Raw genomic sequence first — 64,560 nt, forward strand, 5'->3', positions numbered from 1 at the left:
CACAAGATGTCTTGTTCTTCTGCAGAGAGCACCTGCAATTCATGGGGTAAAAAAAACAAAGAAGAGAGAATTTAGAAATACAATCCCAATGCTCATTTGCTCTGGAGGAATTAAAAGGTCCTGATCAGCAGAGCCAGCCCATCCTGAGGATGCCAGGCTGTGCTGGAGGCATCTCTGGAGGGCTTTGTCCCAGCCAACACTGTAAGGGTAAATGCAATGTTCACAACTCATAGCCCAGCCCCAGCAAGCAGGGCTGGGGCAGCAAACGTTTTGTGCAACCCATACGCGAAATTTCGCTCTGTGCTCTGAAGCAAGATGCCCCCAGCAGGCAGAGGAGGCTGTGCCCTCATCATGCTTCCTTGTGCCCTCTGATTTCACAGGCACTGCCACCCAGGACTGCCACCCCAGCACCCAAATTTCACCTCTCACCGACAATGCACTCTCAAGTACATTTTCAATGCAGATTTTGTAAAAAATGCACTTTTATGCATATCACATATATTTATAAAGATGTTTATATTCACACCTTCACCTTTTTAGCCAAAGATTTCACCCATGTGAGCTGCACATCACAGTTTGTGCACTGCCCACAATGCCTTGAATAAGACAAAGATGAGGACAAGGACAATCTCTGCTGCCATGCAGTTATGCCTCCAGGACATGAACCCATTGATCCCACCTGCCAGGTTTATTTTCTTAAGGCTTAAGAGAGCTGGCTCAGAGGAAGGGTGGGGGCACAGGGCTTGTGGCTCCTCACACCACCCACGCTGCCAGGAAATACCCTGCCTGTATGTGGGGCTCAGCTGCTCTCAGATATTTTTTCTCTACACGCCCCCAGAGACAGAAAATATTTATATACTATACACCTGAAAAAATACATAGTAATAAGGTAGGAAAATATGTAAATATAGAAATAGCACAATGTATTAAAATATTTTTGTAGTTTATCTAAATATATAATGTACTGATAAATGTATAATAAATATACTGTACACACATATACATATTCATGCAACAAAAAGTTGGAAATCTGAAATGACAGAGCCAGGGAAAAGGTCAATATCCAGGTGCAATTAAAGAAAGGAACTATGCTGGAAGTGTGCACAGCACAGACAGAGCCAAGGATTGCCCAAGTCCTGGCCAGTTCCATGACCTGCCATCCAGATGAGTTAAATGCATCCCAACAGCCCAGGGAACCAAATAGCTTCCTTGTGCCTCCTCAGCAGCTCCAGGCCAAGGCACCTCCACAACATGCCTGTTTTGTGGTGACTCTTCAGCTGGCTAAATCCTCTTCCCAGGACTGTTTTTCTTTTCACTTTACCTTCAAAGCCCATCAGAAAATGAGTGGCTGCCAGGAGAGGAAGTGCAGCTGCAGGGTGGGGTTGATGGTTCCTGGGAGGGTGGCATGATGGCTGTACTGCTTACACCCCATGCATTTACCTGGGAGACCACCAAGAAAGGACAATTTTTAACTTCTCAGCTGGACTTGCTCCAAGAACCGGCCAAGGATAATTTAAAGCCAACTACTGATTGAGCCCAGAATTGCATACCTTCCCTCCCCTTATCAATTCTTGCCCAGGTGGATCAACCACCACTGGTCCCAACACCTCCTGCCAACAGGCCAATACTGGGTTGCACCTCAGAACTGCAGGCACCGAGAGCTAAATGTTTCATTGTCACCAAGGGAAAACTCCACCCCAGAGCTCCCAATAAAGGCTCTTGCTATTTGACACTATATTTCATCTGTGCATGTGTTGAAAAGTTTTAATCGTGTACCTATGTATAGTCCTGCACCAGCATTTCCAGCGCCAGTCAGAAGGAAAACACAGCACCTTCAATAACAGAAATCACTCTGGAGCCAAGTAAACAAAATGACAGTCTTATAAACCAGAAGCATTTGTCCCATTAAGGATTCAATTTGTAGACAGAATAACAAGGGATGAGTTATTTGGCAGTGTAGACTTTAAGGACATGGGCAATGTAACAGCGACAGAAATGCTGCGACTGCAAGACCTTCGCTCGGGAGTGACTCAGCACAGCAGCTGCTTCCTGGAAAATTAATACTTCAGGCTCCCCAAAATGCCCGCAAAGCCTTTGAGAGTTTGCAAAAACCAACCCTGGAAGCTCCATCAGCCATCTGATCTGTCACTGCTATGGGGATTAGCACAGGTCCCCCAACCCAGCGCAGGGTGGGGACCTGCTGGGAGCTCCAGCAGCGACCATGGGGACTCAGGACAGTGCTACCAAGAGAAAGCAATCATGTTTTGGCCTCAAAGCTTCCTCCTCACGACCCCCCAAACTCCAAAATCCCCCTCATGGGCACCCCAAGCAAACCCCAGCCCCAAACCAGGTGTGCCCGAGCAGAGGCAGCTGTTAAGGAGGTTAACACAGAATCGTGTCAAGTAACAAACACCTAGTATTTATTAATAAATTAGTACACCGGAAGGCAATTTTTCAATTCATTCCCCTCTTCCCCCACTCCCACCCCTGCCCATGGGGCAGCTCATGCCACCCTCATACCATTATTTCTTCAAATTGAGCGTAGTACAGACTGTTCGTTACGGGAGCATAATAATTGCAAATATAATCATACAGACTTCTTACGATGCAGCTTTTTGTCCCCCATACCCCCCACCCCCGACCTCTTTTAATAAAAAGTGAAGTGTGATTTGAAGAGACTATTGAGACCACATAAGGTCTTTGGAGAACTTATCGGCCACATCTGTATAAAAAACAAGAGACACGAGTGTAAAAGCATAGCTTGGTTTAAGTCTTACAGCACGAGGAGAGCAGGACCAGTGGCGGCCTTTGCCTCCCCACGTCCGGCACCGGCTCCCTTTGGGGCCCCACCATTCCCACATGTGGCAAGGCAGTTTAACTCCTTACATTTGACTGGAGGCAAAGGATCTTTCCACTGCCTTGAAGGTTGGTGGGGCTTGACCCTTTTCCTTGTGGTTAAAGCGCTTCTGCTGTAGCGTATTAGGAGCGCGATGCGTTGTCCGGGTGAAAACCATACAATAAATAACCGTGCTAGTAAAATCTCAGCAATGGATATGAGCCAAACAAGAGTACATCAAAAAAAAGAGCTTGGGTGGGAAGCTTAGCTGCGTTAAGAGACAGTAACCAGCAACAACTGGGGTGGGATTTTTGCGTGATTTTGCCATTTACTGCCCTGAGGTGAAGGGAAGTGGTGGGAGATGGTCACTCTGAGCGACAGCTTTGACAGAGGAAGGGGATTACAGAGCAATCCCCAATTTGATGTGTTAGATTACACCAGATTGGTGGTCTTTCAGTTCATTAACTGCAGTTTTGGATTTTTTTGTTTGTTTTCTTTTTTTTTAAAGTGCATTGTCTGATCTGATTGGAATGAGAACAAGGAGAAGAGAGGCTCGGGGAGGGGGCAGAGGATGCAAAGACTCGGACTGAGCGATAGAGTTACGGTGGAGGGGTGCAACGCTGGCAAACTGCACCCCCTCCAAAAACCAAGGACACCTCAATGAAAATACTGGCCGTATATTCTACAAAAAATCCCGCCTGCGTATTGTTGGTCATCTTAACGAGTGCCAAGCTAGCTCTAGCAGATATTCGGAGAGCGTGCGGTGACCCAGTGCCTACAGTAAATCGGGAAGGTGGCTATAGACAGAGTCCAGGAGGGTCTGGCTGGCTTCCTGGCTCTTGACTCCAGCGATCTCAAATAGCCTGTCCAGCTTGTCTTCGGCCTGCGGGATCTCCTCAATCACGTGGAGCTCCTCGGGGTTGAGGATGTGCAGCATGTCGTCAAAGATGGGCTGCAGGTCGCACGGGTCCAAGCGCACCTGGCGCAGGACGGTGTCCTTCTTTTCTGTAGGAGGAAAGGGATTGGTCAAGGAACTCTCCAAGAAACCTCTGCTAACGAGGGCTTGTTCTCAGCCCATCCCCTGATGGCACCTCTGGAGAGGGACGTGCCACAAGGAGAACTGAGGGAAAAGGTGGAGGGTGACAAGTGATGGGGATGAGGGAAGATGGAGAAGGCAGTGCTGCTGAGACACCTCAGCCAGGATCCTGCAAGAGCAAACACAGCATTTGTACATGCTGAATGGCCAATTCGGAAAAGTGAGGACAGGAGAGGAGCCAAAAAAGCTGAATCCTGCTCTTTCAAGTTGTTTTTGTTGGATCAGCTTTATTTTCATACCCAAGTATAAATTTGGTAGATTGACTGAGCTCAGTGTTTCACCTTCATCAGAAATTAAATGCAGCAAGTTAAATGCAGTAAATTGAAGCCCCTAAAACAAAGGGGGGTGACTAATGGTACTTTATGTCTGCAGCAAAGAGGACCAAGAATAAAAAAAATTTTTAAAAACCTGAAACAAGAATCAGTCTGGAAATTACATTCTCTGATTTAATCTCATGCAGAAATGCACTGGCCAACGCAAGAGCCAAAAGTCAGGAGAAACACCCCCAAACACCCAGGGATGCTACAACTTCCCTAGCAGGACTTCAAAGAGTTAAAAGCCTTTAAAGATGTTTTTCTGTCTCAAATTGTTATCATCTTTGCTAACAGGATATTCTGGTTGGGAACAAGGATGTGATAAGCGTATCCTGGACAGCCAGTTTTCCCAATTATTTACTTTAATGATATCGTGTGTTGGGCAGTTCTACCACGTGTGCTGACCACATGGGACACACCATGGTGTCCCTTCTGTCCTCCCACTCTGCCCTGGGCTGGTTTGGTACCTTTGGTAATAAAAGAGCCTGTCCGGCTGAGCGCGGAGGAACCGCTGGAGGTGGAGTCGCAGCGCAGGAGAGGCTCGGCCTCGTCGACAAAGAAGCATTTCTTCTCGGAAGGAGAGGGCTCCACGGTGAGCACAGCTGCCTCGGGGGGCTTGGGGCTGGGTGTAGGCGCAGGGCTCACCGGGCTGGGGCTCACCGGCAGCGCCAGCTTGTCACCTTCCAGCTTTGGGGGCAGAAACAGAGGGAAAATTAACTGGGGGGACGCTACACAACGGGTAACACCCAAACCCACCGGCTTTCAAAACACTCCAGCCCACCCTCAGCAAGGAGTGACCTGCTCTGCTGGCCCACAACAGGCACAGGAGATGACCTGGGGTGGACATCAGCACTGGTATTTGGCACATCAGGCAGGAGCAGTAACACAACTCACACCCTTGGGACACCTGGTAGGAGCAACCACTGCACCAGGATGGAACGTGCAACCTCAGCAGAGCATTTTAGGTGGGCTCTCCTTCTCAGACTCAGTTTATTAAAACCTGAAGCACAGCTCTTGGAGGCAAGAGGTGATGATGCCCAAAACCTGCTCCATACCTGCTGTTTGCTAAAAGCTGGCTCCACAGCTCCAGCCAGTGCCAAGGCAGCAGGACGAGGGCTGTGAGACCCTTCAGGGATCTCCAGTACAGCACATGGCTCTGACCAGCTCCACTGACCAGCTCCATATCAAATTAATGATTTGTTTGCCCCACCTCACCCTTGCTCCCGAGAGCATCCCATTAAAGCTTGATGGAAAAGTCCATCCCATCAGACTCCAAGTTCAGAGCAAGGAAGGACAGGCAGGAGCTGGCACTGACCAGTGTCACCCAAGTGCCATTGCCTTTTCCTCTCCTGGATGTGAGCTAAGAGCAAATGTTCAGCTGCACAGTTCTGAAGACATCAGGAGAAGCAAGCACTGCTGAGAAGCACTGCACTGGAAAGCAGCACCATTTGACAAGTGACAGGTGACAAGAGACAGGACAGGATGAAATGGCCTCAACCTGTGCCAGGGGAGATTTAGATTGAATATTAGGAAAAATTTATTCACCAAAAGAGTGGTCAGGAATTGCAATAGGCTCTCCAGGGAAGTGGTGAAATCACCATCCCTGGAAGCATTAAAAAAACATGTGGATGTGGCAGCTGGGGACATGGTTTAGTGGTGGACTTGGCAGTGCTGGGTTAAGGATTGAACTTGATGATCTTAAATATTATTTCCAACCTTAACAATTCTATGATTCTATGAATTTGGGTGCTGGTGTGAACCTGCTTCCTATGCTGACTGTACTCTGCATGTTTCTTCTTGAAACTTCTTCCCACCTCCAAGACAGTAGCGAACATTATCTACCCTCCTCTGCCTCTCAACATCCCCTCAGGGTGCAAATCTCAAGCAGAGCATTCCTAGCTCCCACTCCCTGCAGGCATGAGATGCCTGGGCCAGCATGCTCACATCCCTGGCCGGCAGATTGGGCACTTCTGCAGGTCACCAAGTCCTTCTAAACACGTTATTTTAAGGGCCATCCAATATTTAACCTTTTTCCCCAACCTTGTGGCCCTGCTTGACCTGCCAGGGAAAAGAATTGCAAGCCCTGTCCCCATGCAATTCCCTCTCCCAACAGCATTTCACAACCCTGTTTTCTCCTACAGAGGGAAGATCAGGCTATTCCTGCTAACAGGCTTTTGCCTACAACCCAGAGATGAAATGCAAAATTGGGATTAAAGGCTGTGGGAAAGGGAGCTGCTGAGCCACCTCCGCGCCGGCATGGATGTGCCTGAACATTCCTCATCCGTGTCAAGGAATTTGCCACCCACAAATCACATGTCTGCTGGGACGCCCATTAGCTCACATTAAATTAACATTGAAGCCTGTTCCTGGTAGAATAAAAGGGGTTTTTTTCTCCCCTCATTGAAAATAAACAGGGGAGGATTTGTTCTAGCACAGTGCATTACGCAATAGGCATGTTAAAAATAAAAGTCAGCTTTAATTTTTAATTAAAAGAATCTGCCTTCTATTCTGAAATTCCCTTTCCAGTACAGCTCATCATGGAGAATCAGCTATGGCCATTAAGGGGGAATATCAAGGGAAGGACCAGGACAGCAGCTGGCCACTTTCCAAATTGTAATATGCTCTGATATCTCCTTTAAAAATACTATAGGCTTTAGGGGTTAGTTTTGCCTTATGCAACTCATCTACCTAATATTCAACCACAAACCCACCTACCAATTCCCAAAAAGGATCCTGATGACCGAGCAACAATTGGCCAAGGGAGGGCAGGGAGCAGACAGCTGCCCCAGCTCTGTCTTCCCAGAACCAACTCATTTGGAGTTTAATTAAACAGCTGCTAAAACACGCTAGGAAAGACAAAATCACCTGAGGTTATTTGACTGTAGCTGTCCCGGGAGCCCAAAGCTTTCCAAATAGCTGAACAGTTGCAAGCTTGAGGCAAAGCAAACAGGATGCTTGGATGTGTGTTAATGTTTAAACCACAGGAAAAAAGCAACTGGGAATGAGGGCTTGGAAAGACCAGGGAATGCAAAAGGTTGCTGTGAGGTGAAGCCTGTGGAATAGGTGTAAAAACACACTATTCATAGCCTGTGACTCACTGCATTGAAACCACCTTGGCCATTCCTATTTTTATGAGTGGTGACTGGGTGAAACCAAGCTCTGGCTGGGGGAAAAAAAACCCAAAACCCCCTCTTGCAACCCTTTAGCCTTTACAGAACTATGGGATTTCTCACCTTTACATCCTCATTGCTGGGCTCCTGCGCTTGCCACTGGGGCTGCATCTGCGCCTGCAGAGAGAGACACGTGGGACACTGTTAGATGCACAGTCCAGCACGGAAACCAAAGGCACTGCAGTGGCTTTGTCGCAACAGCAGCTTCCTACAACCCATCAGAGGTGCTCTGCCAGGTTTTTTTTTTTAGGCTTTTTCTTTTTTTGAGCACTGCACCAAGAGATTTTCAATGCCAAAAAATATTAATTTAAAAAATCCTAAAAGTTCCTGTGTACTTGCAGCCCTTTGGACTGCCGTTCAAGCACCAGCATCCTCTTGGATCCCAATGCATCTGGGAGGGTGCTCTAAGCAGCCCAGGGTGTCTGAAGGCACTTCCTAAAAGGAAGAAAAGGGGACAGAAGGGGACAGGGACAGGAGGAGAGAAGAGGACAAAAGGGGATGGGGCAGGAGAAGACACAGGCTTGGCTTTGTTTTCTTTCACAGCTGCTGTCACCAGCTCTGTTTGAACAGGCTGATCCCATTTGCTGCCTCCGTTTTACAGTACTGCAATAAAAGCTTAGCTCAGACAAACAGAAACTGCAGCTGCTGTGCTAATATTAGGAAGGAGCAGCAGCAGGCACTAAAAAACACCCTTCCCTCAGGCGATGCTTCCCAGCAATTCCTCCTGCCGCAAGCAGGCGGGAACAAAGGCGGGTGGCAGGCTGGCTGCTACTGCTGAGGGTGGCTGTGCACCCTCTGGGATGTGGGGGGGATAAATTTAGCGCTGAGGCAGTCACTTCCCAGATTCCCTGCCAGAAGATGACACCCGACTGACACCAGCCCTTATTCCCAGGTCTGTTATGCCTCCGTAGGGAATGCGGCAGGAAAAACCCCCGGCACGAGGAGCAGGGTGGGCTGGGCAGCAGCCCAGGGGATGCTGCAGGCAGAGTGGTGCTGGTGTGGAATGCTCTTGCTGTGGACCCCACAGGGGTAGGGAGGATCCCTGTGGATCAGCAGTTTCATGGTATACAGGGTGTTTGGGGATCCTCCCTGGGGGCACACAGACCCTGGCAGGTTAAACACCTTGGCAGGGCCATGAGGTCTCACCGAGGTGTCAGAGAAGGGCAGTGATGGAGTGTGGTGCTGCAGAGCAGAAGGCATGTCCCTGCCAGGATGGGAAGACCAGGAGGGTGCTGGGGTGGGAAAGCCCAATTTCCTCTCTGTGCCCTTCACCTCACCCGTGTGGTTTCAGGAGAATGCTCGACCCCTCTCTGTGGTGGAGCCTCTTCCCTTAACACAAGGCAGCCCTGGGGAGGAGGGCTCAAGCCAAGCCTCACATGACTCAGGATGGGCAATGCTGGGTCTGGGCAGGGTTTAGATGCCACAACCAAAACTGCAGCCACCCACGGAGGAAACAGCTCTTCCCCGTCAGCCCTACCCTGGCTGTCTGTGGGCCGAGTGCTTCTCAAGCAGATAATTTCGCCATGAGGCCTCTGGTGGCTTCCCCTTTCTGTGGATTTGCCCACTCACTTTTTCAACTCAAACCATAATGATGAGGTGATGAAACCCTGATGAAGAGGTTCCAAACCCAATTACAGGATGAGTTAGTTGATACTGAGTTTGGCTAGCAGAAGAAACCATCTTCTAGTTTCCTCTTATGCTCCTAAACCCATTACACTGCAAACACAGAGACCCCAAGAGATGTGGCCAGCACAGCAGGGAAACCTCAATATTACTGCATATATAGTTTATATTTTTGTGTTTATGCTGTTTCTCTTTGCATTATTTTATGAATTATTATATTTTGTTTATTGCACATTCTCCAGCATAGTTCAAACACAATGTCAGTTTGCTGAAAATCAAGTCATGGCTTAGAGCAAACCTGGAGCGATGCCCACTCCAGTAAAACCCAGCCAGCCCTACACCTTCCCCAGGGCTCTGGCCACTTCACCTTACAGCTTTGTGCCTCAAATAAAACCTGATGCAACTCCAGAAGGCAATTTTGTTCTTCTCCTGGCTGCCTGGGCACTTCCCAGCCCTCAGACCACAGGCCCCTCTGGCTGGGAAATCTATACAACAGCTTTACTCTCTCTCACTCCAGTGCTGGAATGTGAACACAGCACAAACTTAATTTCTAATTTCTGGACCCAGCCCAGTGCTGCACTGCCACAAGAGGAAGTGAAGGGGATGGGTGGGAGCTGGCAGGGGCTGAGTTTGAGGAACACTGCTCCAGGCTCTTGACTTCCCCCTCAGGGTTTTGACCTGTGAAAGAGCAAGAGATGGAGCCACAAGGCCCTGCCACAGCCACGTGCCTGGACATGGGGTTGCTTTCACATCCTCTTCTCCTCTGAAATACCCCAAAACCCCACAGCTTAACCTCACACCAGCCCCAGCCTTGACACATCTGCTGACTCATGGGATTATATGCAGCATGAAACTAGCCACAAAACTGAACCTTGCTGGGCTTGGGGCTGTAGCCTTCCCCTCTCCACTTTCAACATCTCCCTTATTCATGGTTTGGGTTTGTTTCTCAGCTTTGCTGAGGCTGTGCTGCTGAATGCCCTGAGTGAGGCTGTTTGCTTGCCTTCCATCCAGCCCCTGAAATATTTCAGCCAAGGCCAGCAGAGCCATAAATAAAACGATAAGAGCTTAAAGCACTGCTCACAGCAGGACACTCAGAGGAACCAATGCAGCCCAGCTATGCCAGCTCCACCCCAGGCCAGCCCAGGTGAGCGCAGAGCCCCGTGGTAGCTGCAAAATGCTGTTATGCACCACACACAAAAAAATCTCATTACCCAGTGGATACTGGTAAAAACCAGTTTTTCTGATTTTAACCCCAAAAATGGAGATTTGTAGTTTGCTGAGATGGCAGGGAGAAATCTCTCCCTTCTTCCCCCCCAGTCTTTCCCCTGTTTTTGTTGTCAGCACCACTAACTTGGGATGTGCCAGTGCCTGATAAGCAGTGCCCAGGCCTGCCTCTGCCTGGAAAACCTGCCTGCGAGGGGACATATTTTGCAAACCTTGAGTCCAACAAACATTCGTGGCCAGGGCCAGGCTTTAAAAGGAGCCCTATGAGTTAAATGCACCCCTAAAAACCTTTCCACAGCTTCTGCATTCACTGTATTTTCTGGCTCAGCTGCAAAAAAAACCCTGAGCAAAATGATTCAGAGGGCTAATCTCGGTTTAACCTAAATTCATCCAGTGCCATGCAAAACCAGCATAATCTCCCACAGCTAAAAAAGCAGGCAAGTCTGCAGTGGAGCTGCTCCTCACCTGGAGGAAAATGCTCCTGCCTTTTGCTGTAACACTCCAGAGACTCCCATAATTTCCTATTCCTATCAGGGGTTGTAAATATTGGGATTTCAGAGCACAAAAGGCTGCTGAGGGAACAGGGCACTACAAGAGAGAGCAGCCTTGCCTCCATAGGTTTTACAAGCTGAAGGCAGACACCAGATAAAGGATTAAAGAGAAGGATGCAATAGTGGGTGGGATGAAATATGTTTAGGGTACTGATTTGCCATCTGACAGCTACAGCATTCAATAACAATTTTTACGCATGACTTGGAGTTATCAGTGCTTTCTTACAACAAGGGGGTTGTGCAGAGAGATTGGGAAACTCCTTTTTGCACCCAGGGATGCTGGGCAGAGTCAAAGGCATCCCAGACAGCACAGCCGTGCATGTATCTATCCCTCCTGGGCACATGCAGGATACACCAGCGCAGCTGGAGACTCACTGCTGGCTCAGGTCACCCTAGGGGCATCATGCTGTTACCTGGACTCACAAAATGGTTTGGGATGGAAGGAATCTTAAAGATCATCGTGTTCCAACACCCTGTCAGGGGCAGGGACACCTTCCTCTAGACCAGGCTGCTCCAAGCCCCATCCAGCCTGGCCTTGAACACTTCCAGGGATGGGACATCTACAACCTCTCTGGGCAGCTTAGCTACAGGAGGATGCATGCATTTGCATTGCTTATGAGAGTCCTCACTCCCCTTGCAGAACCAAAAACTCTTTTCATTCTTTTTTTGCTGTTTTAGGGGGTTTTTTGCAAGACTTCTTCTGCAGGGCTGGAGACCACAGCACCCACTCTTACCACCAACAGGGTGACCCGTTCCTCCAGATCAAACCACTCTGGTACAGAGAGAAACTGCCTCAATTTATCTGTGTTTGGATAGACAAATCACCCAGAGTCAAACCTCAATTAGCTCTAATTAAAGGCTTTTCAACCAGTAGATTAAAAAAACCCCAAAGATCAACCTCCATGCCTGCTCCTGGCACCGAGCTCTTGGCTTCCTGGACTGCTGTGAGGATGATGAGCCACCAGCACAATTCTCCAGGCATTTGGTCTCCAATGCACAAACTGCTTCCCCCATTCCCTGCAGGGCTGTTGTATCACCACCCACACTGACAGCACAGGAGCCAGCTCAGGGAGAGGAGGCAGACAGGTTCCAGCAGGCAGCACCTCAAGAAACACAATGTGCAGCCCTGCTGGATTTGTACCCTGGGGTGCTGCCAGGCCGTGACACCCCACACACAGCTCCAGGATCTCCAGGGCAAGGCAATGGCCACCTCCTAAGGTTGATCATGAGGGATGCTCATCTGAAAAAGCCCAATCAGATGAATAGGGAAAGAGGATGTGACAGCTTGGGTGAATTTGTTAAAAAATAACTCCTATGCTGAAATTAGCCAAATTTCTCATGTGGACTCGAGCCACCTGCTTGAAAGATCAACAACGCAATTTTACTCATTTCTAGAAAAACAAGTGAAACTGATGGGGAACCACCCCAGGGTCCAGGTGTGTTGGACACTGGAAAAGACAACACACTCTTTAAAAAAAAAAAGAGAAACAGAAAAGCTGCTTGGGAGGTCCAGGAGACTTGCATATAGTTATCCTTGAGATTTGGGTTTGCTCATTCTCTGGAACATCTGCTTGATGTATTTTCAGAGTTATGGGCACAACTTGTGGTTACTCCATCATTGGGAGTCCTCCACCCTGACAGGTCACTCCATAAACTCTGCTCCTGGAGCCACCACCTTGCATTCTGTACTGCTTGATAAGCACAACCTGATGGTCTTGGCCAAAAGAGCCGGGGGCATTCAGCACTGCAGAGCCCAAGTCTGTTAATTATGTGTCGTGCTGAGGAACAAGTCCCGTGTTTTATCCAATGTCCTTGCCCAGAGCTTTGTCCCAGTATTCAAAGTCAAAGCAGTAAATACAAGGACACAGGTTACTACCTGCTCCAGGAGAGCAAGAGGACAACATGTCCTTCTGGGACAGTGCACATGCTGGAAACTTTAACTCATATGAGCAAAATGGCAATTTTCTCTGCCTCACTTCTCTTCCTAAACATAGCTTTATCTTGGGTTTTTTAATTTTACTTTTTCCACCAACTAGAAGGCCTATTAGTTACCAAGAGCTGAAAGAAAAAAACTAGCAACTGAGCAGGAGAGATCAGGCAGCTGGCAAAGCCCACCTACCCAAGATCTGGGCAGGATGTTCAGCAAACACCTGACTCAGGATCTCTCTGAAACACAAGCCCAGGGCTCCTGCCAACACATCCCAACTTCTGATTTCATACAATGGTCACAAGGGAACAAGGTGTTTCATACACTAAACAAAATAATTTATATGACACAGTGAAGGGATAACAAACCAACAAAATAATTTAAGATAGGCAACACAGTGAAGGGATCACAGTCCCTCATATAAAGGGAAGTTTTGTCAGTCAAACCAGAATTTGGGAATTCCTTGCCCTGACAAATGCTCTGTTTCATAAGCTCTATTGTGAGCTAAGTTCCACCCTGCCAAAGCCCCACCAAGAGCCTAGAGAGGTCTGCAAGCACCCACCTGCTCCCTTTTGGGTCTGGGTCAGTGCTAAGGCAATGGGAAATGTTTCACCAGCCAGTTTAGGGGGAAGAGCCATGCCTCAACCACTGCCATCTCAACATGTTGTCCCACTGGCTTCTATGTTCAGAAAAAGCCCCACTCATCACCTTTACAAACACTTCTGGCACACCATCGAGTTATCAGAGCCAAAAAACTGAAACAAGTAAGGCAGAAGTGGCCAAAACAAATCTGCAAAGGTCACAGAAGCACCTCCTGATGACTTATTATGCCCAGCTGAGAACCCACTGCAGGATCTTCTGCAGCAATTTATTTATTCTCCCAAAATATGGGACAGTTTAAGGCCAGTGCTGGCAAGGAAGAGCAACAACTCTGGAGGACTGCATGCATGGCCTCCCTCATGCCACCAGTCACCATCCCGGAGGAATCAACACTTTGTGCTCAAAGGTACTTGGCCCTTCTCACAAATCCACAGTATTTGAGCAAGTTTATCGGGGAATGTGTAGTGTTTGTGAGGTTTTTAGGACAAGGTGAGAGATGAGAATTTGATTTCATGTTCTCAGAAGGCTGATTTATTATTTTATGATATTATATATTATATTAAAGAATGTTATACTAAAACTATATTAAAGGAAGAGGAAGGATATATCAGAAAGCTTAACAAGAATGATAATGAAAGCTCGTGACTGTCAGAGAGTCCGACACAGCTGGCTGTGATTGGTCATTAAGTTAAAACAATTCACATAGAACCAATCAAAGATGCACCTGTTGGTAAACCATCTCTAGACCACATTCCCAAGCAATCAGATAATTATTGTTTCATTCTTTTCTGAGGCTTCTCAGCTTCCCAGGAGAAGAAGTCCCGGTGAAGGGATTTTTCAGATAATATCATGCTAACAGGGATGCTTTTTCCTCCATGTTCCTGGCACAAGGGCTAAGGTACCAGACCTTCCTGGTGACCTCCAAAGATATACACAAAGCACACGGAAATCCAGAACCCATCAAAACTTTGACTGGGATCTGAGCAAACATTGCCAAAGCCTCGCTCAAAAGCAATGCGCTGCATCAACACAAGTCCTCCATGAAGAGAGGGAGCTACCTGGCCACAAGCCAAGCTCAAGGGCACAGCTGTGTCCCACGCCACACAAGGCGAGACTTGCACCACAGCCCAGCCCAGCCCAGCATTACCGGCATTACCGGCGTGGTGTCCTCCATGAGGCCGCGGATCTTCTCCACGACGTCGTTGCGGCGGTGCTGGCGCAGGGCGCTGATGAGCTGGGCCAGGCTGGCCTCGGGCCCGCGGATGGTCCAGTGCTGCAGCGCGGCGTAGGCGCGCTCGTGGTCGGCCGCGTAGCCGTTGGAGAACGCCGCCACCTCCCGCTCGCTGGCGTTGCACAGGAACTGATAGATGTCCTTCCACTGGCTCCCCACCTGGGCCGCCACCAGCTTGAGGATGTCGATGCCTGCGGGGCAGAGAAGCCACAGGTGAGCAGGGGGTCTGCAGATATCAGGTCTAGCAGAGCTTCTCTCATCCCCAAATGGCCATGCTTTGCTTAGGTACGTCTTTCAGATTTTGTTGCAATTATTATTATTATTATTATGGTTTTAACACCTTTTATGGGTTCAGGCTGCAGAGAAGAAGCACCAATAACATTTTCAACAGCTACTATGCATGTAAAGGGTGATAAACCCATCAGTTAATCCAACACGCTCTACTCTTCTGATTTACTAGTAAATCAGAATTTACTTGTAAAATCTCCTGCACTCTTCAGCACAGGAAGACCCTGGGTAGTCAGCTACCACACAGCTGCAGGAACAGGGCAGAAGAGCACAAACTCACCCACACACCTGCACTGCAGCCACTGCCTTGAAAAAGAGCTGGATTAAGAGGTGAGTCACCAAAGCACCTCTATAAAGATGAGTATTTCCATAACAAGTGCATACAGCAGCTAGGATTGCATTCAGAGCCATTTCCAGTGCAGACAGGCAGGATGACTCAGTCATGAGGTGGGAGACTCTGTGCCAGGTAAGCATTGGGTGAATGAAGATCTGGTAGGAAACCAGAGAGCAAAAAGGCAGAATTTCCCCTAGAAAAGCACTTGAGATATCCTGGCTCAAGACCGTGAGGGTTTTCTCTGTGTAGGTCAGGGTGCAATGCAAACAGCACACTTATCCTTGAATCTACTACAGGTCAAGAGTCAAAGATTCAAATAAAGCCATATCTCCTCCAAAACAACTAATTAACCCTGTTTTATCAAGCTGAGCAACACCTTGTTTCAAACAGCAACTTGAAGGGTCATCATCTGTGAGCTACAAAAAGAAACTCACTTTTTCCAGAGAGATAATCACACCTCGGGTTTCCTCCCGAGCCACTGTGCCCCCATGGCTACAGGGAGCACTTCTCCTTCCCTCTGCAGGCACAACAGCAAAAATAGCTGCTTACAGAAGAATATCATAGCTGGAGCTTTTCCAGCTGGCTAAAATTTAACACTTTCTAAGACAGTTTAACCTGCACCAAAACCTCCCACTGCACCTTCAGTTCACAGTTCTGATATAGCCAAATATATACATACAAAAAAAAATCTATAGAAACTATACAGACTGATATAGGCATCCTTTTTTATACACATGCATGTGTATATACACATACGTATATACAGTAGACATTTTTGTACCTATGTATTTCACAGATATTTTATAAAGATGTGTGCACATATATGTATATGGCCTGGACACCAGATGCCCACCAAAGCTGTTCTACACGTGCCTTCCTCACCTGAGAAAATATAACAAGATATAACAAAAGGCTCGTGGGTCAAGATACAGGCAGGGAGAAATTCCTCACCAGTGACTGTCACTGGCAAACCAGACTCAGCTTGGGGAAATCAGTTTAACTTTACTGGTAGCTCCTCACAGGCTACCCTGTAGCCCCCCCACTACCAAAACCTGACCACAAAAACCCAATACAATATACACACACCCTCTAAAAGTATCTATTCAGCTTGATGTATTTTTTAATGTATTTGTATCTGTGTATATATTATACATCTGTATATCTCTATATATAACATAGGTATTTTACATTTATATGTACATATGCCTATATAAAAAGAAGTATGTAAAAACCTATAAAGCTTCACAAAGATATTTTTGACCAAACCTCTTCTCACTTAAGGAAAGCTTATCAAGTCAGTTATATATGGACCTTAGTTTTCACTTCCAAACTAGATAACACAGCCAAGAGCCCACAGCTCTTGGAGCATCCACAGACAGTGCTAAAGATGCTCTAAATCAGGAACACCAAAGTGCAAACCACATTTGGTACTTCCCCGCCCTCCTCCCACCACAACCACACAGCTCCCTCCCAGCTGTTACCACACACACACGTGCTTGTGCCATCTCACATGGAGTTGTGAGAGCTGGGGCTTCTCCTACCAGAAAAGCTTGGCCCACCAGCCCAGCATGGGGCATGCAGCCCACCCAAAAAACCCAAGCCAACCACAGGGCTTGGTTCTAACTATGGAGAAAAGGCTGTGAACCAGCCACTGGGATTTATTGTGGAGTGACTGATGTGACTCAGCTCATTAGATACTGGTGCACATTGCATCACAGCAAAGCAGCAGGAATTAAGCCTGGTTTCGTTACTGCTTCCCATCACTCAAATGCAGACCCAGTGGCCCTCAGTCCAAGGGACTGAGCTGTGTGCTTCCAGGCAAATCCCAAATTCCTCTTCCTCCATGACTTTGCATCCAGGCTGGCTGTGCAGGCAGCCCAGACCACACTGGCAGCCAAGCCCTTGTGCCTTCTGATATCACACACCCGGGTTGGTAAGAAGCCCAAATGACAACTCAGGTTTGCAGTCAGGTCCTTTAAAGCAGAAAACCCAACTGCTTTTTGCACAAAAGCAGCAAAATGCCTGATTCATGCAGCACTGCTTGATTTTATCTCAATCCAGAGGATAAAAAAAGTAAAAATCCATGAACACAAGGGTAGAAAAAGCTCTCTAAGGCTTGTGCATCAAGATAATAAGGGATAATCACGTGTGGTACTATTATATATCCATATATAGATATATATAGATAACTTATGCACTGAGATATAGATATATATATATAGAGGTATATATAGAGAGAGCATTTAAGTCATTATCTCACTGTATAAATCTTGCAGAGCTTCTTTGCTCACATATTCAGCAATTATTTTGCTTTGATATATATATATAAATACACACACACATACAGAGAGAATGAGAGAGATAATGCTGCCCATTTTTTAATGCACTCACACATATCAAGTGAGCAGCCTCAGGTCTCCCTGCCAGTGCTGCCCTGCAGTGAGACAATGAGCTATGGCTGGGCATGGGAGCTTTGCCCACACCCACTCCCATGCACATCAAACACATAGAAGCATTAAAACATAATGTGCTGGTTTATGATCCCCATGTGGAACATCTAGTCAGCCCAGAAAAGGAAAAACCCATATACTACCTGCTCCCTTGGACATATTTCATGCCGACAAATCCCAGTGCTTACAACTGCTGTACTGGTGAGAGAAGTTTTCAGCTGCTCACAACTTGATTTGCACTGGTTTTATGCGGCAGCACGACATTTATGTCCAAATGTTCTCACTCAGGATTTATGACAAAGTGCTCATGCTTCTACTGACATTTTCAAGTTTAGTATATTTAATCTCACCGTTCAATAAATTGGGCCCATAAACATGTTTATGTCCCTTGGCTATAACATCCCTGGGCACAAGAACACACCAGGCAGCTGAGGACTTAATGGTGCGTAATAATCTTTGGAGAACAAATGTTCCATTAAAAATGAATTTGGAAATGTCTACCTTAACACTATAAGAACCTTAAACTCATTTTCTTGCAACTATTAAATGAATTTAAGGCCCATATGTTCGCTACATCCACTACAATATTGTGCAAACAAAACCCAGAGAGATATGAAGAGATATGGACAAGAGTGCAGATTTGGCTCCAGTCAGTAAGAAAAACATTGCTCCCTCTGCTCTCAAAAAATAAGATTAAAGCCATTACATGACAAGCTGCGGATGCACACTGCCAAGTATTACTGCTCACACTAAAATAAAATACTCATAATAAGTTTATCATCCTACTACTTCCATATTTCCAGAAGTCCTACAAACTGGAACAAAAATCCCAGCTCCACCACAGGTGCTGGATCTTCTCCTTCTCCTTGAACTATGTGGACCTTCTCCCACCATGCCCATCTGCACAGCTGGGCTGGATATGGTGCTCAAAGACCTCCAGACCACAGCAACCCCAAGTAAAATGGCCAAGCTCAGCAGAGATGGTGCTTTAACCCACACGTTTTATGCCTGCCATGTGAGGCTGCTCACAGCCATGTTGGTGCTATGCTAAAGTTGCTCCAAGCTTTCCGCAGCCTGAGTCGTCCTCCTTTTTCACCACAGGCTACAGGAACAGCCTAGGAGAGCTGTCACCATCCTGCTGCTAAAGTGGGAGACAGCTCCACCCTTCTCCATCACCATGTCAGGAACCATCACCACTGATCACCAGCTTTGCTCACGCCTCAGACAATGGAATTAAAGAGGAACACCCACAGTTGCATCCAGCTGAGCTGTATTTTTGAGCTGCATTTTCCAGCCCAGAAAAGGAAAGGACAGATCTGAAGGAGCCAGGACATTCACACATGTCTTAGGTACCTGAGCAGGTGGCATGTCAATTGTCAGTATCTTAACACTGAAAGTCTCTAAATGCTGTGCTGGGTTACACCATGTATCCCCCTAATATTTTAAGGTGGTGTTAACCACACCTTCAAGCCAGGACAAGGCCGAGATGCTGTGCACAGGCCAGTGGGGAGCCCAAGGGAGTATGCACACACATGGGAACACAGGCACAACCAGGAGGCACATCTACAGCCAGGGCAAACTGGAACAAATGGAGACAAGTCTGGAAATGAACAAATGCCTCCAGAGTGGCACAAGCAAACACAAGTCCTGCCTCTCCAGAAAGGTTCTCCCTTCAGTTCATCTATGAAGATGCTGAGCTGAAGAGAGCACCTTCCTGGAGAAGCAGGGCCTTCACTTCTCTATAGCCTCCTATCAGGTAGCTGCAGAGAGTGATAAGGTCCCCCTTGTGCCTCCTTTTCTCCAGGCTAAACGCTTCCATCTCCCTCAGCTGCTCCTCCTCAGACTTGTGCTCCATCCCCTTCACACCTGCTCTACTTCCCTCCTCTGGACACTGCTCACCTCTGTCTCATCTTCCCCATAAACACCATTTCAGTTTATTCAGTGACTTCCACTTGCTTGTTTTGAATCTGGTTCAAGATTTTTCCCATCCACTTCCTGCTCCTTTAGAAGTGCCCCGCCTCGCTGCGGAACAGTTTGATGTAGACAGAGCAATCAGTCCTTCCACGTCACCAAGGTGGTCATCAAACACGCACTTGGGACTTGGCTGAGCCTTAATGCCTTGTTCTGGACAAGCCTCACTGGCCTCCCAAACCGTGCTGTTTGCAGTTTGGACACGGACCCAGTTCCTCAGCATCATCTGGCCTCAAGCAGGGCAAGGAGCCAGCCTGGTGCAGGGCTGTGACCAGCAGTGCTGGCAGGGTCACCCACAGCACCTGCAAGGCACCATTTCTCTGCTCTGCTATTATTTTTTCACAACTTCAAGCAAACTTAAGAGCAGAGGAAGAGCTGCCCCACACCCAACAGCAGATGCAGAGAAGTCAAACCACAGCCACAGAGGCTCCTTCCTCTCCCCACCCTCTCACAATGTCGTTGTTTCATTCTCAGAGCTCAAGTCTAACAACACTTTTCATAAGAGTGCTCCTCAAGAAAATGCCACCTTTAAGGGGAAACCTCATGGTCAGAGCCCCTCCAAGCCAAGTGTCCTTCAACCCACTAGTAATGAAGGGACACAGTGCATAGAAAAGGACTAACACAACATCAGTTCAAGTTCTGTAAGTGCCTTATACAGCTGGGAAGGAAAATTTAGGAGATCTCACAGGACCTCTGGCATACAGAGTCCCATGGAGCGAGCAGCTCAGCAGCCCAAGGTTCCAGAGACAGCTTCATGAAAGGCTGGATTTCAGGAAACTCCATGCTCCAGCCCTTCATCACCAGGGACAAGGTCCCACCAGTTCACCCACAACACTTGGGGGAACTGACCTCCACCATTTCAGTGCCAATCTGAGCTGGGGCACCTGGAGCTTCTACCACCTACATACAGAGGTATTCCAGAGATGGGCAATACTAATCTGTGCACCACATGCTGTGACACATCCTGACTGTGACAGGCAGGCTGGATGAAGCATCACAGAGAGAGAGCACAGCCCAAGGGCACACACAAGTCAGACAGAAAAACCACAGTGATGCAGCCCTCCCCTACACCCAGATAAAAGCTCCGAATCACTGCAAAGCCAGCTCTTCTCCTGAGCTCAGCCCACTTCCCTCCTCCAAATATGCTCCTGACTCATGTGAAACACAGCCACAGCAGCCTATTTTTATGTCTGAGCACACACTGAGAGCCTGCACAAGATAGCCAGGATGCAGCACATTCACACTGCAGCTGACAAGACACCACAGCTCAACCAAACCAGGACTTGGAAATCCCAAGTGCACAACACAAATACCTTTCCAAGATGCAAAAATTCCACTAATCGCTGCCATAAAAGGTAAGTTATTGGAAACTCAATTCCTCTCCCTGCCACTCAAAATATACTTCAGGTCCTAGATGAGGAAGTCTGAAGATGTGCCAAGTTCTCCACCCTGGGTCAGGACAATCGCCAGTATTGGCACAGGCGGGAGGATGAAGGGGCTGAGAGCACCTCTGCCAAGGACTTGGAGGTGCTGGTGTGCTGTGTCCAGCTCTGGGGACCCCGACACAAAAAGGATGTGGACCTGTTAAATCAGGTCTAGAGAAGGCCACAAAAATGGTCAAGTGGCAGAAGCAATTCTCGTAAGAAGACAGTTTGTTCAGTCTAGAGAAGAAAAGGCTCCAGGGTGACCTTACTGCAGCCTGCCAGTATCTAAAGGGGCCACAAGAGATCTGGAGAGGGACCTTGAACATGGGCATGTAGTGACAGCACAAGGGGAAAAGAAGGAATGGCCTAAAACTGAAAGAAGGCAGGGTTAGACTGGACATAAGGAAGAAACTCTTCCCTGTGATGGTGGTGAGCCCCCAGAACAGGCAGCTCAGAGAGGCTGTGGCTGCCCCACCCCTGGAAGCGTTCAAGGTTGGACAGGCTCTGAGCAATGTGCTCTAGGGGGTGGCATCCCTACCAACAGCAGGGGGTTAGAAACTACATGATCTCTAGTTTTTTTGTCAGACCATTGGAAAGGACACTCATGAGGATTTGTTAGTGACAGAACAGTTTTCCCAACTATGAAGGACAGTGTTGGTATCAGACCCTCCCAGGACCCAGTGATTCATATCCTTAGCAAGAGCTGTTTGGGCAACAAACCACAAAATGGTGCGTTTGGAGTTTGTTGGGTTTTTTTTCAAAGACAAAACTGAAAATCTTGCAAGGCAGAAAGGGACTTCTAACAATCACTTCCCACAAGTTTTCTGGAAAATAACCAAAGCAGACAGTGGAGAGAGGTCTGTGATCAGCCACATGCAGTTATGAACATGTTTATGAACTGGGAATTTGAAAATCATCATGAGACAAGACCTCTTTTCCCAATACATTATGTGGAAGTCACATCTCTAACACCCCCTTGGTCCAACCCTCCTGGGACCCATCTGAACTCCTGCCCACCACCACAGGATGCTACACCAGGGACATGCTGAGTGAACTTGCTCTTGCTTTAGTTTGCATGAGAATGGCCAGCATAAGTATTTCATGTAATTATTAAATTTTAAATGGCTTTTGCAGAGTTAATCTTCATTATAACCCTCTGGGACAGCTGGTAACCCTGAGCACACACACTGCCACAGCCAGAGCCATATAAATATCCAGACACCCACAGATGCCAACCCGAGGATTAAATTCACCTCCTGCATTTTTTTATCTCCCAGTCTTGAAGAGCAAGGAAAAAACAAAAAAAAACCCAACCTTGTTATTTGAGGAGTGATGTGTGAGAGCCTCACTGATGTGAGAAATCACAGCCCTCCCAGCACTGAAACCAGTGTCGGGTTTTTGGCAAAAACACCCCAGGCTCAGAGTGGTTTTCTACAAGGACAATCCTCTCCTGCAGAGCTGCCCTGCCTCCCACACTCAGCTCTACACCTTAATGGGCAGGCACAAATCCCAATCCCTCATTAAATTAATACAAGGGCCACCCAGGAATTTTGACCATTGGATAATTTGGGTTTCCTTTTCTGAAGCAGATTTGGGAACAAATGTTCCAGCTTCCAAGAGGAGCTCCTCACAGCCCTGTACATGCTGCAGATAGAGAGCTCACATAGCAACACACATTAAAAGTGATCAAGCACCAGTCTTTAGTGCTAATGCAATAAGGCTGAGGAACAGGAGATGATAAAACCTGCACATTATTAGGTTTCTTCCTCTCTAAGCAGAACAGCAGCCTCCCACGTTTGCACTTTCCAAGGCTCCCTTTCATCATGAAGCCCTGGTCAGCTCTTGCATATGCCCTTTGGAAATCACATAGCTTCCCAAAAGGACAAAATGATTTTTGGGCAAACCTGAGCAACATTTTACACTGAGTGGTTTGAGGAAGACAGTATTCTGAACTTGTCAGATGCCACCCCAACACTCACATGGCAGAGATTTGTGCTGCAGATGAAGAGATGCTCCATCCCACCCGAAGCAGAGCATTGTGCCCGTGCAGGAGCAAACACAGCATGAAATGCAGCAGAACAAGCTGCAGTGAGGGAGCATCCATACTCCTTGTGGTGCCCAGCACATTCCTGCCTCTTCCAATTTAAGCAGCTCCCCTTCTGCCTGGGTCTCTCCCTGCGGAGGTGGGCAGGCTGTCATCAGAGGAGCAGCAATCATCTGTACATCATCAAGCTGCAGATGCCACAGGAGAGACTGCTTTGGAAAACAAAAACAACACAACACCTTCTGCCTCTCTGTTTTGGCAGGTGGACAGACATCAATCCCTCATCTCATGCTCTGCCTGCCAGAGCTGTATTAGGCTTTGCACACAAGCCCAGGGCTGCTCCTCTCCAGGCGTAGCCGCAGTTACCGAATTATGTCAGCAACAATGGGCACACCTGCCCTCCTGAGATGCTCTGGGCATCTCTGCCCTACCTGTGGCCTGGGCACAAAACATCAAGGCCACCACAGTTCGAGGCTGGTGAAGCTTTACTGTTTGAAAAGATTGTTTGTTTGCCCAGCAGCTTCCACAGCAGCTCCTCCATCCTTACCCAGCCCAGTGTGATCCTTTTGCCACCTGCTGGGACCTGTTCAGGAGCTGATCCAGGGAAAACTACCTCTACCAAAAAAACCCTCTACACTAAGCAGCTTTCATCTCATTTATCCACACAAGCACTAAGAAGGGGTCCTAAAGTAGCATTCAGTGTCACCCCATAGACCTGCAAATGCTAAGTCTGCAGCAGTTTCCTTATTCAGAGTAGCAGTTAAATAGGCCTGAGGAATAACACCCTCAGCTGGACTGTTTCCATGCACTTGCTTCCCTTCATTAGGTGATGGATCTCTAGAAAAGACTGACTTAAAAAGCCCACACATAACCTTAATGTGCTGTCTCTTGCAAAGAATCATGTAATTTTACTTCAATAAGCATCTTGCAACTAACCATAAACGAGCACCTGATTCCATCTGAGAACCAGCCTGCAATGACCCTGCTGTCCCCACGCCCCACTGGTTATATTCATGTGGGAACGCTTTGGAGCTGCAGTACAGCATCAGCCTCTCCAAGGTACAAGATGTGGTCCCCCTTCAACACCCTCAGGGACTTCCTTGGGAGCAGACCAAGCTCAAGCCCAGCCCTGGTCCCTCAGCAATCAGCACACAAGCCAAGGACTACTCCCTAAACATTACCAACCAAAAAGATCCTGGCCTTTAATTTGCTGACAACTGACAAACCAAGACTCCCAAATCCCAGCACTCACCATCTCTCCAGCATCACACCTCAAGTTCCCACTTTGATTTTGAGCCATTTTAAGCACATGCTCTTCTACATGCAGTTAAGCCTCAGCTCCACCCCAGCTGCAAAAAGCTTTTGCAGAACAGTTAATTTCTCTGATTATTTAACCAGAGGCTTCCTGGCTTTGCTCTCACCACCCACTGCAATAATGGGCAATTACAAGACTTGAAGAAAAATAAAAGGGAAGTGGCATCTCATGCCAGGCCAGCACTGCCAAGATCTAGTCTTCAGTCTTTCAACTCCAAAAAACAAAAAATCACCAAACTCTTTTCTTGCTTCCTGGCATATCATTTCAGACAGCTGCTTCTATACACAGGTTTTACCCTAACATTTTGCAGTCTTTGTCTTTGACCCTCTGCTACTAAATGGATGAAAGCCAAAGGCAACAATATCAGCAATTTCTGCAAAAAGAATTCAAGCCCTCATGTTCGGCATGATGGCAAAACGGCATTTGAGAGACAAGCTCCAATTCTCAGCTTTTATTGAAAGGCTCCTGCAAACCCATTTTCTCACCTCTGGAAATGTCTGAAGAAAAGAAATGGGTATGTGGTAGAAGAAAGGAAATGGGTATTTGGTAAAATAAAGGCATGAGCCTAGTGTGTAGGCTGCTTTTGATCCTCCAAAAGAAAGAAGTCATACATACAAGGTTAAACCACAGAGCCCTATCAGCCCTGTACCCACGTCACTCAGGCACCACGTGGATAATTTCTCAGGAAAGCTTTGACAAACTGTCAACTGTTGGATTTCTATCTGTAGGGCTGCAAAGTAAGAGCCAGCTGAGCCAGCAAGAGGTCCAGCTTCTCCAGCCACAGCTACACTGTTCTACCTTCTCAATCTCTCTCTGGACAGCCCCTATTGTGAGGATGGATGCAAGGACAGACATGGGAGGTAGGCTGGCTGCTAACTCAGGCCATTAGTCACTGCAAGGTCTTCCCAGACCTCTGAATCATTTAATCCAGTGAGAAGCACTGGCATTTGCTGCCTAGGCTGGAACATATCCATGCTCAGGACATGGGTGTAGTTCTAACACCAGCCTCCCAAGCTACTTCTATTTTTATGTTTGAGCTGTTATTTAAGGCATGTATTATAACCAGAGAGAGGACAGGGCACAGATACCAGCTCATGGGGACATGAGGACAAGTGAACCTCCTCCTGACAACAACTGCTGATCAGGATCACACATCTATCTCAATTATTTAAACAATTCAGGAATTCAGTCCCTTCAGGAACTGGGGAAGAGTTTTAGTCCCTGCTTCCACCCTAAACCCCTCCTCTTCCTTAAGGAGCCCAACCACAGTGCCATGTCTTTGCTCCAGCACCGAGCAGTGCTAGTGCCACCCTGTCCACACTTCACCAGCACCCACAGCCTTGGAGAAATCAATAATAAAATCCCCCAAACAGGGAAAGCCTTGGATGCCCACCTGGTGCCGTGGGAGGCTAATGGAGTTGCCAGTGAGGGCAGGAGCCCAAGGACAGCTCCTCTGAGGAGAGGCTCCAGTGCCTGCGTCAGACCCAGACTTTCCTTTCAAAGGTTAAGGCTGTTTACTGAAAGGATTAGGAGGGAGGAGATGGTAAACTAGGAACAAATGGGGGCAGACTGTTTGCAAGAGCTACACAAACAGGCAATAAACACACCCCAGACCCTTGCTGGCGTGACAGCCAACCTCTGGATGGAGGTCATACAGATGTGGGTGCACTGCCAGCACCCAGCCCAGGGGCTTCACCCCCAGCCACAAAGATAGTTTTCACTCTGATTGCCCTCTACACAGCCAGTGCAACCACAAACCAGGTTGCCACCTGAACCTGGGGAGCAGCTGTGGTCCTCACATCTCAGGAGGCTTTGCTCTGGTAGCCTACCATGGAGGGATCCACACAGCAGCACAGGAGAGGAAAGATTTCCCCTCTGCAACAGCCTGAAGTTTGTTCCTGACTAAACTTACCCCTGTCTGAAATGCTGCTTCAGGATGAAGCATGATTTGGGAACAAACACTGCTGGAGCAGCAGAAAGCTAAGCCATGACATGGCAGCTCTGCAGAATATCTCAGCTGTACAGACAGTTATTAAATAAAAGGTCAATTCCTTTATGGCACTACACCTCTCCTCTCAAGTAAACAGTCTTAAGAGCCAGACATTTCAACAAGAAAGGCGGAGAGGGATTTATGCTCCACCGCAGAGGAGAAGAATTTCCATATCTGACATGACAGAGAAGCACCACCATGTAAGAGCTAATGAGTAAGGCCCTTCCAGCTAGTGCAACACGATTTGGTTTGCACTAAAAGCAAGAGAAAGCATTAATTGGTTTGTGCCTGTTTGCCTGCCTTTATTGCACAAAGTTCATCTGAGGACATGTGGTGGCAGGAGGAAGTCACGAAGCTGGCCGTGTCAAAGGGAACCTGCGTGACTGTTGCAGGAATCACTGGGAGTAACGGCACCATTCACCTCCACACTGGAGAGGTTCAATCACACCATGCTGGTTTATCACTTAAGTGTGGTTTTGCTGTTACACCCAGCTTAGTTCCCAAGACAAAGGGAAAACTTAGCAAGGATCTTGTGAAATTTATGCAGCTGTTTGTGACAGAGAAGGCTGGAATACTCACCCTGGGAAGCACAGAATGACCCATGAATGACGCCACGCTGTCTCCCAAAGGATGACAAGATCTGGGAGGTGAGGTTTTATCTAAATGGGTTAAAACAGGCCATCCCTCTTCACTTGAACCTTCTCTTACCTGCATGGTTTCTTCAACTTGAATAATGATTAGTGACCCAACACACAGCAGTGCCCACAAAGGCAGCTCTAAGGTGGCTTCCAGAAGGATCAGCTGCAGCACAGGTACTTCAGCATGGTCTGAAACACCAGGATAGAATCCAGAGCTGCACCTACTCAAAGCAGAACGGTCTGGTTCCTGCACTTGAGCATTCCTTTTCCAGTACAAATTGCCCTGCTCTGAGGTGCTTCAAGAAACAGGAAAGCATCAGAAATTCAACCAACTGGTAATTAAAGTCTTGGAGAAATGGGTTACTGCAAGTTAGCAACAACTACTCGTTTTTGACCTATGAATCATGGCCAAACTCATGTATTCCTGGTACTGCCCACAAACAAGGATGTCTAATAAGGTTCTGTAACGCCATTGCAGATCACTCATCACAGTCTCAGGGACCATGCTTTGGGTGCCACAGGTTTTAGGGACAATGGAGTGCAAGGGTTACGGGAACAAGTTATCAGAAACAGAAAAAAAGTTTAAGAAACTGCAGCCCAAGAACACAAAAGAGTTAAAAGGAAACTGATAAGCAACATAAACACAAGAGAAGGCAGAAAACCAATTCCAACAAGATCTTACTGGTTGTATAAATGAATTAATGAAGGCAAACAAAGTGTAGGTCTGTTAATCAGCAGGAAGGTGAAGAAAGTACAGGACAGAAGACGCCCTATTCAAAACCTTCTTTGCTTTGTACTTGAGCACTCAAGGATGACTTTCATCAAGGACTGATCTCTCTTAAACCTTCAAATCTTTGTTCAATCCATTCTTTGTTTGCTGCCCCCCCCTTGTTAAATGTGCTTTTCTAAAGGTTAACTGTGAACGGATGTTTAAGGTTGAGCAACGTCAACCCAAAGTAAGTAAGGACTCGTCAGTCTGCACAAGATAAGGGAAGGTCAAAATTGCCATGGGAGCTTTGCAGAGGAAGAACTGCACATCCCACTAGGGAGATCCTGGCTGCTTGGTGCTCACAGTCATGCCACCATTAGTTTATAATTGATTTTTAAAAATTTCAACTTGAAGATTACATGTCATCTTTAAAGTCTCATCAGAGAGCCGACAGCAAATCATCCACTAAATGAACAAAAAGCACTACGAAGAAGAGAGTCCAGGCAGACCTGATGACACTTGTGGAGCTGTACACATCCACGACTCAGCCTTTAAGGATAACCTTTCTGGCTCCAGTGTGGACAGAGGGCTTGGGACACAAGCCAGCACTTGGGATTTAGGGCTAAGAACTGAAACTGAGGCAGTGCCAAGAGGTGGGGGATGACTCAGCCTTCCAGAAACAGACAAGGATGAGAGGATAAAGGACGACGCGAAAGACAACCAGATCCATGCCTGAGTCACAGATGAAAATAAGGACCATATGAAACAGAAGAAAAGCAGGAAGAGAAGAAAATGGGGAAAAAAAGTGCCTTCATTCAAAATCATTCTACCAATGGAAGAAGGGTACAAGCTGGAGAAGCTGGGTGAGAAGAAGAAGAAGAGAAGCTGGAGCAAGCAGGTGACACTCCCTCCATTAACCCTTCCTTCAGGAGCAGGGACACACCATGGGAACTAGAAGGAGGAGAAGCCAAGGATGAAGAAACATCTGAGGAACCACGCTTTGTGAGGGCTTTGTTCTCACTACAAGACCCACCAAATGAGGAAAGCCACAGGTCACTGGCTGTGGGGCTGGCCCCTCCACAGCCCTGGGTTGGAGTGGGGAGGACCCCACCCGGTCACAACTGCTCACCGTGCCCGTTGCAGTAATAGATCCACTTCTCCCTGTTCTGTGTGGGGGTGGTGGACTTTTTCATAATAGCCTTTTCCACAATGGCACTGGGATCTTGCCGGGGTCCCTTCTTCAGAGTCCGTGAGCTCTTTCTGACGCTGCAGACCACGATCACCACCAGGACCAGCAGCAGGAACAGCACGATCATCCACGGCAAGTGCTCGTTGATGTCGAAGTGCTGGTGGACGTTCTGCGAGCCTCGCCGGGGGGGCCTGTACGGGACATTCGGCTTCTCGCCCCCCATCATCTCCAGGGATGGCTGCTTCTCCAGTGCTTGGCTGGTCTGCTTGTGCCGGTAGCTCTGGGCCTGGCTGGTGGTGCTGGAGCCCATGAGGGTCCCGCCAATGCTGTCGGTCTCGTTGGCTGAGGTCTCATTGTAGTACCGCGCCCGCTCCACCATGCTGCTGGACGCGCGCGGCGCCGGAGAGGGGACAAAATCGGGAACTGAAGATTTCAGACCTGCGGGAGGAGAGGAGAGTTGAGTGTCACGGCCCTGGAGACGCGATATGGCATCACATCGCGGGCTAAGACCTGCCTGAGCATCGGCTTGGCCAGCAGACAGAAACCCAACGCCAGGCAGCGAGAAAGAGTAGAGGTGAAGTTGAGGTTTGCCTCTGGGAACAGATGGGTACGGTTACAGAGGGAGCTTCAAGGTAAAACCGACCCTTGCTGGGTAAGGCTAGAGGCAGCTTATTACAAAAAATGAGTTCCTAAAGGCATGTTGTCAGCCTGTGTTTGTCCCACATTCAGCATTTCTCAGAAAACCAACAACTTTGAGTGAGTTGGTTTCTCTTTTTAGGTTTATGAACGCTAATTTTAGCTCATTTGTGGAATTTCGTATTTGGACTAAAAGCACAAAAAAGCCATGACAATTTGTAGGCTTAATGTCTCTCCACTGGGTTTGTTAAGGAAGCAAAATCTCTTTTTTATTAACCCTGCAAGCAGCTGCAGATGAATCAACTAAAAAATAGGTCTCTGAAGCAACCAAACTTCCCCCTAAGAGCTACCTTCCATCTTTATTGAGTCTCCTTATCAGCCAACACCTCTCAGGTGCCAGCCAGATGCAAAATGTGAGCCAAAGCCTGGTGAGAAGAGGAAGAAAGGCTGCTGTGGCAAAACCTACAGATTACTTTGGAAAGTCATCTTCTGCAGACTGTGTCTCATCCCAGCTGAGACAGACACTGGGTGTATTCGTCTGTTCCTGGTTCTGCCCCCAGTTTGGTTACTCAAAACACCCTAATCAGGACACAAACAGGGAAAACACTTCAACTTTTACGTAATTGTCGACAGTTGATTTCAAAGTTCAGGAAACACCCTCCTGTACACTCCCAATGATACACCAATGTCAGGGCAAGCTTTGAGACCTAACAAAGATGAAGCACTGGAAGCCACCACTGTCAACACTTCCCTGCTATTATATTTACTAATTCAGCTGTTAAGGTCATCAAAAGTTGCATTTTTTAATTAAAATGCCTCATTTCAGACATTACAGGGAACCTGCTTTCCAAGGAGTGCAGAATACCACCTTAAGTGGAGCCCTACATCACCCCTGAAACCAGCCACAGCTAAGGCATCACCATAAAGGCTGTGAGGATAAGCCACTTCCAATTAAGCGAGAGGAATTCCACATAGTAATCTTATGAGATTGTAGGAAAAAGTTACAGGACAGCCCAGGCTCCTGCAGGGCTGTTTCAGCAATGATTCCCATTCAACCAATACTGTGACATAGTAGAGAGTGAAATGAAGCAAGGAAAGCACAGGCACTAAACCAGTGAATCCATCAGAGGAGAAATCTCCCTGCTGCAGGGAGACTGCAGGGATTTTCCTGCTGCATCCCAACCTAGGTTCACCACAACTACACAGACTTGTGCCAGCACAATACAGAGACAGGAAAAGAGGCTGGGGAAAGCCATGTCCTTTCAACCCAAACAGCAGGACAGTCAGAAGTCCAATCAGGACTGCAGTCTCAGTGAAAATGTTATTAAACGTGATTTAATACAAGTGAGGGCAACCGATGCCATGAAGCAGAAGCACCACTCAGGCTTTAAACCAGGTTGTTTGTTAACAGCCTAACAGCAACCCTGACCGAGGCAGAACATAATCCCTCAGTCAGAACCACACCTGTGTTTCAGGAGTGGACATTACCTTTGGGAAGATCAGCAGTTGGTGGAACATCATAGGGCTGCTCACCCGCTTCGGTGCTCGATGAAGTCAAAGCCGTGTTCGGCAGGGACGCCGGAGAACCACAGATGTTGTCGCTCTCCTTCGTCCCCGGCTTGATGACCACCATGTTTTTCCCAAAGCAGTCAGTGTAGGGTTTGCACTTCATCACACTAGAAGGCACATCAGAAAAGGTACCACGAGGGCACGGCTTGCACCTGACGTCTTCGGTCTCGGTTCCTTTCTTGCGGACACCCCAGCCGACCGGGCACACCGTGTAAGGGACGCAGGTATCGTTTGTCTGAAACGTACCAGACAGGCAAGTGCACTCGCGGTCAGTCAAGGCAGTACAATGAGTTTTCTCAATCATTGGCAGTTCACAGGGTTTCCTACAGGAGTGGCACCGCTCTATGCCGTTCTCATGCTTGGTAAAGGTCCCGTCTGGACAAGGGCTGCACTCTCTTAAGGTACTCTTCGTGCAGTGCTTAGACACGTAGGTTCCTGCAGGACATTTGTCACAGGTCAGCTCTTCGTTGGTGGCACGGTCAAGGTGGCGGTACTTGCCAGGGGAGAGGCTGATGGCATTCTGCTCCGAGGTCAGCTTCGACTGACCATCAGCGGTGCCAAGGAGCATGAGCAGCTGGAAAACAAACAGGAGGTATCAGCCAACAACTGCATGCAAACGGAGCCCTCTCTGTCAGCAACCCCCTGTAGGATCACACGGACTGTCCCAGAGCTGTGGGACCATGGACAAGTTACTACAGCCAGAGGAGGGACTTCAGCAAGGCTGGAGTGGAATGGAAGCAGAGTAGGTGGAAGCACGCTCTCCTTACACATCCCCAACTACGATTATAATTGCTTAAACTTGACACCACACTTCTCAGTGAAACTAAGAATCATTTACACTGCAACCCTGCCAGGGTGGTAAATACTGCTAATTGTGTTTCAGCAGTACGTGCTACCTGGCCACCCCAGGAGAATTCAGACCAGCTTTGCATTTCAAGGCTGAGAGGCTGCAGCACGAGGCAGGCGCTCACTGACAAGACAAGAAACACATGCAGATGGCAGCTCTGACCTGTAAAACTTTCCTTCCCTATTTGTTAATCTCCACTTGTTCAAATAGCTACCTTTCTGAGTAACACAAACCAGGATGAAATCCAGGCTAGCGGCTGTTTCTGGGCTGTTTCTCAGCTCCTCTGCCTTTCCACGATTTTTTATGACCCAGTGCAAGTGTTGGGTTTGGCAAGACCGCAAGGGATGTTCTGCTTTGAGCCTCCAACCACATCTGAACCCACTCTAAACCAGCTGCATTAGCAACAGGAGAAAAAACCTGGTGCTATTTTTACACTCTTCAAGAAACTCTGGTGTAATTCAGCTTCTCATTGCATCAGACACAGGTAAAAGGACAGCAGCTTTTAGACACTGAACTGGAAGCAACTGGGCTTTGCTATAAATCCATCTCTCTCTACTGACCTCCAATCCTAAAGCTTTGTTTTCTTAATTCCTTGCTTCTCCATCCCTAAGAGAAGTTCCATCTACCAAGAAGTATCTGCTTCCTCCAAAAGCCCTCTGGTCCATGGGTTTAATGTCAGTTACAGCAGCAGAGATAAGTCAGCAAGAACAAAAGGCATACCAAAAGAAAGGCAGACACAACCTCATACAGCATGCAAAGTAATAGGAAACACATTTCTAAACAGCCACAGGCTAAGTTTGGAGGGACAGAGGGAACAAGTCACTGTTACCTTGAATTTTCAAACATTTTCTACATTGAAAGTAAAAAGACCAGAGATCCTAATGCTGCTCAGCTGCAGAGCCAAGCACATAAATCACTTGGCTGTGTTATACAATCCATCGCCTCTTGCTCTGCTACCTATTCTGGGCTATCAGCCAACAAGAATATATTCAGAAGGAAAAAAAAAATAAAAAAGGTTCCCAACAACATGACTCTGCAGAAGGCACATAGCGGCAGAGCCGCAAGCTGCGCCGCATCGTTTTTGGTGCAGTCTCTCACTTCCTGGAAACACACAGCACATTTCTGTTTCACCTGCTAAATAATTTACAGCTTGGGATTTGTACAAAACACTTAATATTTTAATTTTTTTTTATTTAGTTTTCTGCCCCTGAAGCAGCAATTACAGAGCAGGCAGAAGCAGGCAAGCCCGCAGGAGCTGCCGAGGATCCTGCAGCGGCTAGACTAATTACAGCACGTCACATTAAAAACCGGGGCTGCCCTGGCAGGCAGCAAAGGCTTACAGGATGCATTTTACTTTTCCCCTCCCCTAAGACATGATTTAACAAAGCGCTTAGCTGGCTCTAAGGAAACCTGCCACCCTCCCCTGTAATCTCCATGACGCATCCCTGAATTAGCAAACTGGCCTCTTAAGGTGGCAGCAGGGGTCACCTGTGTTACTCACCCTGCTCCAGTGCCAGCGTTGAACAGGACAGGGTGACAGGGTGACAGCAGAGGCAGGACAGGCAGTGGCTCTCCTGCCTTGCCAGGAGAGTGTGCTGCTGTCTCAGATCCCGATTTCTTGCTCTGTATCAAGCTAGATTTTGGGAAACCCATGGACAGCCCCGCTACAAGCATGTGCCATGGGTTCCCTCCTTCCATTCCAGCATCTTCCCATCCCTCACCCTGGTAACCAAAGCCTTTAATAGCACTAGGTTTGAGTTGGCTTTTTTGAGGTTTTTTTTTAAACCCTCTCTCAAGAAAAGTGGTGCTGGTATTTTTGAACATCTCAAGATCTTCAGCTTCCAAGGGAGCTGCACTTCCAAGGGAGAACAGCAAGTTCCAGTGGGGGATGGCTAAGCAGCATTGAGCATCTGCTATTTATTCAGCCTGGTATTTCTGCTACCTAAAATAATCCATCTGCTCAGGTTTTGCAGCACCCAGGTCTCTTAAAGTGAAGGCCAGGAGCAGGAGGATATCCTCAGCAAAAAGGAGCATCTGCTGGTTTGGTCTCTCACCCCCAGGGCTGCCCAGCAGCACACAGACCTGGAGCTTTCTGGCTGACACTCCCAGTTCCAGTGAAAAAAGCAACTAAGTAATGAAGTGAGCTCTGCTGAGCCACTGCGCTCCATTTCATTACTCTGGTACCAAAGGAAGTGTACAGGGTAACAAAAAAACAGAAAAAAACCAGAACGGGTGCAAGACAACACTAAAGAGCAGACTTGGTTTCAGCAGTTTCAGCAATGCTCTCTGTGCCCAATGCAGGAACAAACAAAGGTTTTTAATGGGGTGGGGCCCCTTTCCAAAAGGGTCAAGCAGGACAGGGTGGCCACAAGCCTAAAGAGCATCCCCAACTCAGCACCAACACCCTGCACCACACAGGCAAAGGCACCTCCCAGCCACCTTCACCTATTTCAGCACATGAAGGCTTTAAGGTGTGAGGAAATCAGATCAGTTTGGGGGACACCATCATTCTGACCTCCCCACACCCGGAAACACTCAAAGGGACCTCCACGTTCAGCTGCAAACAAACCCTGGAGGCAGCAGCACCCCACAGCTGGTGTGGGCATGACCCACCTCAGCCCCACCCAGCCTGATGTCTCCACCTCAGAGGGTGCCTCTGCGCTGTGCTCCCATCACCCTTTTTCAATAACTGTGCTGCAGGGAGACCTGATGGGCAATCTGCACAGGAAACTGCTCTCAGGGGCCACAAGCTGCCTTGGTGTGTGCACAGAGGATGCAGCTGCCAACACCTCAGAAACCCGGTCCAGCGGTTGGCAAACCTGCCCACGGCAGGGGTGATGGAACTAGATGATCTTTAAGGTCCCTTCCAACCCAAAGCCACTCTATGATTTGATGAATACAGCATCTCCTTCAGGGACCCAAACCTGCACAGTGAGTCAAAACACCAACAGCAAGTTGGTGAATCAACTTGCTGTCCTGGAATTTGTGTCCTAAAATGCTGCAACACTGAGACTGTCATAATCTCAAGTTGTGTACAGTGCTGCCCTGCTGCCAGACTTGTGGGAACACAGAAATAAACCTAAAACAAAAGTAAAATTTTTAAAAAATTAAAAAAAAACCAAAACACAAACTGCACTTGATACTGGTAGAGAAGAGCAGGGGCAGAGACCTGCAAGTGAGCAGGGACCAAGAGTGCTAAACTGATACTCTGGGAATGGTTTCCAAGCAAAAGCAGCAGAATTTGGTAGGAATGGCAGCTGGCTCTGTGGCATTGCCTTGGCACAGGCTGGGGATGAGCTGCACTGCCTGCCGCCCTTCCCAGAGGTCAGCTGCACCCTTCGCCAACACTACTGGGAAAGCGCTTGCAACATTAAAGTAAAAGAAATAAACACATAAAAACACCAGAAAGACAAATAAACTGGTCTGGAAGTTTTACCGTAATTTGGCAGACAGAAAATGTCCTGCCTTGATCACTTCAAAAAGGATCAAATTACTCAGTCCCAAAAAAGTTGCCTGTAAGGAGAGTAATGAAGAGTAAGGCAGATTTCTGCTTCTTGCAACATGACCAGCTATTTCAGCTGGTTTGGGGTTTGTGAAATGAGAGTCTGGGACTCACTGCTCAGCAGTTCCTTTACCCATCTCAAGAGTGAAACAGGGAGTGGAGCAAGCCAGAACAGCAGCACCACAACATCTGGTCCCCATGAAGGAAAACCCAGCAGCCAGCCCTGCAGCCAGCACAGACCAGAGCTCGGAAGCATCCCTGCCAGCCACAGTTCTACTCCAAACAGATGAAATCCCCCAGCTTTCCAAAAGCCCCAAGCTGGAGTAAGGTGATGTTGTTCTGGTTCCAGGCAAGGGTAGTAGGGGAGATGGTGGAAACTACCTTGCTGCAGTCCGCGGGGTCCCAAAAAATCCACCAAGCAAGTGAAATCACAGCCAACACCAGCCCCACACAACTGCTGCCAAGCTGCTACTGCTCCAAAACTCAGCAGCCAGGCAAATTCGGGATTGCTGTGCTGGTAAAAGACCCACAAGCTATCTATTTGAACATACTTCCCTTGAACATACTTCCTTCGGGCTGGAATGACACAAACTCCTTGTGTGACCAAAGGGAGATGCCCAACAAATGTTGAAGGTATCAGATGAAAACCCAAGCTCACAAGCAAATGGGAATTTTGACTTGCCTGTATAATCCCACATGCAGGAGTGAGAACACACTCACACGCACAAGTAACATACATGTGTATTTGCTCAGAGTCTTGCTTCATGCCCCAAAATTGCTGTTGTATTTCCCCACACCTTCACATCACTCTTTTTTTCCACCTCTTCCCTCTACACCCACCATTCCCAACTGACCTCCAGGATCCCAGCTGGAGCCGCATATCTCAAACTGCCCATCAGCATCTCATCTTCCAGACGCGCAGAAGCTCAGGCTTCTCCCGGCTCGCTTCTCCCAGCGGGAATGCAGCCCTGGGGAGCGCCCAGCCAGCACCGAGCACGGACCCCGTGTGCTCCGCCACTGCGCCAAGCTCCCCTTCGCCTCCAGAGGCTGCTTCCCGGCTAATGCCCTTCCAGCTTCAGATTATTTGTTGTTTACTCGGATTCCTGTCGAGCCAGCGCCAGCTTGCTCAGATCCACCTTGAGTTCAAGAGCAAGTGCTCTCCTCGGTTACACAACCCAGCCGCAGCAGCTGCGGCGTCTGCCTGACACACCGAATTACTGTCTCTCCCCAAAGAGACGGGATGCAGCCCTAAAGCGCTGACTGGGAAGTGCCCTACCTGGGCAGGTAAAAGGGGAGATAAAGCTGCCGGAAAACATTTCCGCGATAAACCAGGGCAGCCGCCTGCCATTCGCAGCGGGGAGTTTTACTGCCTGTCCAAAGGGTGGCAAGAAAAGCGGCTGCGGAGGGGAGGGACGGATAGACGGACGGATGGATGGATGGATCCCTCTCCAGTGCCGAGCTCCCGGAGCAGCGCAGAGAGCGGAGCAAGGATCCGCTCAGCTCTGGGTGAGCGGCACAGCACCGGCTGGGGGATGCCGCCGCCTGCGCTAACGTAGGGATGGGCAGGATGGATATCGCAGGGAATATCGCACCCAGCCGGCGTCCCCTGCCGGGACGCGGGGCTGGGGCGGGCAGCAGCCCCGGGGAGGGCGCAGCGGAGCCCGGCACGGCCCCCGACACGGGGAGCGGGGTCAGCAGGGCACCCGAACAGCCTCCCCCGCTGCCGAGCTGCCCCGGGCGGGGTAGGAGGCGCGGGCGGGCGGGCGGCCCCGCACTGCAGCACATCCCCAGCACATCCCCACCCACGCCGCGGACACGCGGATGCTGCGCGGGCGGCGCACGCACGGACGGATCCCCGCGCTCCGCACACTCACCGCGAGGATGCCGGCGAACCCGGCGGAGCTCCGGCCCGCCGCGGCGGCCCCCATGGTGCCGGGGCTGCGGGCGAGGCGCTGCCTCAGGCGGCGGGGCGCGGGGCCGGCGGCGGCCGGGCGCCCATGGCGGGGGCCGGGCCGGGCCCGGGGCCGAGCCGGGGCCGAGGCCGGGGCCGGGCCGGGCCGGGCGGGGCGGGGGCCCAGCCGCGCTCCCACCTGCCCTGCCCTGCCCTGCCCTGCTGCGGGGCCGCCGCGCGCGCTCTGCCGCGGGGGCGGCGCGCACGTGGGGGCGGCGCGCGGGGACAGCGCGGGGCGGGGCCCGGCCGTGGCGTCACCCGCCCGCGCGCCAGGGCGCCCTCCCGCGGCGCGGGGACAGCGCGGGGACAGCGCGGGGACGGGCACAGCGCGGGGACAGCGCCCGCCCCGGGCCCATCGCCCGGCCCGGCCGGGGGACAGCGGCCGCTCCGCACCCCCCGTGCTGTGGGTCGGGGTGGGCTCAGCCGTGCCCGGGTAGCGGGCGCGGAGGAATCACAGCGGGGTGTGGGTGCTCGGCACCGTGAAATCTCCGGGAGGACTTTTGTTTGTTTTGTGTTTCGTGTTGTCCAATGTCAGACATACAGGGAAGAAATTTTTCACGAAAGGGGTGGTGAGCACTGGCACAGGTTGTCCAGAGAAGCTGTGAGCCCTATCCCTGCCTTATCCCTCATCCCAAGGCCAGCTGGGACGGGTCTCTGAGCAGCCTGGTGGCATCCCTGCCGGTGGAATGGGGGCGGGAACTAGGCAGCCTTTAAATGTCCATTCCAACCTAAACCATTCCATGACTCTATGAACACGTACCACATTCCCTGTGATGGAATGTTCCTGTTCCTATCAGGGAACAGACCCATCCCTCCATGGAGGAGGATTAGCTGGATGCTGAGGGTGGCCGCAGCACAGACAGATGGGCAGTGCCCTCAGTGCCCATCTTGCAGCATCTGAGCAGGGCGAGCAGAGCAGGGTGATGGTCACAGTGTCCATCGATAGCTGTGGCAAGTGATGGAAACAGATCCAGGTTTTTCCAGGGCATCAGGGGAAACAGGAGATGGGGCCAGAGTCAGGACTGGAAAGGATGCAGCCTGTGTCCACGGTCCTGTCAGGAAATGGGAACTGAGGTGAGACTTCAGCATTGTTCCAAAGTCTGACCAGGAGATCAGGGCACCCCCAGGCATGGCTGATCAGGGCCTTCAAGGTTTATGAGTTCTGCAGATCAAGACTATTTATGAGTCTCCACATTTCTGGTTATCTATTGAGAAAAACACTCAAACCCCTGATTCCCAGAGCCTGCAGAAATCCTGATCACCAGCAGTCACCTTCTGGAGATGCCCTGAAGGCAGATGAACTAAGGGAGGGTTTCAATGCCATGCCAAAGCAAACAGCACAGAATTTATAAAATCCCATCTAAAAAAGGGCGGGGGTGGGGGAAATGTGGTGCTCTTGCTCTAAAGAAGCGTGGATTCCATCCAAGCCCTTCTGAAGCTCACCAGAAGCCTCATTCCGATTCCAGGGAGTTTTGAGTCCAGCTAGAAGGCTCCTCTCCCAGACAAAGTGGAGTTTTTCTCCCCACACTTTCTCCATCTCTGTTGCTGGAAGGGAGCTGGAGAGGAGTAATGACCCTTGGGAGCCTGGGAATGAGTCAGGAGAGCTTCCCTCCCGGAGCTGGGGTGGCGGTGGCAGGACTGCTGTTCCCGGGGGGAATGAGACCGAGTGTGTCACGTGTGCAGGGAGAAGATGTTCCCCACAGCTGGCTGTGCTCTGTGCAAGTGCTGCAGAGCCCTGCTTTGGGCTTTGCCTTCCCTTGGGGCCCCCAAACCCAGGAACAGCGTGCTCTTCCCAGGAGGTCAGCAAAGGGGAGCCTTATCCCAAAGAGAGATCAAAATGCAACCAAGACACAGCAAGGTTCTTCAAAAGCAATGGGATGCCCATCGCTGCTTTTAATTCAAAATAAATTGGGCAAGTAATAGGCAATAACACAACTGGGTTAACACCAGGCTTGTGGATGGTGGAGTGAATGTTAATTTTAAGAATGTGTAGCTCTCTGATGAAAAACAAGGCAACTCTTGGTGCAGGACTAAGTGGCCTGGTTGTGTCTGGGCTGGAAGAGGGTTTGAAATGCCCCAACAGCACCAACCCACGCTGGTCCATCAGCACTGTGAAGGGCAGCGTTCAGATTGTATTAGGGAAAAGCAGAAAAATAATCATCTGGAGGACAGGGTGACTCAGGGGATTGGCAATAAGATGGATCATGTTACTGCTTTGGAATGGATTCCAATTAGTTACATCCGCTTTTAATTATTATTATTTATACAGAACCTAAAGGCAGTCCAGAGATTATCCAAAAATGCACGGGCTGATCTGCAAATCCCCCGTCCCTCCCCCTTCAGAGCCCTTGCAATGACAAACCCCAGTCACGCTGCCCGCACTGGTTCATACTGGCTGAGATGTAAATTACTTATTAGTGACCAGCTTGCTGCTTCTCCACTTTTGTCACTCTTCGAGAGGAAAATAGGGAACGGGTGGCTGAGGTTGGAGTTTCGTGTGAAGTGTTTTTGTTGGAAGCAGCAGCAGCTCAAGAAGTTCCTCCTCGCCTCCCTGCATTCGGTTCCTTTTTCCCCCTTGTGCCACCCCGTGAGTCATGCAAATACACCCAGGTCAGTGAACTGGTAACTTTGAAAAACAAGGAGGGTTTTTTTAATCAGAGTAGGTGAAACTCACTGCTCATATTGGCCAAAGACTGCTGGGTCTTTGCTAAGCTGGTGGTAGGAGTCCGAGTAGGCATCCACTGACCTGGTTTGCCACCAGAAATTATCATCTCTCCAACAGCAAGGTCTCTTGCCTTGTGAGGAAAGCCAGTGCTCCTGCTTACTCACCTGAGGCTTATTCAAACCTATTCATGAAATGGGAGGAATTGTCTCGCCAAGAGAAGTTATTTGGGAAATTTTGAAGAGTATGCCACAGACCTATGGAATCACAGAATGGTTTGGCTTGGAAAGGACCTTAAAAATCATCTTCCAACCCCCTGCCAAGGGCAGGAAGAGCTTCCACTAGACCAGATTGCTCAGGACCCTATGCAGCCAGGCCTGGAACCCTCCTGAGGATGGGGCACCATCACTTATTTCACCCTGTAGAAACCAGAAACATCCCTACTTGCACTAGAAGATACCCTGCTAATGGGGCAGACATAATTTCCTTTCAGACTGCCTCATTCTCTGTACATGGACCATTGCTTCCACATCTCCCATAGAAACAGAACATTTCTGTGTTGATGTTGTTGTTATGGGAAAGGAGCTGCTGCATGGGAAAATTTGTGACTCCAGTTCATATAGAAACCACAACTACAATTTGCATTAACATGAATTGGGAAGTTATATCAACAAAGCCCATAGACTTCCCTGGGTGAGGGAAGGGAGAGTTTGGGTGGGCGTTCTCACCCCTTTGACCCTCCCTGTGATCTCCAGGAAATTGGGAAGGGAAATGTCTACCAAGAGCAGATGTTCCCAGCAGGAATATATAGATATACACACACACATGTATACAAAAGCACAGCCATTTCAAGCCAGGTGTGTTATCACTGATGGATTTCCCACCTCAAGAACCCCATGGGATATCAGGGCCAGGCACCAGGGAGCCAGAGGTAGCAGATGGGGAGTGAAGCATGGCACTGTTGGGTGGAGATGTGGTTGCCATCACACCTGAGCTGATCTCTCTTCTGGAAACGGTGGGAGCACAGCTGGAGAGCCTGTTTTCCCAGAGGACTTTAAGAAAGGAGAAGGAGCATCTGATGGCTAGGCATGAGCACCACCTTAGCCCTGTGCCCAGGGCTGTGGGATAAGCATCAGGTGGGATGGGGAGGTGAGGCAGCAGGTGAAGCGCAGGTGGCCCTGCATCTTCTCCCCTGGTGAGATCAGGGGGTGAGGCTCGTGAGGCTGGCATCTCACATCCTTCCCTGGTCAGTGACTTGCTGTGAAGAAGTTTCCTTCCTGACCCCCAAGTCATGCAAGTGCTGTCAAGCAGGACAACTTTTATCTGACTGGTTTGGTGCATGTGGAACAAGCCCAGCAGTCACATCTGCACCTCTCCCAGTTAAAATGATGGTTGAAGCTTCTTGTTTTGGGGTTTTATCTCTTTGGAGTCTTGTTTTGCAGGAGGTTCTTTGGCTCAGCTGCAGAGTGAGGTCTGGCTACAGCAGAATGCTCTTGTTAACCTCAGCAGAAGCACTGGGACCCTGGGCACCTCCTCCAGTGCCCTCATTCACCTCCCTCCCTTCCTCATCCCTTTCCTTCTCCTTGGTGCAGGTACTCTGGGGCTGAGGCTTGAACAGTGCATAACAAAGCCAAGCCTTGCTCTCAGCTGGGGTGTCTTGATGGTCATGAAGCTGAAATGAAAAATGATGAAGAGCATTTATATGGATGAACCTGAATGCCTTGCAATGTCCCTGGGTTTACCCTGGAGGAAGTGAAGCAGTGGATTAAGTGTTTTAGCCATGAGCAGAGCGCTGGCAGCAGAGCTCAGAGCCTCGTGCTAAGCAGAGGATCAATCACGTGTTGTCTTGCTCCTCTGTGGGCAGCATGGCCTAAGTGGCACAGGGAGGTGACAAGAGACGGGATGGTTTGCAGAGCTTTCAGAGAGCCCTGCAAAGCTCGGTATGAGCTTCCCAAAGCCAGTTGCTTTCCAGGAAGGACTGTGCACTCTTGCAGGTTCAACATCAAATGCAGACAGCAAGCAGCCCTCCCTGCCAATCTGTTATCCATGTCAGCTGTGGGTGAAGGTTTCCCCCTGTGTCAGATTACCCAGCACACGCGATCCTGCCAGCTTTGAGCCTGTGTCACCTGCAGGGCCATTGGAGTGGCACGGGCAGCCACTGCCTAATCCAGCCTACATCCTCCTGGTACAGAGGGGAGCCAGCAAATAACTCTCACCACTTCTAACCCCACAGGCTTCACTGCACTGAGCACAGCACACTGCTCCCTGTGCTCAGGCTGGCTCTGCACCCTTGGGGTTTCATTCGGAGCCCCAGGAGAATGGGGTCACTTCCCAAGTGACCGTGCTCAGCAACCCAGCTGCCCCCAGCAGGGCGGATCTCATTGCTGAGTGGTCACAGATAATCTCAGCCACAGTTTAATCAGGTAGTGGTGTTCATGCGGGGAGGATGATCAGGGTGAGAAGTAGCTCACATGGGGCTCTACTGTCCCTGCTCACGTATTTGATGTGTATTGGATACTGAGTTATTCAGGGCAGTTAAGGGTGACAACAAAGACATGCAAAGAACTTAAAATAGCGCCTGACCAGGCGATTAAAGCACACATTAAACTCAAGTGTCCATGAAAAGGGGCAAGGGCTGCCTCCGTGTGGGTTAGTGCCTCCCGAAACCGAGACCCAGAGCCTTTCAGCGGCTCCCAGGGCTATCAGGTGACAGCACAGCGGGGAAGGCAAAGCTCCCCTGCATCCGTGATGATGGGGGGGATGGAGGGGACCCTGGATGGGGACAGCTCAGGAGGCAAGTAGCAGGGAGGAATATGAGGCTGAGGTCCCAGATGGCACAGAGGAAACCATCGGGGAAATCAGTAACGGGTCAGCCTCAGCGTGGGTAGGTGACGGAGCCTGGGAACACGCCGGCTCTCTGAGTCACCGGGGTTTGTGCAGCCTCAGCCCTGGCAGCGCTGGGTGTTCCCAGCCTTTGCTGCGGTGGGAAATGTGCCTGGAGCAGCCTGGTGGGACTCGGCAGCTGCCGGGCTCCGGGCAGTGCCTGGGTGTCCTGGGCTCCGCGGGGAGCAGGGCAGGGTCACCTGGAGGTGGCGAGGGGTTCTCATCTCCCCTGGGCTCCTGCATCCAGCACAACTCTTCAAAAGCCCCGCCCAAGCTTGGCAGATTTAAATCACTTCAGGCCATTTAATCATCACATAAGCAGAGCTTAAGGACTAATTTATAGTCCTTCATAGTTTATACTTGACACTGCTTAGAGTAACCCAGTGGGTTGTACAAGGAGCTGGTTATGTCATGATAAGCTTTCAGTGGCGATGAAAACCCGGGGAGCAGGGTTTCCAGCAGGAGAGCTCCAGCCTTGCATTACACTCCAGTTTAGGAGGCAAGAGGAGGCTGTAGGAAGCTCCCTGCAGTCTGGCACTCTCCTGCCTTTACACATTTTAACTGCCTGCAAATCCTCCTCCAGGAAACTGAGAATTGGCCCGGTGCTAAATGACTTTGGAAGAAAGGATCCTTAGTGGGGACTTGCTGGAAAGAATAACAGGGCTGGATGTGTAAAGCAGTGAGCTGTTCACAGGCCAGCTCCTGGGAAGAACACATCTCTCCCATCTCACCAGCCTGCAGGTCCTTCCTATAAACCGGGCAGTTTTTCTGTTCCCTTAGCATCTTGTCAGACCCTCTCTGTGATTGTTTCTGCCCTGTTTGCCACCAGTTAAACTCCAGCTGGATGTGAGGGAGAAGGAGGCATGAGTCCCACACCCTGAGCTCAAATCACTTTGATCCATGGTTTAAACACATCAGCTTGAGCCAGCCTAGGAGCTTGCCAGCACACAGGTGTCACTCTGTCCTTTCTCCTGCAGCTCCAGGCTTCCAGCCCATCCTCCCTTTATCTTAGCTCTTGTGCTGGGTAACTCGGCCCTGACTTAGCAGAAACCTGTTCCCTGTTTCCACTCAGTTATTTTTGTGCCAGATTAGTAGTCTGGGTGTGTGGAGGCTGCGCAACACCAAAGCTGATGCAAGAGTGACAGGGTGGGGGTGAGGGATGGTTCCAGGCAGCCTGTGGGTGAAAGATAATCAGTGTGGGTACAAATGCTGCAGCAGAGCTGGTTACAAGGTCACCTCAGGTCAGAGGAGAAGCAGAGATGCCATTTGGGGTTACAGTGACAGCTGGGGTTAAAGGCCTGAGACTGAGGGAACTGGGCAGGGCTGCTGAGAGGTTCCTGGGACAGCCCCAGCAGCAGTTTGGGAATGACTGCTGTGACATGGTCATGGCTGGGGAGTGCCTTGGGAGCACTGTGGCTGCACCAGGCCTTGCTTGCAGCTCATTTCACCCTGAGCCCTGCCCCATCACTGCAGGGCACTGGGATGGTGGGACCCCAGTGCCACAGCTATGGGATAAGCCTGGTTAGAGGTAGCAGAGGGCTGGACATGTAGCTACCACATTCCTGCTTTTAGCACAGTGTTTTCCATTTCACCTTTGGAAACCTCTTCAAGTCCTGAAGTGTCTGTGGAACAAATTGTCCTTGAAAATGAGCCAGGACACATCCCTCAAAATTCTGGATGCTGCAACTGAGGTAATTCTGTAATAAATGTAACCTTTCTGGCAGCACAAGAGAACAATTAAGGAACCCTTGATTTTTAAGGGTCCTCACAAACACGTCACTAATTTCTAGCCAGAAACATTGGAAAATTTAGTCAAACCAGCCTGGATACTCAAGGGATTCTCCTGCCCTACAAGCCTTCCACATCTGCCTCTGTGCTCCTTCCCTCACGTCATGCCTCAGCCATCCTCCCCCTGCTTCCCTCCTCAGCTATCCTTCCCCAGTTGTGAACAAAGAAACTTAACCAAACAGTGCTCCACTGGAGGGAAGGGAGGCAAGGGAAACAGGAAAGCAGATAATGTAACAACAAACAGCAACCCCATCCAAAGTACACAGAGGCATGTTCATCTTTCCCTTTCTCTTTGCTTTTCCATGGCCCCTAGGAAAACTGGCTACTGCCTCCATCCTGCAGCCTCCCACTGTGCCAGTTCACTGTTCTCAAGCTGCAGACTGTGCATTTCTCCCAGGCTTCAGCTACTCATCCATCCATCCATCCATCCATCCATCCATCCATCCATCCATCCATCCATCCATCTATCCATCCATCTCCACTAGCCACTACCCATCAGTGATGCCTTTAGCAGGAGCCCCATATTGTCCTCTCTCAGAATCAGACTCACTAAATAAAGTGAAAACCCAAGGGCAGCCATTTCTTATGCACAATTTCTGATACTGGTGGTGCTGGGCCCAGGTCTAAAGGCCACAGAGTGAGAGGAGTTTGACCCAGGAACTTGTAGACCTTCGGTTTCCATCACCAGGCTCACCTTGTGCTCAAGCAGGAGTGGAAGAGGAGTGACTCAGACTCTCAGAATCAGTGGGGTTGGAAAAGACCTCTGAGATCATCGAGTCCAACCCAAACACCACCTTGTCAACCAGACCACGGCACTCAGTGCCAGGTCCCATCTTTCCTTAAACATCTCCAGGGACAGTGACTCCGCTGCCTCCCTGGGCAATCCATTCCAATGTTTAACAACCCTTTCCATGAAGAATTTCCTCCTGATGTCCAACCTGAACCTCCCCTGGTGCAGCTTGAGGCTAATCCCCGTTAGTTCCCTGGGAGAAGAGGCTGACCCCCCCTTGCTGCAACCCTTGCAGGTGTCTGCAGAGAGCAGGGGTGGGGATCAGGGGCGAGGGGAGGTGGCTCTGGCTGCATGGCCCGGTCAGTGGCGCAGTGCCAGGCAAGGACAAGCTGTTCCCTGGCTCCTTATTGTTACCAGATGAGTGGGGGACGTTTAGGATCGCTGGGTTTGGATAATCAAATTCTGACTGGGACAGAGGAAGGAGAGCTGCCCTCCTCTTCCCTCCTGCACCCCACACCAGGCACTCAGCCCCCTGCCCTCCCACAGGGCTTTGTTCCTGGACGTGACTGTGGATCCCACACCCCCACGACGCCCTGCTCTGTCTGGGGTTATTGTGTGATGCCCAGAACAATGTGCTGTGGTTAGGGATGCCTGGGAGAGCGCCGGGAGGCTCCCTGCTCCCCCTTTCCCAGCTAGTGCTGGGGGAGGCAGCTTTTGGCCATCTGGTAGCTGTGGGTTTGGTGGAGGTCCCCCAGCAGGGGAGGAGATGCAATCACCAGTGCTGTTCCTAGAGAGGAAAGCCAGCATTTGGCACTGCTGAGCCACAGATGCACTGTGTGTCTTGGGCATGGGATGGCCTTGGGCACTGTAGCATGACAGGAGAGCTCATGTGGGAAGGGACTGCAGGAGGTCTCCAGCCCAACCTCTTCATCCTGCCAGCTCTGGGGTCAGACCAGGTTGCTCGGGGCTTTAGTGAGTTGGTTTTTAGAAACCTCCAAGGCTGGAGGCAGCACAGCCTTTCTGGACACTCTGTATCGGTGCTGAACTGCCCTCCTTATAGTGGGAACAGTTTTCTCTTATCCAGTCTGAACCTCCCTGGCTTCAGCTTATGTCCAGTGTCTGTTGAGATCCCCTTGTGCACCTCTGTGTACAGCTTGAGTTCATCATCTCCATATCCTCCTTGCAGGCACACCAGAGCTTCTCTTCTCCAGCCCTGCACGCTCAGCCTCCCCTCGCAGGCTGTGTGATCCCACAGGGCTGTGTGAGCTCTGGTTGTCCTGATGGCCTTTCCCTGGGCTCCTTCCCATGTGTCTCCATCTGTCTTGTACTGGAGGCTGTTGTAGTACCCAGTCATGGTGTCAGCAGGGCTGAGCAGAGGGGAGGAGTTGCCTTCTCTACCTGCTGGCAATGCTCAGCCTAATGCAGCCCGGGGGCCTGTTTGCCTTCTTTGCTGTGATGATGCATTGCTGACTCAGTGCCCTTTCTGCACAGCTGCTCCTCCACCAGTCACCCCCAGCCTGTGCTGTAGCCTGGGGGTTATTCCTTCCCAGACACTGGACATGGCATTTGCCCTGGATGAAGTCCATGAATATCCTTGCAGTATCAAGTCAAAGAGAGTGAGGAAGCAGCAAGTGTCTTGTGGACTTCCCTGAGTCACAGAGACTTTCACTTTGTAATGGTTTGGAAAGTCCCATCTAGCAGACCATACCCACACCTTAGAGGGGAAAATCTGCTTATTTGGGATGTTGTGATGGCTGGAAGCTCAGGCAGGAGCATGGGTCAGTGATATAACCAGGAATCTGAACCACCCAGTGCCAAGGTGGGGACTTGGAGAGCACTGGGGGACACAGGGCTTTTCACACCAGAATGTCATTGCAAAATCCTCAGGAGTTAGGGGCTTCTGTGTCCTCCAGTGGCATGGTACAGACAGGAGGGAAGGGCAAATGTGTCCTTCCCAGCTTTGGGAGTCCCTTTGGCTGCCTGGGTGAGATGGCCCTCCGCACACTTTCTGTTTACACGGCCCTTCTGAGTCGGGCATTTGTCCATCGCAGGAGCTGAGCTTTGCTTCATTTGGACTTCTTCCTGCTGGTTGTTTCCCCTTGTGCCCAGGTCCCCCTGGAGCCCACTGTCAGACAGTTTGGTGTGGGGCATGTTTGGTCTGGGGTTTGTTAATCACCTTCCTTTGCTGTGTGTGTCCTTTGGCCAATGAGCGTGTCGGGAGATGGGCATTGCCTTGGTGGAGACAAGGCAGGATAATGTTCTTCCCTGAGGAATATCCAGGGAGAGCAGGATCCTTACAAGCTCTTGTGAGACCCCATCTGGAGAGCTGTGTCCCGATCTGGAGTCCTCAGAACAAGAAAGACATGGAGTTGTTGGAACAGGTCCAGAGGAGACCACAGAGAAGCTCAAAGGGCTGGAGCCACTCTCCTTTGCAGACAGACTGGGAGCTTTGTGGTGGATCAGCCTGGAGAAGAGAAGGCTCTGGGAAGACCTTAGAGAGCTTCTTAGTAATTGAAGAGAGCTTATAAAAAAGAGGGAGAGCAGCTTTTTACATGAGTAGATACTAATAGGACAGAGGGGAATGTTTGTAAACTAAGAGACAAGAGTTTTAGTCTAAATGTTAGGAAGAAATTCTTTACTCAGAGACTGGTGAGGTCCTAGCACGCATTGTCCAGAGAAGCTGTAGATCCCTGGAAGTGTTCAGGGCCAAGTTGGATGGGGCTTGGAGCAACCTGGTTGAGTGGGTGGCATCCCTGCCCATGGCAGAGAGGTTGGAGCGAGATGATCTTTAGAGGTTCATCCAACCCAAACCATTCCATCATTCATGTGAAGTGGGACATGTAGGAACACGTCATTGCTTTTCTGGGGATGAAGACAAAGACCCCCTTGGCTCCCATTCTTCTCCAGCTTACCACAGCAGCAGTGCAGGGTCTCACCCTCGCCATAGAAAGGTCCCTTCCCCAGACCAGAGTATTTATTCCCAGGACTTCCCTGCCCCAGGGCTGCTCATTCATCTCTTGCAGACAGAATGGAGCCTGTCACAAGAGCAGATGCAGAGCAGGCAGAGCTCCCCATGAGACCCTTCACCACCAGAGATGATAAACAGATGGGGAAATCTGCTGGGAAATGCATTGACGTAAGGAGGTGAGAGGCTGGAGCAGTGTCCCCAAGGAGGTGCAAACACGCTGAGAAAGCTGCATGCAGAGCCCGGTGCACAATGGCTCTTTGATATCCCCAGACGCTGCTAATGGGCCGTTTCCTCTCCCAGCCCTCCCTGTGGATCTGAGATGTCTTGCTGGATGTTTTGCCCTCCCCTTATCTGTCTCCCTGACTTCTCTCTGGGATTTCCTCTGATCAGGCTACTGGGTCATCCCAGGCTAGTGTCCCTCGCAGGATCCCTCTGTCCCCAGAGCTGCTGTGGCCAGAAGCATTTCCCTTCAGAGGATAACTGCAGCAGATGTGAAGGGAGCGTGGAGAAGCGTCAGCCTTCCCATCTGGAGGGAGAATTGGGCTCAGGTACTTCAGGACCTCAATCTGACCCAAAAGCCATCCTTGGGGGGGGGGGGGGGGGGTTTACACCAGGACTGCACCCTGCTGCATAGATCCTTCTTGGAAGGATGAGGCCATCTATGCAATTATTTGTATAATCTATGTGATACACCTCTCTCTTTCCCTTCAGAAATTAAATGTGGGAGCCCCTGGCAGCCCACTCTCCCAGCCAGGCATCCAGGAGAGCAATCCTGAGACCACCACACTGGGCACAGCAGGGACAGGCACATGCCTGAGAAATTCATCCCTACAGCTTCAAGGTGCTGAGCAGGTCTTTATTATCAAATTTTAATTACCGTGGCTGAATTTTTAATAGAGCAATTGTGCAATTCCACTTTAGATCACATCCCCTAGGCCAGGTTGCTCGCGTCACACTCCCTGATGCTGCAGCTGTGAGTTTTTTTGGCTAATGCAGCAAAAATTCTTATTGGATTTGGAAATAGAAGAAATTAGTTGCCCTGGGGGAAGGGGAGGCAGAGGTCTGCCTGGCATGCAGAGCTGCCAGGAGGCTCTGACAGCCAGACATATATTGCTGTTTATAATACTTAATAGCGAGCAGCTCTACAAAGTCCTTTCTTTATTCATTTCTCTCCCTAGCACTTCACAGCATGCAATAACTTGGATTTATAAATTAAACATGTTCCTTGTTTTAATACATCATCTACTTCTTATTCCTTAGTCCCATAATGGGATTTTTAATTGCCTGTCATAGAATCGTGCATCCTCCTGGCAGCCTGGGAGAGCAAGTGCAGCCATGAGTTCATTGGCCCATGTTGGCATTAAATGGTGCATTTAAATCTTCACATTAACAAAGGCAGGGAACACGAGCGGGAATGTGGAACAGTCATCATTAAGAAGAATTGTTTTCTGTGGCAGAAAATGAGGAAAACCAGGCCAAAAATACAAACAGATTTCCCCCCTCTCCCTCCCCCCGGCTCCCCAAAGGGAAAAGCGCTGCACAGTGTTTTAATTATTGCTGGGTTTATTTTCAACTGATGCGTATCCAACAGCTCGAGCCCACATTAGAGTCCAAGGGGCTGAGGCAGGGGCTGGAAGACGCACTCCAGGGGTGGCCACACACACACATTTTAATTATCTGGTGCCTAAACTGGACCATCCAGCTCCAGACCCCTGTCCTGCTGCCTTTGCTGCAGAGCCACAGCTGCCTTTTCCCTGCTTCTGTGCTCAGCAGTGCTCAGATCTGTGTGTCTGGCTGAGGCAGTCCAGCCAAGATGTCCCTGCCAGAGCCCAGGAACCCTGGGCAGGAGGGGACACAGGGGAGGGAGATGGAGAGCGGGGCACCAGGTACCCCCTGTTGCTGTGTTCGGTCCCGGTGCAGCCAGTGAGCCCCGTGTGCTGCTCAGATCCCTGCACCCAAAGAGGGTGTGCTGGGGACAGAAAAAGGCAGATAAAAGGTTAACAGGGATGGAGCTCCTGCCCTGATGCAATTTAATGTGATTGCCTCTTGCAACACTTGAATATCTGCTCTTTGTAAGAATTGGCTGTATCCAGGAGCTTTTTATCACAGCTTCCCCTTCCTGGCAAAACAAAGTTAAATCCTCTAACCTTTCTACTTTTTTCCTAGCTTAATCTTTTTTAATTAATTAACATCTTTGCCAAAGCGTGCCCTAAATAGGAGACTTGGTCCAGCTGAGACCTTATCAGCATGGAGGCAAGCTGAGCAATTACCTCCTCTGACTTACACACAGCACTCCAGTATTGCATCCAGAAAGGCGATTTGTTTCTGCTGGTGTTTTCCCAACTGCAGATTTCTCACCCCCATCCTTTGTGAATTGCCATTCCCCTTCCATTTCTGCTGTACTGTCACTGGGAAGGAGCTCCCTGGTGGGTACTGTGTGTTTGATATGCTCCTGTCACAGCCATACTTTGTATTATTTACTGGATTTCAACTGATTCAAGTCAGGCTTTTTCTCCAATTTTTCCAGGTAGTTTTGAATTCTCATCCAGTCCTCCAGGTGCTTGACATCCAGCACAGCCTGCATATTTTAGAAAAGCATTCCCTGGGTCATGACTTGAGTCAGTAAATGAAAATGCTGAATAGGATCACCTTTATGCCTGATCCAGGAAGACCCAGCTCAAAATCTCCTCCTTGTGTGACTGAAAACTATCTGCAGTGACTCCAGCTGCCTTTTATTAAATTGTCCCTAAATTCACTTTCTCATATTTCCTTAATTTAAGAGAATTGGTAAAATGTCAGATGGGACTATCTCAAAAGCTTGGCTTAAATCATGGCACATTTCAGCTGCCCACGAGAGAGCCAGAGTTGAACATTGCTCTGGTTTGGGCAATTCATTTTTGACAAATTTATCTTCTCTTCTTATTCCTATGTTTTCCTCTGGCTTTGTATCAGCTGTTTGTTTAATAATTTGTTCTGGATCTTTTCCAAGACTCAGAGTTAGGCTCTGATGTATAAATCCTGCTTTTTAAAGGGAGATATTGTGCCTGCTGGTTCCTGCTCCCTAGGGTATTTCCTAGCCCAGGGTGTCTGGGAAGAACGTCCCAACTCCTTCCACTGCTCACCTCCCTCAGGATCATCCTCCGGTTGTGCTGACTCCATCTCCTCTGTCCCACCTAAAATACCTCTGGATGGTTTCTTTCTGCTCCATGCCTTGGTTTGATTAACGGGTAATTACAGTCAGCTGATGACAAAGAACCTTTTTTGTGAACACAGCACTGGTCTTTCCAAGTCATCCCTTGGTTCCTCTCCTTCCTCTTTCTTCTCCTGATGTGTTTACAGATCCACCTGTTGGTTTCCCACCCGTGCTAGCTGAAACTCATTCAGGCTGTGTGGTTTCACAATGGGGCAGGTTTTGATGTAAATACACAATGAGCTCCCACAGTCCCACCTCCCTCTGCCCTGGGTTTGCAGCAGGGCCTCTGGTGTTTGGCTCAGTGTTCATGTTCTCTGCCTTCCTCCTGGCAGGATAAACCACCCAGTGTCCTTAGGCCTTTTCCCTCCTGTGCTGGCTCTCCTTCTCCCTCAGGAGGTACCCACGGCTTCCTCATGGGAGCCAAAATCACCTGGTTTGGGTCCAGCCTCCCTCTGCCCCTGCTCTTGCATCTCCCTGTTTGTGAGAAAGATTAATTCTGCCACTTTGTGATTGCTCTCTCCGAAATCACTGTTCCTTCAGTTCCCAGCTGGCTCCTCATGGTCAGAGCCTGGTGAACGTAATGTTTGTCCATGTGAGCTGAAATGTTGTCCCCAGCATCCTAGGGATTCACTGGACTGGGACTCTGTCTCATTTCCAGTTGTGGGGAATTAAAATAACATCCCTCACTTTCACTGTTTTTGATAACTGGAAAATCCTCTCCTACCTCCTCCTCCTCAGCTCTCCTGCCATGGTCACATCCCAGGCCCTGCTGTGTGCCCTTCTGGGACTGCCTTCCTTTCCTCTGCTCTTCCCAGATTTGCTCCTTAAGGACAGAAATAGGTTTCTGTGCTGTGCATTCTCTGTGCATTATGTCATCATTGGGACTGTGTCTAAGAATTCATGGTGTATTTATTTATCTCCTTGACTCCTGGGGGAAGTTGCTAATCACTGCATTGTCGTTTTCCCATTGTTGGGTCACCCTTAGGCCAGCAATTTCTCCAAGAAAACTGGATCCTCCCTCTTCTCCTGTAATTACAGACCTCTGCCCAAGGTGTGGGGTTCTCAGCTGTGAAAAATTCAGCCACCAAAATCTTCATTCCCAGCCAGAACTGGCTGCCTTTTCTCTCATTGCTCATCCCAGTGACCACACAGTTTGAAGAATGAGGTGTTTGGGGGTAAGGATCATGCACCTCCCAGCTTTGGTGTCCCACAGGCATCCAAGCCTAAGCACTGAGCCCTCTTCTTTTCCATTGCCACCCAGGGAACCCCAAGCCCCTCCAAACCCCGCAGGCACCAGGGGCTGGGGCACGCAGGTCCCCTCCCAAACCAGCAGGTTAAGCCAACCTGCATCACAAACAGGAGACCCGGCATGCAGTAAAGGGGTATTTAACATGAAAATTGGATTCTGAGAGTGGCCTCAGACTGTTCAGGCAAGTATTATAATTAGCTGTGAGATGTCTCTGCAAATGTGGCTGGCTGGAGCAAGAGCATCCTTTCTCCAGTCTTATTCTGCAATGCAAGAGTTTATTTACTGTACATTTCAAAATAGAGCCCTTCCCCCCTCCCCATTTTGTGTGGAACAAACAATGCTATGTCTCTCCTGCCACTGCAGTATTAGAAAAAAACTGGGTCATGCATATAATTCCGCAGAGGGAAACAAAAGGCCATTCTGCCCCTCTTGGATCTCGTATTTATGGATGCTGTGGCACATTATGGTAATTCTCGCTTGAATCCAGCATATAATTAATAGCTAATAATTAGGCTGTGGCATTTTTACATGCAGATACAGGCAGAGATTCATGACACAGTGGACAAGACAGTAAAATATGACTGACACGTAAAACTGCTTGCACATTTTCCAAGGCACCAGATTCCCATCTCCGCTTTGCCTTCTGGCTTTTCACACGCTCGTGTGTGAAAAAAACTCTCTCCCTTTTTGGTTGTTGATAACAAATTCTTTCCTTTGTTTGTATTCTGTCCAATTTAAACAAAAAAAAAAAAAAAAAAAAGACACCATGTCTGCATGCAAGACTGGACGGTTGGTGGATTTATTATAAGTTTGTAGTCGACATCTGTTCTGGACTCACAGAGGGGTAATTCCAGGAAGGTAGTAAACTGTGGGGACACAAGAATACACTTGCTTGTAGGCTGTACATGTTGATTTTATAAATGCTCATGTACAAAGTAGAAAAAACAGCTTTGGCTTGATGAACAGCTTGAAACCACCAGAAGTGAAATCTAAGGTAAATATATTGATTTCTGGTACATTTCAGTGTTTCTTTGTGCTCCCCTGTGCATTTAGCCAAGTATTGTCTCTTATATATGCACCCAGTGACTCGTTGCAGTAAGAACATCCCCAGGCTGAAGAGATGAAAATAAAATAAATAAAAAACCCCTAGAAAACTGTTTCCATGGCTGTGACTGGGAACAGAAGTGTTTCTGCTTTGCTGAGGTCAGGATGTGACATAACCACTCCCCCGCCAGCAAGGCTGAAGCAAAGAAGGTGATGAAGCAAAAATCACTCCCATTATCACTCTGGGATTATCCAACATAATACTGCAGGGTGAGATGAGGTCTCAGGGAATAAACATTGCCCTCTAAGTGTGTCCATCTCTGCACACTGCTGCTCCTCCCTGGTAAATCTGGGGTAACATATGGTCCAGGAAATCAAGGCTACAGACCCCCCTCTAACTTCCCCAGGCACACACACAGCTCTGCATCATTACACATCACCTAAACACTAAATATCTGCTGCACATTTTGTCTGTGGGTTTAATTTTCAAAAAACAGTCAGCTAAGGTTGTGGGTGTAGTGGGTTGGTGCTGGCTGGATGCCAGGCACTCATCAAAGCCTCTCTATCTTTCCCCTCTGCAGATGGACAGGGGAGAGAAAATGAAACAAAGGGTTCATGGGTGGAGATAAGGACAGAGGGAGATCACTCACCACATACCATCACAGGCAGAACAGACTTGAATTAGAGATATTAATTTCATTTATTAATAAAAAAACCAGAACAGGGTAATGAGAAGCAAAATCAGACCTTAAAAATACTTTCCCCCCACTTCTCCCTCTTTCCCAGCTCTACCTCCTCCCCCAGCATCTCAGGGACACAGGGAGGGGAGGTTATGGTCAGTTCATCACCCGTGGCTTCTCCCACTGCTCAGGGACAGGAGTCACTACCCTGCTGCACCCTGGGGTCCCTCCCATGGGAGACAGTGCTCCAGAAACTTCTCCACCATGCGTCCATCCCATGGGCAAGAGTTCTCCCCAGACTGCTGCACTGTGGGTCCCTCTTCCATGGGGTCAGTCCTTCAGGAACAGGCTGCCCCATCGTGGGGCCCCAGAGGGTCACAGTCCTACCAGGAAACCTGCTCCAGCATTGTCTTCTCTCTCCACAGCTCCCTGCCAGGACCCTGCCCCAGCACAGCCTTCCCACGGGCTCACTGCCTCCTCCCAGGCATCCACCTGCTGCAGTGGGGGTCCTCCATGGGCTGCAGGTGGATTTCTGCTCTCCCATGGTTTCCATGGTCTGTAGGGGAATCCCAGCTCTGGTGCCTGGAGCAGCTCCTGCTCCTCCTTCTCCACTGACCTGCAGAGCTGCCAGTGTGTCTGCAGTGTCAGAGTGTCTGCAGAGCTCTTCCTCTCACGTGTTCTCACTCTGCTCTTCTCTGGCTGCAATTATACCTGCTCAATAACATTTTATTCTTCTTCCTAAATATATTATCACAGAGGCATTACCACTATTTCTAACTGGCCTGGCCTTGGCCAGTAGTGGGTCTGTCCTGGAGCTGCCAGGGATTGGCTCTGCTGGACATGGGGGAAGCTTCTGGCAGCTTCTCACAGAAGCCACTCCTGTAGCTCTCCCCCAGCCCAAACCTGGCCATGCCAACCCAGCACATGGATCTGCACAACCCCATCGCAGCATCCCCTGGTACTGCAGTGCCCACATATGCCTCACCCAGGAAAGTCCAGTGTGTGTTATTTATTAGTGTAATTGTAGGATGGTTTGAGTTGGAAGGAACCTTAAAGAACATCCAGTTCCAACCCCCTGCCATGGGCAGGGACACCTTCCACTAGCTCAGGTTGCTCCAAGCTCCATCCAGCCTGGCCTTGAACACTTCCAGGGGTGGAGCATTCACAAACTCTTTGGGCAATCTGTGCCTGTGAATATTTCCCCACACTGACACTCCAAATAAATGGTGTGATCCAAGGCACTGGAGGGACTTGTGGGATAATGAAAAGCACCATTAAAAGCTGATATTGCTCTATAGCATCCCATTCAGAAGGATTTTAAGCAGCCCAAAACCTGGTATGCAATCCATTGTGGGTTTGCTCCTTCTGACCTGAAAAGCAGTGGAACAGCACTGGCAGTGATGGCTACAGCATTCCTGCTCCTGGATAACCCTGACAAACACATCCAGCATCCCTGTAATCCCATGTTACACATGGAGCTGGGGGATGCAGTCCCTTGGGATCATGGAGGAGAGCAGGAGGTGTGTGGGGCTGGGGCTGCAGGAATGGCCAGGCCCTGCACACCCTGCCCTGGAGGGGAGAGGACAGCTTGAGTCTGCTGCTCTGATTGAACACACCTTACACCAGGGCCATGCTGGCACTGACACATGTTACCACCTTAACCCATAGACTTTCTGGGCTTAGGGAAAATACTTGACATGCCCCATTCCTCACCTGCTCTCTGCCCAGTTCCTTCCTGCTGGTTTTGCTCCTACTGTAGCTGCTCCACTCTAGATGAAAAGAAAGAAAAATATGAGTGGAAAAGAGGGAGGCTGAGGCTACACACATTTCATTTTTATGGGCCTTTCACTGTATTTCATCTGTCTTTCCTTTAACACACCGGTGACATTTATGTATTTCCCGAAATGCCACCTAGGAAAGAAAACACATTAAGGAACAACTTGACATCAAGAGTGAGGTATCCTTCAATGGGCTTGGCTGGAAATGTGCAGAGCAGCCTGCAGGCACAGGCATCCCTCTGTGCTGAGCCATGCCCGGAACCTCTGGGTTCCAGTGATGAGATGCTCCAGCTCCACACAGCAGATCAAAGCAGCTCCTGCTCCCTGGTTTGTCTTATGTGATCCAGCTGCCACTTGGAAGCAAAGCCTCTATCTGGAAAATAGGAATCATTTTTTCTCAAAAGTGCTCTCCCAGCTCCCCCAGCTGTGCTTGTACTGTGTGCTGTTCACTGCTTTAGTGACCTGCCCTTTCTAGGAAACTGCAGGCAGGCACAGGGGCACAGGGGAGACCATCACAGTGGTAATAATATTAGTAATAATGATGATGATGATGAAGGTTGTTAGCGCTGGGATGCAGATAGCTCCTGGCTCTGGGATGCTCCCTGGGCCAGGCACACCAAGGCAACAGGAGCAGGCTGGTGAATTATTTTGCCTTTTAGACACAAGAGCTTTGGAGCTAATAACACTCATCCTTTACCAAGGAACTGCTGCTCAGAGCCTTAATTTGGGTGATGGATGGTCTCTGCTGGGAGCAAAACACCTCTGCAGTTGTAGCTGACAGGCAGGACCACACTTCTTAGCCTCTATATTGTATACCACAGAATCACAGAGTGTTTGAGGCTGGAAAGGACCTTACAGATTATCTAATTCCAACCCCCTGCCATGGGCAGGGAGATCTCCCAATAGACCAGGTTTCTCCAAGTCCCATCCAACCTTGTCTTGAGCCCTTCCAGGGTTGGGGAATCTGCAACCTCCCTGGGGAACCTGTTCCAGTGTCTCACCACCCTCACAGAAAAAAATTTCTTACTTATATCTAACCTTGGTTTCCCCTCTTTCAGTTTGTACCCCAATATGACTTTACATCTGCTGTGGCAGTTTGGGTGTGCAGCTTAGCCCATCAGTCCTTTGTCCCCTAACCCTGGGTGAAGACCTTACCCCCACTTGTGTGTGTCCCTCCCAGGGGAAGGGGTGGGATGCTCCACACCCACCTGTCTGAGCACAGCCCTGGGGCTCTCCAGTTCCAGGCCCAAGAGCAGCTCTGGAGCTGAACTGTTTCATGCTCTTGGGTAAATCCCTGGTACAGGGATCATCATCCAATGCCAGTCTCTGAGGGGAGCACAGAAGCTTCATTAGCTGATGTTTAGGGAAGGCTTTGGGCAGGAAAAGTGTATTCAGCGTTAAAAATGAATGAGCATCAGTAATGCCAAAAATGTCTGTGAAAGAGGGAGAGAAAGACAATATTGGAGGACAGAATGCTTAGGGAGCTGGGAGCTGGCCCAGACAGAGCCACAGATTTCCTAGTGCCCAGGCAGAGGGCATGGCTGCAGCCCTGGCTGTGCACAGTGTCCTTCAGGGACCTGTGGCCCAACTGGCTTGCCTCACCTTGACCTGGCACATGGATCAATGGAATACTCAGCACTCTCTGGGCAGCAGCAAGCAGGAGATGTGCTGGTACCACTGTCCTTCCTCCATCCCTTCATCTCAGTCCTCAGACTTGTTGGGCTGAAGACACCTCCCTTCCCCTGAGAAATGGGTGCTCCAACAAACTCCTCATGCTTCCCTCCCACCACTTACGGGGAGCAGCCCTGGGAAACCAGACTCATTCCCCCCTCTTCTCCTAGGACTGAATGTCATCCTTGGTCCTGATCTGGAGGCTGCAATTTCCTTGATTACAGGTCAGCATGGAGACCTCACCATGGGGAGATGAGCCACAGCTCTCTGGGCTGTCCTTGCTTTTGTGGTGACATTGGCTCAGACATTGTGCTGAAAGGCTGGCGTGAGAAGGTGTGGAAAGGAGGAGCTGGGAGCATGAGCTCAGCAATGACTGAGAAGGTGAATTTGCTAACTCACATGATTTCCCTGCTGCTCTCCAGGGTCCATCTCACACTGCAAGGAACCTGTCAGCATCCCTGTCCATGGCTTTGCTCCCTGGAGCAGCTCCTGTCCCTCCCAGGCAGCTCACATCTTGGCCAGCAGGAGCACAGAGGCTCTCTGCAATTCCAGCAGAGTTCCCAAAGGCTTGGATGGGAAAGCACCTTATAACCCTTCTCTTCCCAGCCCTCTAGCAGAAAAACATCTTTGATCTCTTGTGTATTACTACAACCTCCCTTGTGATGTGGTTCTGTAAGAGGGAAGGAAATGTCCCTGGGTCCCGTCCCAGGTGAAGGTACAGCTCTCATGCACACATGCTGGAGCACACTGTGCCTCGTGCTCGTGGGGAAATGAGGACACTTCCTCCTCCCTCCCTGAGGAGCACAGCTGAGCTGCTTGCAGGGAAAGTGCTGCCAAGCTTCCCAGATGAGCTGCATGTCACTTCCCACGTCCCTGGTGTAGCAGCTCTGACATTGAGTTAACAAGTGCTGCCAGCATGCCGGGAGCATTCCCCCTTCTGGATGTTTTTCCAAACCAAATCCAAGCTCTGAGCCCATTTCACTGGTGACCCACTGTTGCTGCAGGGCAGGGAGGCAGAGCAAATTATATGAGAGCCAGGACAATGATAGCAGGGACCAGGAGAACCTTTGGAGTGAGAGTGATGTTTCCCATTGCAGCGGGATCTGCAGAAGGTTCGTGCTATAGGATCCAGGCAGGATTGAGTGCAAAGCGCAGCACGACAAGGTTGTGCTGTAATCAGAATTTCTGCTCAAAAGCAACTTTCCCAATGCCAGTGCTGGGTGCAGCCTTTCACAAGCACAGCTTTCTCAGCCAGCCCACTCCAGTCTAAGGAGGGAAAAGAAAGGAAAAGCGATGAAAACTGATATTTCTCATTCAAGAGAGAGAAAGATTTAGAAGATGGATGTTGGCCACAGGGCTTAACAGACGTCTTCACATTTCTTTTTTTATGATAAACATCATGTGTGACCCTTGGCAAATCAAAAACTTACACTCCATTGGAACATCTCATTTGCTTTCTTGTTTGACACAGAATTATAAGATGTAACCAGCTCCTCCCGTTGTATCCAACAGCTTGTGTTTGACTAAAGCACAGATTTCCCATCTGTTCTGCAGTCTCAGTCCTTTTTGCTGCAACATCACATTGAGAGCTGGTACAGATGATCCCCCTAAATCCCTCAAATCCTCTTCTAGACACAGTGAGTCCCCATTCTATAGACACTGCCTGTGTTTCTTGTTCTCCTCTACATCCCACGGCATGGAGAAATATTCATCCTACGCTGTTGGAAGAGAGACAGGCCATGGTACAACTGCTCTCTCACTGATTACTGATTATCCCACCAGTCTTTCTACAATCCCCAGCTCTTAACAACAATTATATTAATTTTTTTCCCTCAGTCTAGTGGCAGAGTTGATCAGTACTGGAATTAGCAGCTCTCCCTCCAGTTTCCAGTTAGGGAAACAGACTTTTATTTTGCCTGGAGCTATCTGCACTATTTCAGGCTAACTGGGGGTTATTGCTTCAGTAGGTCTGGATCATCCTGCACCCTGTAAGGCTCTGACACATGGGCTACTGCCCCACAGCAGCCCCTCCATGGGAAGACCTCAAGGAGAGCCCGTCTTTAACAGAAGAAGGGGAGGAAGCTGCTGGAAGCAATGACATAGAAGGATATGGAAACTCCTGGACTTTGGCTCAGTTTAAAACCTTGTCCTCTTGCTTCTTGCTCTTCTGGAAAACTGGCACAGTGTTCCCTAAAACCAGCACAGTGGTGTCTCCAAGTCTCAGCAAGTGGAGGCACAACAGAAATGAGGTAAAAGAAGGCTGACAATGCCAGAGCTGACTGGGAAGCCCTGCTTCCTTGAAATTATGCTGAGATTTGCAGAGTTATTTTCATGTGGGATTAGAAGAGAACCTCAAACAACATTAAAGAAAGCAAAATCCTGCAGTTTTGTTTTGGAAACACAGACTTTTTTTGAAAGCAAATCTGGCTTCCAAGATGCCTGGCAGCTTTTGGATCAAAATAGCAGAATGCCCAGGGGTCTCAGGGCTGCTCAGGGGATGGGCAGCTGTCAGGAGAGACCATGGCAGATGCCTCTGTTCAGTACAACAGGTACATGGAGACTTCTACTGATTGTTTGGTTTGTTATTTTATTACAGAGATCCTGAGAATCTGACATGAGATTTTGAAGAAGGCCAGCAGTGGAGGTGTTGGGAAGGGAAGGAGGATTAGTAGGAAAGGGAATAACCAATTTCATACCCTTCAGTACATTTAGCCAGGCCCACCTGGAGTTCTCATGATGCCAGCAGAGCACATAGGTGCAGACAAGGCTGGGAGTGAGACTGGGATGGATGAACAATTCTTTCCAATGTGATTTTTCCCTTCCATTCCTGCACTCGTGGGCAGCCAGCCTGCACCACAGGAATACTCCCACGTCCCTCCCCTTGCTGCTAAGGGTCTCTGAGACACATCAAGTTCCACATCCAACACATCAGGAGCTGCTGTGAGCACAAACCCAAGATCTGTTGCCCCTCCTTCTGCTCCTCCATCCCGTGGGCCCTCTCCGTGCACAAGCCCAGGGTGTCCCAATGCTGATTTGAGGCTGGGGGCTAAAGCCAGGAGTAAATGTGAGTGGTTAAGCAGGGACAGGAGTTCTACTGCTGAGAAAGCAGCTCCATATCAGCTCCTCCATATCAGAACTTAAAATCACAGCCATGCACAGCTGTGCTGGTGCTGTTCAGCAATGAAGGAGCTGATGCATTCCCTTCTGCTGATGCGAAGATTGTACTCAAGGAGGGAAATGTTTTAAGGAAAGTGGAGGCTCAGCAGAGCTTTTGATTGCAGATTTCAGTCCCTGAGTGATGGCACAGTGAGGGTCCTGAAACTATTTGACACAGGAGGTTTTTAGACACAGGAGGTTTTTAGACACAGGCTATTATCCTGCAGGGCTGATTTGAAACAAATCTTGGGGGCTAATTCTAAAATAGTGAACACATTGCACATCAGGGCACAGCAGGCATTAACACGTTAAAGCCTAGTCATCAAACACACCTTTCACTCATAAACACCTGAGAACTTTGCCATTTACCAATCAGCCCAGCTCAGGATGCTTTTGAGATGCCTTTGTATGGCAGCCCAGGGCCCAGTACAGAGAGCAAGGCTCCTTTTCATTGCTGTGAGTCATGAAGGCATCCTTAGGCAATAGATCCTCCAAGGATTTCAGTGCTCTTCAGGCTGGCCCTTTACAAGGCATCAAGCATCTTCCTTGTGCAACCTTTACCCTGTCCTATCCTGCCCAAGCTGGATGAGTAATGATAAAACCCAGCACGGAGGCCAGCCCTGTCTGCTGGGATTCTCAACAAGACAGCCTGGGGAGAAGGGCCCCAGCACAGGTTCTGACCCAGAGTCAATGAGGAGCCTGCCAAGGCAAAGGCAGAGCAGTGGCTTGCAACTCAGCTCAGTGGGAAGGAGATGGGCACCAGGAAAAGGGGAAAGGAGTGGCTGGAGGGCACATGGAGATGGGAGGGGAGAGAGGCACTGCTGCTCATTCCTAAGGCTGCTGCCCCTGAAGCACTGCCCTCACACCGTGCAGGGCTGTCCTGATTTGAGTTATGGGGTTGCTTTTTCCTCCTACACAGCCTGACCAGATGGCAGGAGGATGTCTCCTTCCCTGTGCTCAGTGGTGAAGAAGTGAGGCATGGGAAGGCTGAGGATCTCAGAGAGCAACAGCCCAGGCAACTCCAGCAGCAAATTGCTCATGGCTTGGGCAGCCCTTTTGGAACTATGGGGCCGCTCCAGAGATCTCGGGGCCTTTTGCAAATTTTGTGATAAGAGCAGAAATATGAGCAGTCACTGAAGTCCCCATGTGATGGCTGCCATGGGTGGCTTACCCAAATGACAACCACATTCAGGGGATGGAATTCCTGGGATGCATCCTGGAATCTGGGCTCTTGTGGCACACCAGCTGCCCAATCCAGCCGTGGTGCCTGGCACTGCTCCTGTGCCACCCTGTTGTGACCTTCTGCCGAAGCAGAGCAGGTGGGACAGGAGGGAAGGCACCTGGTGCCTTCCACTACTCCACATTTCCACCAAACTGGCCCATGAAGTGGTCTGCACCAAGATGCCCGAACCACAGTCCTGCCCAGCCACGGTGTGGACACAGGTTCTGCACAGTCAGATCTGTTTGGGAGCTGTAGCTCCAGGGAGGACATGGGACTGAGTTGAAAAGCAGGGCAGAGGCTCTGTAGATGGATGTAGCTATTTTTATAGTGCATGTGACATGGGGCTCTTTACATTTCCCTTCCAAATGGTGCCCTGCAGTGCCCAAGGGACATCCCCCAGAGAAGCTGATCCTGCTGAACACAGGGCTCTGGTGGCAGGTGGGAATAGGCAGAGCATGGTTTGTTCTGTGTGCTGGGCATGCTGTGCCAGCTTTCCTGAAGGAATGGCTTTCAGCCACTGTCTGTCCAAATGAGCACGCTCTTGCCTTGATTTGTCTGGAATTTGTCAAGGGAGCCAAAGCTCAGCATAGCTGAGAGAGAACATTTTTATTTCCATTTTGAAACATCATCACTTTCAATTTTGTCTTATAAAAGTCTTCTTTGCATTTTCCCTGACCTTGAGGTTGCACGGGATGATAAGGCTGCAATCCATCCTGTGACACTTTTACCTTTTAAAGGAATGTGTGCATCCAGTTTGCTGCTGGGCATGGCTCCTGTGTTGGGTTAAGCCCTGAATACACCCCAGGAATTGCTTGGGGGGAGCTGTGGCCAAGTTTGTGTCTAGGGCTGTCCCACCAAGATGAGCGTGCAGACAGCTGGGCACCAGTGCCTGGACACTGCATTCACACAGATGGGGCCTTTGTGTCCCTCTTTGGGACCAGGCACGCTGCCACCATGCAAGGATCTTCTCTGGCAGCTCAGGGTCAAGGATTTGCCTTTGTGGAAATTCAAGTGGGAAAGTGTCTCACTTTCACTTCTCCATGGCTTTTATCTTCATAAATGAAAACACTCAGACATAGAGGAAATAAATAGAAAAGTGGAGGTAGTGGGAGGGAAGGCAGCAGGGTTTAAAAAGAAACAACAAAACATTGATAACAGGGTTGTAGTTCCAGTTTAAGGTGAGGTTCCAGCTGAGGAATGCTCTGCACAGGCAGAACAATGTGTGTCCCTTGGGGATGGAAGGGCTTTGAAGGGGCTCAACATGGATAAAGGAGGGTCTTTACAGCCCACATCCAATGGCCTGACCAAGCCCCCCAGTCACAGGCAACCTCCTTCAAGTCAGCTCCAATCCCCTGAGGAAAATTTTTCTGTGCCTCTTCAGTGTAGAAATGGTGCCATCCCCTGCCTAAGCAACTTCAGAGATCTTTTTTAATCATACCCTGTGTGGTGAGAGAGAGAACAAAAACCATGGTTACAGGGTAGTACCGGATTCCTGAAGGGCAGAGGGGTCCAGCAGGCTGGTCATTCCTCAGGGAAGAAATCCTAGAAGTGCAGGAGCATGCTGTCCCCATGTGACACAAGATGAGCTGGTGGAGGAGAGGACTTGGCCTGGCTGGAAAGATAGCTTTGGCTGGAACTCAGGCAAAATAAATGAGTTTATCAGCTTTGGAAGAAGGGGCAGGCAACTCAGGAGGACTACAAGGATGTTGTGGGATAATCCAGGGAGAAAATTACAAGGGCCAAAGCCCAACTAGAAATTAATCTGGCTACTGCTGTAGTGGACAATACAAAATGTTTCTATAAAGTTATTCACAACAAAAAGAGGGCTAAGGAGAATCTCTGTCCTTTATTGGATGCAGGGGACAGGTAGTGACAAAGGCTGAGGTACCTAATGCCTTATTTACCTCAATATTTAAGTCTTTTAAGACCAGTTGTTCTCCAGACAGCCAGGCCCCTGAGCTGGAAAACAGAGATGAGGAGGAAATGAAGCCCCCCAAATCCAAGGGGAAATGGTCAGTGACCTGCTACACCACTTGGACAAACAGGAGCCTATGGGGCTGGATGGGGCCACTACCCCTGGAAGTATTTAAAAGATGTGTAGATGTGG

The 64,560-nt window shown here is 49.5% G+C and overlaps 1 protein-coding gene across 3 annotated transcripts; it reads right to left on the minus strand.

The window, feature by feature from the left end:
* Positions 1–2,398: 2,398 nt before the first annotated feature.
* Positions 2,399–37,442, minus strand: TNFRSF21 (TNF receptor superfamily member 21). Of its 3 annotated transcripts, none has more exons than XM_054279429.1 (7): positions 37,353–37,442; positions 31,049–31,703; positions 28,865–29,362; positions 14,489–14,763; positions 7,480–7,533; positions 4,714–4,933; positions 2,399–3,841 (listed from the first exon to the last, which is right to left on the minus strand). In XM_054279429.1, exons 1-7 carry the CDS (start codon positions 37,404–37,406, stop codon positions 3,612–3,614), a joined length of 1,986 nt encoding a protein of 661 aa, XP_054135404.1. In that variant the 5' UTR covers positions 37,407–37,442; the 3' UTR covers positions 2,399–3,611. The 3 variants fall into 3 exon arrangements, with proteins under 3 accessions (XP_054135404.1, XP_054135405.1, XP_054135406.1); XM_054279430.1 differs by lacking the exon at positions 37,353–37,442 and adding an exon at positions 36,333–37,051; XM_054279431.1 differs by lacking the exon at positions 37,353–37,442 and adding an exon at positions 33,478–33,561.
* Positions 37,443–64,560: the final 27,118 nt, after the last annotated feature.

Source organism: Melozone crissalis, unplaced genomic scaffold, assembly GCF_028551555.1.
Source record: "Melozone crissalis strain CALT ecotype California unplaced genomic scaffold, PUWL_Pcris_2 ptg000027l_1, whole genome shotgun sequence".
Lineage (NCBI taxonomy): Eukaryota > Metazoa > Chordata > Aves > Passeriformes > Passerellidae > Melozone > Melozone crissalis.

Coding starts and splice junctions, on each gene's coding strand:
- TNFRSF21 (XM_054279429.1), bottom strand. CDS start 37,406: ATGGGGGCCGCCGCGGCGGGCCGGAGCTCCGCCGGGTTCGCCGGCATC. Junction 31,704..37,352: donor GGTTCGCCGGCATCCTCGCG/GTGAGTGTGCGG, acceptor TTTGTTTTCCAG/CTGCTCATGCTCCTTGGCAC. Junction 7,534..14,488: donor ACACCACGCCGGTAATGCCG/GTAATGCTGGGC, acceptor CTCTCTCTGCAG/GCGCAGATGCAGCCCCAGTG.